The sequence below is a fragment of the Cricetulus griseus genome, chromosome 2 (genome assembly GCF_003668045.3).
Source record: "Cricetulus griseus strain 17A/GY chromosome 2, alternate assembly CriGri-PICRH-1.0, whole genome shotgun sequence".
Classification (NCBI taxonomy): domain Eukaryota; kingdom Metazoa; phylum Chordata; class Mammalia; order Rodentia; family Cricetidae; genus Cricetulus; species Cricetulus griseus.
In genome coordinates this window covers 165,791,854-165,863,684 of record NC_048595.1, presented here as the reverse complement: position 1 = coordinate 165,863,684, position 71,831 = coordinate 165,791,854, and the positions used below count along the sequence as shown (strand labels likewise).

The following is a 71,831-nucleotide window of genomic DNA, read 5'->3' as shown; positions in this document are numbered from 1 at the left end:
TTTTACTTTGCTGTGGCCAAAGACATGACCGAATCAGCTAAGGGAGGGGAATTTGTTTAGGCTTCTAGGTCAGGGGAAACGATCCATCCATCATGGTGAGGGACCCACTATGGCAGGCAGCTCTGTCTGTGGCTGCAGGCGCTTGTTGTATAGTTTGTTCCTAATATTGTGGTGGGTCAGGAAGCAGAAAGCTTGGACTGGACATTGGGTTGGTCTAGAACATTCAAGATCCGTTGCTCAATGGCCCAGTTCCTCCAACTAAGCCCCACCTCCCAAAGGCCTTACCATGTCACAAAGCAGTGTCACCTGTTGGCAACATAGTATTCAGACATATGAGCCTGTGGAGTATGGTGGTTTGAATAAAAATGCCCCCCCTTAAACCATTTTTGAATGCTTAGTCACCAGGGACTGGCACTACTTGAAGGAATTTGGATTAGGAGGTGTGATCTTGTGGTCTTGTTGGAGGAAATGTGCCACAGAGGGGCTTTGAAGTTTCAAAAGCCTATGCTATGTCTCTCTCTCTCTCTCTCTCTCTCTCTCTCTCTCTCTCTCTCTCTCTCTGCCTATGTGTAGTAGCATATTAAGATGTGTTACATTATTTAAGATGTGTTTTAGTTATTTATGCTGTGAAACATTTGTTTAATGATGCAAAGATGTGTTGCTTTTTTTTAATGTTGTTTAACTCTGTGAATCTGTGATTCTTTGCCTGTCTTAAAACACCTGATGGTCTAATAAAGAGCTGAATGACCAATAGTGAGGCAGGAGCAAGGATAGGTGGGGCTGGCAGGCAGAGGGAATAAATGAGAGAAATCTGAGAGGAAAAAAGGAGGAGCAAGGTAAGAAGGAGAGGCGGATGCTAGGGGCCAGCCACCAGCCACCAGCCACCCACAGAGTAAGAGTGAAAGTAAGATTTACAGGAGTAAGAGAAAGGTAAAAAGCCTAGAGGCAAAAGGCAGACAAGATAATTTAAGAAAAAAAAAACTGGCTAGAAACAAGCCAAGGTCAGGTGTTTATAAGAATAAGCCTCTGTGTGTGATTTATTTGGGAGCTGGGTAGTGGGCCTCCCAAAAGAGGCAAAGGAGAGAAAACCCACAACACCATGTATGCATCAATTACTTTTCAGGTACCAGACATACCTGCAACCATTCTCCCCACTGTAATGATAATGGACTAAACCTCTGAAACTGTAAGCAAGTCCCTAGCTAAATGCTTTCTCGAGTTGCCTTGGTCATGGTGTCTCTTCATAGTAACAGAACACTAAGATGGGACATTTCACATTCTAACCATAACATCCTGGTATGTGTCTTACACTTACAGGAGGATGGGATCAGAATATGGTACTCTGGCATAATGAAGATTTTGAGCTGTAGGCAAATGAACAGCAAATGATGGAGAACAATTTAAGTTATTGTTCTCCACCCCCCCCCCCAGTGTTACATGCTTTACAAGTTCATAAGCATTTCTCCTGTTAATTTTATTTTTCTAGGTTTAATATCTAGGGCTCTAGCCATAAAATCTAGGAATGTGGAGGAATGGGTATTTCCTTAAACGATACATCTTTACATACAGAATGGATGCACTGCACATGCCTAGTAGTTAGGTGTGGCCAGTGGACATTAGATTGGACAGTGAGTCTGGGAACTTCCAACAGAAAGTATTTCAAAATGGCTGGTGTTGATGAGAAGACAGGCAGGGGTCAGAGGGATGGTTCAGTGGTTTAAGGACCCTTGTTACTCTTTAGGGAACCCAGGATAGATTACTAGCACCCATAGGGTGGCTTGAAACCATCTGTATCTCTAGTTCCAGGGGGCACTAGGCATATACAAGGTACACAAAGAAGGCAGGCGGGTAGAGAAAGGCCTTAGTTCCTTCATATTGTAGATCTAGTAATAAGCCATGATGCCACAAATGGAGTTTGTGAAATATGGGGTTGGGGGGGCGGTAAAGGTGATTCTCAAGCCCTCTGAGTAGACCTGCATGACGTCCCTACTTTCTTCCCCTTCACTGAGGCTATTTCGAAACCTCTGTTAAGAAAATGTTAGCAGACGTTGCAGTGAAGGAGTGAGACTTGGAATCCAAGCTGAGGTTAGTTTTTGTTTGAATTCTTTTTGGAATAATTTATTTTTTTAATTTTATGTCTACAAGCATTTGTGTGAATGCATGTATGTGCATCACATGTGTGCCTGGTGCCTGCAGAGTTCAGAGGAAGGATTCAGATCTTCTGGAACTGGAGTTACAGATGGTTATGAGCCACTATGTGGGAGCTGCAAATAGAGCCTGGGTCTTCTGAAACAGTAACAAGTGCTCTTACCTGTTAAACTATCTCTCCAAACCCTGACATTGTTCTTGAGTGGGCTAATCAAGTAGATCTCTCACAAAATAACCAAGGGAGATGGGATATCTAGGAAGCTCTGTGTTGAGGATAACATGGCTGGAAGAGTGTTGCTGGTGGCAGAAGGAGGTGAGGTGTAGCATATGGCAACAGCATTCACAAGGCTCAGACATGCACTGTATATGGTGGTTGGAATGGGAAATGCCCCCCCCAATAGGCTCGTATATTTGAACACTGGGTCCTTAGTTGGTGGTGCTGTTAGGAATATAAAACCTTTGGGCTGCACTTGCTGAATGAAGTATGTGACTCAGGGGTGGGCTTCACTCCACTCTGACTTAATCACTCTGCCATTAGCATGTGGTGGAGATATGATCTCTCGGCTTCCTGCCCCAGCCATTGCTGCCATGACTTCCTCACCATAGTGGACCTATCCCCATGGACCTGGAAGCCAAAATAAACTCTCCTCTATGAGTTGTTTCTGGTCATGGAATTTTATTGCAGCATCAGAAAAGCATCCAACGTACTGTGTTTCAAAACTTTTGCTCTTGTAATGAGAGGGATTTTTTTTTTATAAGTAACCTAAACTGCAGTGAGGCCAAGGATGCAGAAGAAGATGGTGAAGGAATCGGGAACCTTTAAATTAGCCCTGAGTTTTCTGGGGTGCCTTCAGATGCCAGTGAAAGAAACCAGTGAAGACTGGCTTTATCATAAGGTTATTTATTGTCTTCTTAACAAAAAGCTGTATATAGGTGCTTCAAGGGCTGACTCAGCAACATTTATGATGTCATGTTTTATTTGGGCTCTTTCCATATCTTCTTCATTCCCTTGGTCTGTTTAGTTTATTATCCTTCGGGTTGCTGCCTCATGATCTCAAGAAGGCTGATGTAGTTCTAGCACATCATATGTACTTAAACAAGGACAGCAGGTGGTAAAAGGTTTTCTTCCAGCAAGGCTCTTTTAACTGGGTATTGAAAAGTTTCTCAGGAGGCATCTTTTTGTATCTTGCTAAGTTGGGTCACATGCTGTGGATTGCTCCTAAGAAAGTGGAGAAAGCTACTTTTCAGCTTCTAGGGAAAGGCAGAGGGAAGAGAAAGGATATAAAGTGTGACATTTATTTATTTGGTTTTTCAAGGCAGGGTTTCTCTGTGGCTTTGGAGGCTGTCCTGGAACAAGCTCTTGTAGACCAGGCTGCTCTCAAACTCACATAGATCCGCCTGCCTCTGCCTCACGAGTGCTGGGATTAAAGGCAGGTGCCACCACCACCTGACCCAAAGCTTGGCTTTTAGATAGTCAGCTATAGTCAATGTCCCTAAGAGCAAGGATCATGCTGTAGAAGAAAGGACACAAAGGTCATTACTTAGGAGCTACCAGCTTCCTTCGGGGCCTTGCATCGGTCACTGTGCTTCTCTAAGCCTGGGTAAGGGGATTTTTTTTTTTTTTTACCTTTAACACTCCTAATTTTATTTTAAAGTCCTTGCAGGTGGTAAATGAGCTGTTATGTGGTGGTTATTATTATTAAATTTTTGTTTTTGAGACAAGGTCTCTCTATTTAGCTCTGGCTGTCTTAGAACACACTATGTAGGCTAGGCTGGACTTGAACTCACAGAGGTCCATCTGCCTCTGTCTCCTGAGTGCTAGGATTAAAGGCATGAGCCACCATTCCTGGCTCCATTGGGTATTTTTTAATGTAAAGAGACCTACTTGGTAAAGGCAGCTGTGGCTCATCTTTGTTAAGGGATAAACCCTGTTACAAACCAATGGAAAGTGACTTGTAATGACTGCCTCCTGACTCGGGTTTCTGAGTCCTTTTCCCAGGGAGGACAACAGGCTCAAGAAAGCTGAAGAAAAAGACCATTTGTCTGAGCTAGGCTGAAGGCACTCCTCTTAAATTGGAGGACTGTCTGGCCCAGGCGTAGCTGTGGAGGAGGTTGTGCAGCTGTCTTCTTTTACCTGGCATTTGTTGCTTCCCCAGGCAGCTTCACATGGCTCTATTGTCCAGATGTAGGCCTCGTAAAAATTTCCTAGAGCCCTGCCCTCAATTCAGTTCATGCAACAACAAAGACCCCTGCCTCCTGGCCTACACACACCTGAATCTTCAATCTGTGTCCCCAAACACAGAACATAATTTATCAGTTTGATCAGGAGTGAACCCTAAGCTGGTTACTTTGTTAAGCATGGCAGGGATGAACAATGATAGTTGGCACAGCACGGTCCTGAATGCAGGACCCTTCTCTGTGGGAGGTGTGAGGGTGGTATACTTCCAGGCAATAAGTTGTTTAGACCGGGAAGACACTCCTGAGGCTAGTGTCTTTGTGGTCAGTTTTTGGTTTTAAGTGGGAAAGTGATGCTTAAATACTTGGTCTAACGTTCTGGATGTTGATGTGAGAATATTTTTGCAACACACTCATTTTGATTACTGGACTTTAGGTCAAGTAGGTTATTTTCAACATTGTAGTTAAGCCTCTGTATCAAAGCTTACATAGGACACAATAATGCCATCCTTCTGCCAGCAGAGGGCCTTCCTACACAATCCTCAGCATCAGTGCTTCCAGGTTTCTAGCCTGTAGCATGTCCTGGAGATGTAAGCTGTGCTGGCCTCTGTAATTCCTTAAATTAAATAAATTGAAATATCTCGGCAGAGAGAGGCACATGTTGTGTACAGGCATGCCTGGTGACCTGAATTCAATCCTCAGAGCTCATCTAAAGGGGAAAGAAGAGAACCAAGTCTATAAGGTTGTCCTCTGACTTCCACCCTCTGCACCCATGCCTTCCACACATATGAACAACACACACACACACACACACACACACACACACACCCTTATTTCGATTGTGTTTCTTTCTCTGACCAATACAGCAGGGCAGGGTTTTACATGCTGCAACTCATAGGAATTTCCACATCACTGTGGCTCAGACCAACTGACATATCAAACGAATCATTACATCTTTCAGTCACACCCATGGAAGCCTGTTGGTGAGAAGTCACACCTTTGCCTTCCTTTCTACTTCCAGTCCTGAAGCATTGTATCTAATTTCTTCTCCTTCTGCTCCTGGGGTGTTGGCACTGCATGCACCTCTCTTGATATCATCTGAGGGGTGGGGCTGGGATACAGCTGTTGATGTGTCTGGGATACATCACTCAGAGATGAATGGCTGTTGACATTCATCTCGTACCTTGCCATTTCTTCAAGTGGCCAGGGAATCCCATTGGCCTCAAACCTTGAAGCCTTCAACTCTATTAACTGAACAGTTCTGGGCTAGCTGGAAGCAATTGCCCCAGGGGTAATAACTACCATAACATGAGTATGGGGTAACTCATAATCCATCAACTGGTTCAGCTTTCATAAACAGGGCATGAGTTAATAAGAAATGGAATCTCAGAATTGCTTTAGCTCAGCATGTGTGCTTTGTGTTATTATATTTTAATAATGCAATATATGCTTAAAAGTATGTAGGCACATGGGACCAAATAGGATCACAAATAATTTAATGACATACTGCCTCTGCTTAGCTGTATTTTCCATATAAGGCAAAAGCCCCACATAACTTTGAAATTGCAGGAGATACAAATGTATTCAATGTCACTTTGCAGTAAAGGGTAACTCAGTAGGCTTTGGTTACTTAAAACCTTCACATTCCTAGAAAAGTCTAGTATTTAGGAGGACTGGTCCTTGGGTGGCTCCAGAGATAACCTTTGTGCCCTTGATTAGAGTTTTGTGATCCTCCCAGGCCTGGGCATCAGGTTTGGTCTCAGGGGATGAGGCATCTGGAGATCAAGCAGTTAGGATCAGTGCCCTGGGCACTGCACGATCATACCCCATAAAGGTCTTGGGACCCAAGGCTCAGGTGGGATAACCTGGTAAACAATATGTTACTATGGGTCATTCTACATTGTAGCTGGGACTATTAAGCAATCCACAGGTGACTGCCCTGGGAGGGAACATCTGGACGCTTGCTTGTTGCTGGCTTCTATATGTCATTGATGTGCCTTCTCCCTTGTGACTCCAGATCTGTATCTGCCCACTGTAACAAACCATAATCATGAATGGTCCAGCTTTTCTAAGCTCTTTAAGTCCTTGGAGTAAATCATTAAGCCTAAAGGAGGACTTGGGGACTCCTGATTCAGTCACTGAGCTAAAGGAGAGATAGCAAGAGGGGTACTATCCAGGAATGTCAGCAATAAGAAATTAGTAATGTGGGAGCTGGAACTGGACCTCTGAGGGCTCACCATGGGGAACTTTGAAGGTCTTCCACTTTGACCTTTGCTGTGGGATATTTGATCACACTGTGGGCCACAAGTTTTCATTAAATTAAATAAAAAATTGGGTCAGGAGGTGGGATCAGCAACTAGTTGACAGGAAGTAGTCATAGAGAGTTGGAGGGAGTCCAGAAAACAGAGAAACGCACAGGAAGTAGTAAGGAGGGAATTGGAGTTAGGCCATCGTTTTTAGTTTGGGATGGTGGAAAAGTCATTCTCTTGCTTGGTTGCCAGCTAAGAAGGAAGGTCAGCTGGTTGTTTCTCCACCTCTTTGAGCTAGCAGGTTTTCACCTCAGTATCTGACTCTCAAGTCTTTATTGGTGAAATAGAACAACAGAGACTATTAAAAACTACATTTGGCTGTAGAGACAGGCATGGTTCTGGTGGGATGCAGAAGTCCTGATGTACCTCGGCCTGAGTAGTGGAGCAGTGATTGGGGAGCTGCAGTCAGTAGCTAAAACAGCAGTGGATTCAGGTGCAATTGCTGTGGTGACAATAAAACGGATCTCAGGGGGCTGGAGAGATAGCTCAGAGGTTAAGAGCACTGACTGCTCTTCTAGAGGTCTTGAGTTCAATTCCCAGCAACCACATGGTGGCTCACAACCATCCCTTATGAGATCTGGTACCCATGTATATCTGCACACCATATAGACATGGAAGCAGAATGCTGTATACATAATAAATAAAATCTTTAAAAAAATGGACCTCAGAGAGCTTGTTTCCCATATGTACCCACCAAAACTGTAGAATTGTTGGTGGCAGATCTTCTTCCCTGCTTCTTACTCCCAAAGTGCCTGGTGTGGTGCCCTGCAGTGTCAATGGTGCCAACTGTCTTGCTGTTAGGGGTTTGGTCTGCTAAATGACCCATCACTGTCTCTTCCTTGGCTGAATGGAGCTGCCACAGAGGTCCAAAAAGCTATCATCATCTTTTCCTGAAGGTGTAGTTTATGTGGTGTAGTTTATGATCCAGCGTTCTCCATGAGACAGACTGAAGCTGGTTGCTGGTCTGGGCCACATTTTTGTGCATTCTTTTCCAGTTCCATCCGATTCCTGTATCTGCTATCTTCTTAGGTCCTTCCCCTTTATGTATCACTTGTCTAGGAACTCCATATCCAAGACTGCCTGCAGAGCCAGCCTAGGTCAAGGATAGTCAAATTCTCATTGGCCATTGAAATCTCCACTACCATGTCAACTCAACGGAGTGCAAAACATAGAGCACAACATATTTGTTTCTAAATTTCTCAAAGCTCTATCTCAATTCAGTGTTCATGAACTAAAGGGGAGAAGACAGACCAGTTATATCTATATTGCAGTTCTGGAAGGCAGAAGGCAAAACATATTCTCATCCTTCATTCCATCCTCTTTCCTACAACACTGCCTACCTGTCCATAGCTGTCACAGAAGCTGAGCCAGGCTGCTGTGGAAGTAGGCTGAAGGGCCAACATGATCCCATTACAGGGACCTTGAGGCTGGTATCATTCCAATGTTGAGATGGCTTTTTGGTTCAGAGTAGGTACAGCCAATTCCTCCTGATGAACTGGAATTCAGTCCAGAATTTAGCTGAGCCTCTTGGCTAAGCCTGGTGCCAAGGACACTCATGCCACAGGTGTGGTCCCTTGGTGGTTGTGCTTGGTTTCCTGACCTCAGACTGTACCTGGAAGCCTGTCATAGTCTACTGCCATTTTTACTGTGCCACTGGATGCTAGGAGGCATCGAGGTATAGTGACTTTCACACACAGGGGAGTTGAGAATGTGCAAAGAGAGAAAGAAGGCAGTGAAAGGAGTGCCTTGAAGTACAAGCATCAAGATCTGGAAGGGATTCTAGCCATCTTTGTGGTATTCTTGATGCCATTTAGCTTTGCCATCACGTGGTCCAGATGGCCAGTGAGAACATACAGCTGTTTCATTTAAACTGAGACCTGCTGGCTGGTTCTGACACAAAGACCCTAACACTTCCCAACAATGGTTTGAATCACTGATGCCAGGTTACTGAGACTACAGGCAGGATACTGATGATAGACTTGGTATGTCTAGGAGATCAGCAAAGAAAAGCCAGTACAGCATGGTGAAGCTCACCTTTAGCACTCCACATGTAGAGGCTTACATATCTCTGTGAGTTCTAGCCCACCAGGGCTCCATAGTGAAATCTTGTTTCAACAATAGCAAAGATGAACAAAACAAAAAAGGAAAGAGAACTTCTGGGGTAGCTCAAAGGAATACTTTCATCTGTACACTTCTTTGTGCTCATGTGGGACAGTGTGTATGTGTGTGATGCATGTTTGTGTTCATGTGGGGGAGTGTGTATGTGTGTGATGTATGTTTGTTTTCATGAGGGGGAGTAATTTGTGCATGTGGAACTCTGTGTCTGTGTGAACATGCATGTGTGGGCCAAAGGTCACTTTTGAGTGTCTTCCTCCGTCTCTCTGCACCATGTTCTTTAGGTGAGGATTTCTCACTGACTCTGGAGCTCATCTATTTGACTAGGTTGGCTGGCCAATGATCTCTGGGGATCTGCCTGTCTCCACCTCCCACCCCAGTATGGGGATTATAGATGTATGGTGTGCTCTGCCGTTAGCTAGATGCTGAGACTGGAACTCATGCTAACACTGCAGGGATGAACTATCTCCCAGCTCCTTACTTCTGAAGTTCAGTTACAGCTGCTTGTCCTGAGCTTGGTTTTTATCCTTGCAGTACAGAAAGCAGAGACTTGAGGAATCCTAGCCAGGGCAGGGAGTGCATTGCCAGCACTAGGTATATTCTTTGTCTGTGACCTGGACCGGCATTGTGCTGATTCCCACTGTTGACACCATAGCCATTTGGCCCTCACCTTCCTATGCATGCTATGGTAGCTTCCACCTGCCTGCACCTGTGACCTCTTACCTGTGGCCGTTTGGGACCTATTTAGATGCAGCGGAGGCCAGAGTTACTGGGGACGTGCTCTAAGGTGAAGATTCATCATTAAGTATCCCGAGGTTGTCCACTTTGCTGTCTAAAGGATGGGTATCAGCTCAGGACCCCCAATACCAAGTTCTCAACAAAAAAGAGATTTATTTGTCCTAGAGGGACAAAGGGCAGGGAATAAGAGACAAAGACAGGAGATAGAGGACAAAAGAGAAAGGGAAGGAAACAAGGGAGAGAGGGCAGAGATATTTGTCCCTGAGGGACAAAGGACTATCTCTGGATAGAGAGGAGGCAGATGTGGCCCATAGGAAAATGGTGGTTTATAAAGGCAAAAGGGGAAAGCCCCCTGTTATGATGAGGTGCTTAATTTTAATTGGGCATGTTAATTAGGGCAGCCACAGGGGGATTTTGATTGCTGGACTTCATTACTTTTATAGCTGGACCTTGGTAGTCAGCCTCAGGAGGAGGAAGTGACCAAATAAGGGAATAGACCTCAGTAGCTAGCTTTAGGCATGTAAATTTTGTTTGTTTTTCTTAGCAAAGCAGAGGGCATGGAGAGAAGGGCAAGGCCTGCCAGAGCCATGTTTGCCATGCTTAGGCTGGCTAGAGTCCCTTCAGCTATTGAGTTAAGACTCTGCCTCTGGGAATTACCCACACCTCTGCAAGTTGCCACGGCAGCTGAGTGGGGTAGGAACTTGTGCCCTCCACTGGCTTCTTTCTCCTTTCTGCTGCTTTCCCATAACCCGGTCAGTGTTTCCTGAGACTCTCCCTCCCCACAACTCCTGTTCTTGAGTCTTTAGTTTGCTCCTGAAGGAAATCCGTCTATGCTAACATCCTAGTGTCTGTTTTTCTTTCCCTCACTTCTCCACTTCCTCCCTTCTATACAGACCAGGCTCAAGTTGGGCAGAAATTATCTGGAGAAGCATCTAACCGTTTCTAGGCCCAGCTGTCCTGAGGCTCCAGGCAGCTAGAGTAATGAGGTAAAGAGAGCCGCCTTTTGTGACTCAGATTCTCACCTTTGTGATCCATCTGCTGTTCTGGTTATAGTCCCACCATGTGTACCCAGATGGGAGGACGTGGGCCCTTTAAAGGAGTATGCAGACTCTAGTTCCAGTTCTGCCACATCCTGACCCGTGGCTTCAGTCTCTAGGTTTCAGTTTACTCCTCTGCAAACTGAGGGGTCAGAGTGGATGACCTGTAAATCCCCAATGTACTGTTACATCCGAATTTGTTAAATAGTGAAGAGAGACAGGTGGCGTGTCTTGAGGGGAGACATTTGATACATACTCACAACCATAGTTATGAGAAGCTGTGTGACCCTTAACCCTCTCCACGTGGAGCTTGCTGGTTCAAAAGAACCAGCTTTCACACTGACTTCCCAATTGTCTGTTCTAACCATTCCAGTTAAAAGTCTGATTTTGGTACAGGAGAAACTTGGAAGCAATAAAATTGCTGCTATAAAGGATTTACTAATAAACTTGCTTAGGAAATACTAAACTACACGAAGTAGAATTTAGCTAAAGGAGTGTGGCCTCCAATATAGTTGAAAGATAAGTAGTGTATTGACCAGGGTGGGAATGTGTGGTTAGTAAACCATGACTAGGAGGCTGAGGAGACCCTGAGGCATCATGTTCTAGGGCTCAGCAAACTTCTGCACAAGGTCAGATAGAGAATGCCTTGGGCTTTGGGGCATGCAGTGTGTATTGCAACTTCTCAGCTCTGCTGCTGAGACCCAATAGACCAAACTACAGCTTCAATGAGGGTGGAGGAGAGGAGGGACACTTACCTTGGGTACAGAACTTAAGCCAAAAACAACCCCCAGTTACCAAGATAAATATTTCAGTGCTGTTATTTCCTAAATGGAAAATTTTATTTAAAAAGCCTCCCCAAGATAAACAAAATATCAAAAGTTCAAATACAGAATAAGAAGATATCTGAGTGAATTACATAGTTATGTTTCAATAAAACCCTTTGGCGAGTAGGCAAGTTTGCTGTCTCATTACACAGTCCCCTTGGAGCCCTTTGAGAAGTGTTAATCTTATGTGGCTAGGTTTCATTGTGACATATTCCTTTTGGGGTCCCTTTCCCCCTTAGTTCTTCTTTGGTGTTATTCAGGCTGCTCATTTCCCTCCATTTTATATCCCTATTGCATTCTAAAGCATTTTAATAGCTCAGGCTTCGAATTGGACATAGAAGTTTTCTAACAATAAAACTTCAACAAGGTTTCTGTACTGACTGTGAGCTGTCTTCACTCACACCACCTAGGGAGGAAGGGAGACATTCCTAATGGTTGCTGGAAGCTGTGTAATACCCAGTCCCATTCACAGATACTAGGATGACAGTGGCTGTCATGACCAAGACAGCTACAAAAGTGACCAAGAGGATCAGTGAAGTGAATATACTTGACAAGGATGATTTGGGTCCCAGTAGGGGCACAGTTGGAACGATGTTGAGCCTTCATTGTGCTTCAGAATTGTGTGGAATGCAAGACTAATGAACTGTTGGTTTCTGGACTCTTCTACTAACTATCTTCAGTTGACTGTGAACGCTAACTGAAACGGCAGGTAAGGGGCACTGCTGTACACTGTGCAGATGGTTTGGAGAGACTCTGACAAACGGCTCACAAGCCTGCTCATCTTGGCATAGTTGCATTTCAACAACAGTGTGTTCTAACCAAAAAGCCTTCCAGAGAAGTCAAACAAAAATTTGAAACTATGGTCTATTATTTGTTGAGTAACGGTTGAAGCTAGGGCTCATCCTTTGACACAGCCATTATAAAGCCATCAGCTTCAGATAGATGCAACCTCTGGTACCTGTGAGGGAGGGGTGTGGCTCAGGTGGCTATTTGAGACAGGTTTTTCTCTGCAATTTCATGATGTTGAGACCTTCTATGACAATAAGGAAGGACCAGCCCCTATCAGACGTTTAGAGTTGACACTAAGATAGCAGAAATCCACAGTATGGACACCAGGCTGCAGCAATTAATTCTGGAGTCGCTTCCTGATGACATGGGTATAAATTCTCTCCTTCCAGACCCCTACCCCATCTTCACCCCTCCAAACATTGGCTTTCACGGTACAGGGAAAAGCCAACGAGGCTCTCATGACTCAACCATGATAAAAGACAGGGTCAGGTAAGATGTCAATTAATGTGACAACTCATGATGAAATCTGTTCCAATAAAAGTTTATTTGGCTCATCCTGATCAAGTTTAACAATATGTAACAGATTACTTTAAGAACATGAATAATTATAATAATTTTTCCTGTAATAACAGTTCTCTGTGAACTCATGGCCAATCAGCAGCATGTCCCTTACTCAAAAAGTAAAGCTTTCCCTCTGAGGACAAATGGCACGTGAGGAGTGGTGTGCATTGCATTTCCTTAAAAGAAAAAGTAAAACCTAAACACTTCATATTTACATGTTTTCCACTCAAAACTGGTCAGTGTGATTGATTCTGTTTTAAAATATAGGTTTCTAATGCCTTGTAGGATTTCAATATACAAATCATAGTTAGATTTAAGGGGCTACGATGTGAGGATGAACACAGTCCACAGAGTTCTCTCAACAGACCGGCTAGACTTCCTAGGTATCTTTGGGATGTTGGCAGGGGCAGGAGGAGGGGGAGGGAGTGTAGGAGGGGGAGGGATAGATACCAGTGGCAGAGTATTCAGGGACAGACTGGGAACTGTTGGTGTCCCCACCCAGTGCTTCTGAAGAGGGCTTTGGGCTCCGAGTTCATCTTAAGCTATGAGGGCACGGTTACTTTGACTTCTTTGTCATGGGTTCTCCAGGTTGATGTCTGCCTCTTCAAGACACTAGAGGTTGATACCCCTCTTTAAACACCTAGTTTATCTTTCTGTGTTAGGTTACTAGCTCTCCAGTCATTCCTTTAGGGTCCATTCTTGGCTAGCACTGAATGGATGCTTGGGATCAAGGGCAACATTAAGGAAGGATGATGGGCCCTCTGTGGAACCTTCCCTCCTAACTCATTTGTTTCTATGAAAAACATCTTATTGCTTTTCCTACAAAAGAGCAATCTGTGCCAAGAACGTTTGGTTTTGAAGTAGGTTTAGAGAGGAGCTGTGTGTATGTTGGTGGGGTGGGGTGGGGTGGGGGTGGGGTTTGGACAAGAGGGATTCTTGGAATTGCTGTCTTCAAACTCACCCATGTATGACATCCACTGGGGAACGCCGGCTGGGCTATGTCAGGAAAGTGCATAGGGCATGCTTCAGGAAGCTGCATGGCACAGGCCTGGGAGATGACTGAACTCATCCAGAGACCCCCGAACTGCTCTGATCTGAAGCAACAACTTCAGACTGTGCTGAATTTGGGCAAATACAGGGATGTTGTGACAGGTGAGGACGCTTAAGCACTTGGGGAAGTCATAAAAATATTATGTGGTGGTTAGGAGAAACTGTTTCTGTTTCCAGTTTCAGAACACAGGAAACATTGTTCTAAATTAAAGGAATGGATGGGACGGATGGTAAGGGACAGCAAGAAGCACTCAGGACCAAGTTTGCTGACCAAAAAGCCAGAGTGACCCCAGCAGAGGAAGACATTATACTGTGGTCAGAGACTAGTGGGGGGGGGGGGCAGGAGCCTGGGATTCAGACTTATTTACCCTGGCATTCACTCTGCCTGTGGTCCTAAGTCAGACACGGCTTCTCTGGGCCCAGATGGCCATTTGAGACTAGGTGGGTCACATGGCTTGGAAACTATGTCTGCAAGCTGCTTCTGCCCCCTCAACCCTGGTAGGGCTGTAGACTGCTATTGGAGATCCCTTTCTTCCCTGCATACTGTCACTTATAAAACACAGGCCTCCCTTTGGTGGGAAAGTGATAGCTCCCAGGCAGGCTCCATTCAATCCCGCTCCCAGAGGTTAAAGGCTAGTTATTAAGGCAGTTTAAGAAATGGACATTCCTCTCGCTCCCCGGATCCTCGGGTGTTCTGCTAACCCCAACGCAGCAGAGATGGGCTGAAGGAAGTGCTAGGGGAGTAAGGAAGTGGTCCAGCTTTCTGGGTGGCATCTTGCTCTGGAAGTTCTCCTGTGTACCCCTTCTGTGCTCACCACCTTTCTTTGGAGAAGGCCTCTGTCTGGACGAGGTCACCAGGGTGCTCAGAGATGCATGCACCGTTGAGGTCACCCAGTTTGTTTTCTGGCAGGTCCTCAGGTTTGGTGCAGAGCTTTAGAGCACGTGAGATGAAAACATCTAAGTCAAACTGGGGACTGGCACCCCCATCGACGGGTGTCGGGTGTCCTGGGGGCGAGGCAGAGAGGCGGTGCTCTGGCGCATCAGGGGTTGGACTGGCATGGTCAGGGCCACTTTGTGTGCTCTTGACCCACTGAGCGATCTCTAGGAAGAGGCTGGCTGGCTCGTCCTCACATGACATCGGGTCTGCTGCTACCGCAGCTGTGGGGGGCGTGCTGGCTGCCTGCTTCCAGTGTGACAGGTCCAGGATGAGCTTGGGTTCTGAGTAGTGGTGGGGCTTGTTGTCGCGCCACAGCAGCTTATCTAGGTAGGATGGGGACCCCACCTTGTAGTCGCAGGAGCGCCCATAGTCGGCCTCGAAGGCACGCTCCATCGATGAGTGTGACTGTTCCAGGAAGCGCTCGGAGCTGCTTTGAGAGTCCTTCCGTGGGTCCACCTGAACATCCTCGGCCAGCGGTGCAGAGCCAGCACGTGGGTCACGTTGCACCTCGCTAGCATCCTGGCACCGGTCAGGCCTCCACTCCAGATCTGATGACAGGCTCACAGGATATCTGCAAGAGTGCAAATGGAGATGTGATGGTACCACCCAAGAGGGATGGGGAGTCAAATTGCCTGCCTCTGCTTGGGACCTGGGGTTCTAGCAGTCTGCCTGTTGCTACTGCTGATCCTTGGACCACATTTTGAGGGGCAAGCACTAATGAGTGCTTCCTGACCCTGGCTCAGGTTTGAATCACATGGGAGGATTAAAAATAAGTACCAGGTATCCCTTGCTGCCCACTACTGATGCTCTGGTTCAATAGGTCTAGATGGCCCTACCGGAGCTTGTCTGTGAGACTTGCCCCACAAATTCTAAGATGTAGCCAGGGCTGATAACCGCTGCCATGATGTATCTGGACAGGTGCCCTGTAGCACCTCACATCCAAGCAGAGCAGATGGGACTTGCAGAAAGATCACAGACACCATCAGGGGAGGCCAAAGATCCTTGGAATTCTGCCCTCCTATGACTGCCCTGTAGCCAAGGACAGTGGAATCAGATAGCCAAGAGCAAACGAAGGGCAGATGGGCAGCAGGCGGCTGGCTGTCAGCTCTGGCTGAAACCCTTTCTTCTGCCAGGTGCTCCAGTGGGGAACACGGACAAGGCGGCAGCTCCTGGCCAGCTACTCCCTGAGCAGTGGCCTGGTGCTTGCATAGGACAATTAGACCAGACAAGGCCAGGCAGCTGCAGCCCACAGACTATGGGGTACTCTGGTGTGGCTGGAGACTATGGGGTATTCTGGCTATGGCTTGAGTTTTCCACCTCCCAAGGATACCATTAATGTAGGCATGGCTTTCAGAGTACAGCATTGCCCTTTCCCTGAATGGCCTTGAAATTGTGGGGGTTCCTAGGAAGAAGAGCTGGGAAGCAACAGCATTCATACACTACACCCCAACTGCTGACCCTACATTCTCTATTGCCTTTGCAGCAATCCTGAGGGGACTTAGTGTTATTGCCACAGCCTTAAAGGTGAGAAAATTAGCACACCACAAAGGTGAAGGCCACTGCAGCAGTGTCATGGACTTTATCTTCCTGGTCCCCTGTGCAGGTGTGATGAGGAAGACCAGCAGCAAGAGTGTCGGGCTTGGTACTACCCTGAATTGACAATCTGTGACCTTAGTGATTCTGCTACAGTCTTCCCTGGTGCCAATCCAACATTGTGTGCCCTGAATTCTGTGACATGGAAGGGGGGGTGCACAAGTCTAAGAACCACAGTCTAGAGCAGCCCCAGCGTGAGGCTGGCAGAAGAGTCAATAAATTGCTATTTGCTGACAAGAAGCTACCAAACTCTGCCCCAAAAAACAGTGCCCTACCCCCTCTTTGCACCCCCTCAATTTGAAACTTATCATCTGTCAAATGACTGAAAAAGAGAAATTGCCTATCTGCCACTTATATAACCAGCTGTCACATTCCCATGGCAGCGAGGCTCCCGGGTAGGCCCCCTTGGAGTTGATGTCGCTAAGCACCCCCTCCACTGCCTTTTCTAAACTGAGCAGTACGGATACATCATCAGATGGTGGTGCCCCGGTGCCTGATCTGTGAAAGACAGGACAGGAAAGGAACTAAGAAATCGTACTACTCCTGTAGGAATGGTTTAAAAAATCTACTCTTCAATACCGGGCCCCTGTCAAGGATCCCAAAGCCAAGTGAAGCTGAGCATCAAAGCTCTTAGTGATGTGTGACACAGGTACAGTTTAGGGACGGCCCTACATGGGTTTGCTGTGTAACATGGTGCCAGTGCTTTAACCTCTCTAAGCTGTGACTTTCTCATGGACGACAATGACACAGCCTGCTTCAAGGGCACTTACAGGAGGTGAGTCATGTGCAAAGTGAGAACTGTTTTGTGCCAGTGAACTCTGTACTGCTTTCTTGCTTTGCATTGTCATATTTGGCCTTCCAAGGGCAAAATCTTAACTGATGATGTAGTTCAGTGGCAGAGTGGTTGCTTAGCATATTCCAGGAGGAAAAACTCCAGCCTGTTTGTTGTTCAGGAAATACTACAGTAGACACTCCCCAACACTTCCCCTGTGTGCACTGAGCCTTGTGTTTAGTGGTCTTAGGGTATCAAGGAAAGCTGGGGGCTTTGTTCTGCAGAGTGGAAGTCCCTGACTCACATGGACAGTACGAAGCTGGCCCATTGGGAATGGATGGGCACAAGAGAAAGGCAGGAACTAACTGGGGAAAGTGCCCAACACAATATACAATCTGGGGAACGGCCGTCACAGAGGATCAGAGGCAAAGGGGATGTGAGAGCATAGGGCATGCCTATCTGGACAGCAGCTTTGGACACGCACCTGTCCCAGTTGGAGAGCTGGCTCTGACTGGCAGCCATCAAAACGATGTCATCGATCTCGTCTTCAATGCGGAAGGGGTGTTGTGAGGTGGGCTCATCCTCAGGACATGAATAAGGGCTCATGTAGGGGTGCTGCAACCCCATCTCAGCTGTTAAGCGGTCCATGGGGTTAAAGGTCAGGATCTTCTCCAGAAAGTCAATGGCTGTAGGGAGCAAAGCCATTCGTAAAGATCGTGTGCTGCTCCTGTCAAGCTGAGAAGAGTTAGCAAGGTAACAGCCCCCCCCCCCCCCCCCCCCGGTACCTTTTAACTTTGTGTCTATAAAAAGTGGTTTCATGGTTTTGCAACTGAGCTAAGTAGAGCTGCAGATGGTTAAGGTGATACGTTGAAGGTCTCACTACTGGGCAGTGGAAGTTGAGGCCACAGCCTCAATACTGGACCGCTCTAAACATAGGGACTGGGGACAGTTAGGGGTTATTCTTCAGACACAGATGCTCAGTTCCATTGGGATCCTCCTGGAGGCAGCTGGGACAGCTCAGAAGAGTGGGGATCTAGGATATTCAAACACTGCTCCCATTGACTGAGTTGAGTGGAAGAGGGGCAAGAGCTCATGGGAGAAACTGCTGAGTGTAGAGATGTACAGAGGGGAGTAGAGCATGAAGCCCACTAGTGACTGCCTCAGGGACTGCCATGTGGCCAGGAATCTGTAGTCTGAAAGCACAGGTTGACTGTCCTTTATCCAAAGTGTTTGCCACCTGAATCTCTGAATCGTCATTTGAATTTCAGGTATTCTGTGGTTTTTTTTATTTTTTGATATTTATATATCCCTTACTGGTTTTGAACTCTTAATCCAAAATCTAAACACCCACCTGTTCTAAAATATGAAACTTTTTGAGCATGTAGCTAGGAAAAACACCAGTTGCTAGGGATGTTTGATGTCTGAATCCCATGTTCTGCTCTTTGGATGGAGGCCCACATGCCTTTGTCCCTGCCCGCAAAAAGGTGAAACCAGAGCTCAGCCTCTCGGGATGTTCGCCCCGGTACAGGCTTGGGTACCTTCACTGTTGACATCAGGGAGCAGCTTTCGCAGTGGCCTCTTCACCTCCCAGGTGCTGTTTATGAAGGTCGGCATCACCTTGAGCAGCTCCTCCTTGTCTTCCTCCCGGACCACAGGGATGGTCTCTAGGATGAGCTGCATCTGCTCCAGCTCATGAGCCCCTGGGGAGGCAAATGCCACACGGATAAGTTGTTTTCCTGGACGTCTGCATATGTGGATGCTCCAGAGAAGCTCCAGCTGGCTAGACAGGGAACACCATGGGGCAGCAGGCAGCACTAGGCTCAGAGCTGAGGGACTTGGGCTCTAAGTGTGGCCATTGCAGAGCAGAGTGCTTGCTGTCTTTGGGGGTTGGCTTTATTAAATGTGCAAAGCAGGGATTTCTTATGGTTGAACATGAAATGGCCCTCAAGGACTCACACATTTGAGCACTTGGACCCCAGTGCGCAGTGCTATTTTGGGAGATTGTAGGCTTTTGTGACACAGGGATTATTTGGCTGACACAGGCCAGTGGGGGAAGCGCTTGTGGTTAAGAGCCCTGCTTCTGACCCAAGTTCTTTGCTTTCTGTCCACCCCTGGGATGTGAAACAACTGTGCAATATAGCTCCCTCTGCCACTGACCAGGCCACGTCAGCCACCAAGCCTGCCCTGTCCTGACACTATAAGCCAATACAAACTTCTGCTTCCTTGAGGTGTTTCTATCAAGCGTCCTGTCACAGTCAGTAATTGGGGAAGGGGAAGTAACATACAGGCTTGTATCTAGTTCTGTCTGAGGCCATCTATTCTGCTAGCATGTGGCATCTCATGTGGACTGAGTCAGCTGATGCTAAGAAGATGGGGACAGCCAGGCTACTGCTTTTCATACATTCTGCTAGGTTGGGGAAGGAAGGAACAATTACAAGGCTAGGATGGGCCTTGAGCTTCACAGGAGGATCTCACTCAGAAAATTCTCAGGAGCAAGAAAATAGGGAATAACTGGTTGGGTTTGGAAGATGCTTTGAGCACATTCCCTATGTGGGCACAGTGAGGAAGGTGGCTTCTGCCAGGTCTGAAGGAGAAGTGGTGGGGTAAGATAGAGTCAAGCATTCATTCATTCATTCATTCATTCATTCATCCATTCACTCATTCAATACTTACAGATTAAGTATAGTGATGGTTTGAATGAGAATGGCCCCCATAGTCTGTCCTCAAGTTTGAATATTTAGTCACCAGGGAGTGGAACTGTTTTGGAAATGATTAGGAGGTGTGCCCTTGTTGGAGGGGTTTCACTGAGGATGGGCTTTGAGGGTTCAAAAGCCCACACCAGACTCAGTGTGTCTCTACCTGCTGCCTACAGAGTGTGAATTTCTCAGAGAATCCAATGGCATAAATCCATATGGAAGATTGATGCCCTAATCATCCCTGGTGATCTTTGGTGAGAGATGTCACTTGGGTGAAGTAAATTAGCATACTGAGTTTACTAAGGAGCCATTGAAAACTGGCAGCAGGGTGCTGTTGGTGTGACCTCTCTTCCTTCTCTTCTGATGTGTCCTTAGGGTCAGAGACAACCTTACTAGCTGCTGGTTTTCCTACCTCCCTTGTAACGAAGCTCTGGCTGTCACTGTCACTGAGCATATGGAGGTCAGCTATGCATTGCCTGGTTCTCCAACACTGTAGCTCGAGGGACCAGGGCTGGTTTAGAATCCCGAGAGCCAGCAAGAGGATCATTTTGTGCCAACAGGTGGGAACTAGGGGAGGTTGGAGGGATCCAAGACAGAGGAAACAGTAGACTGAGAAGCAGGTCTGGAGACCTGGTCCAGAGAGGGAGGTAGAAGCTGTCAACTCAGGGCTGAGTCTCGAGGAATGGGGGACAGTTGCTACTAACCAGCATGACAGGATGAGGATAAAATGGGTTCTGCTGGATTAAGAAGAGTCAGGCCTGTGGGTGGGGTACACAGAGCTTCCATGGTCACTAATCAGAGGCCATTGGCAGCTTCATGCTCTGAAGAGCTGGAGCAGGAAGTGGGTGCTATGAGGAAGTAGCTTACTGTGGGTATGCATTTCAAGGGTATATTTTATTTCTGGATCTCTCTGTCTCTCTGTCTCTCTGTCTGTCTCTCTCTGTGTGTCTCTGTCTCTGTCTCTCTCTGTCTCTCTCTCTGTCTCTCTGTCTCTGTCTCTCTCTCTGTCTCTCTGTCTCTGTCTCTCCCCCCCCCCACTGGTCTGAATGATTACAACTATCTGAACAGTAACTGACACCTCTGAAACTGAATCAAAGTTAAGCCTTCCTTCCTTTTAGGTTGTCACAACAATGCAAAATGATTAAGCTGAGTTTACAGGGGTGAGGAGTAAGTGGAGACAGCAAATGTTCCTCCAGGCAAGGATTGGGAACAGAGATGAGGATGGAGTGCTGTGCTGTGGGAGCACCAGGAGGGATGGATGACTGCCTGGGGCATTAGCAAAGTCATCATGGAGGACAGAACATAAGTAAGGCTTGAGTGGGCGTTTTCCAAGCAGAGAAGGATTTCTTTATTATGTGTCAAGGTGAAGAAAGTCTTGATAGATGAGGGAAGCAATGTGTTACTTGGTGGAGCTACAGGATGGAAGACAGAATATCAGAGAGCAAGGAGGAAGAGCCTGAAAATGCTGAGCGGTTGTTTTTAGCACTTAGTTTGAAGGTGCTGGAGTATAAGTATGTTTTAGTTCACTGGAGTATAAGTATGTTTGAGCTGCTACAACAAAACACCTAGATGGAATGGCTTATAAACATTTATTTCTTGAAGTCCTGGAGGCTGAGATATCCCAAGTCAAGGTATTGGCAGATTCAGTGACGAGTTAAGGGCTTGCTTCTCATAAATGGTGCATTTCTGCTATATCCTCACATGGTGTAAGGGGTGAGAGAACTCTCATAAGAGGACAAACCCCACAGACCATTTCCCCTTAGCCCCATTTCTTCATGTACTACACTGAGGTGGTGACCTCAGACCATAGAAAAATGGTCAGTCAACTGGAAAAGTCCTGTGCTCACAAGACTAATTTGAGCTTTTATAATTTTTGTATGAAATTATAGTCTACAGGAAGTATCACAAAAAGCAAAGAAGTCATTTCAGCCAAAGGTTAGCATGTTTGGGGCTTGGTGAGCGTTTTGTACACAGTCTGAACAACACTGAGGAGGAAGCATGAGGCCTTGGTTAGCAACTTACCAGCAAAGAGCATTTTCCCCGTGAGCATCTCAGCTAGGATGCAGCCGGCTGCCCACATATCGATGGCTTTTGTGTAGTTGTTGGGGGACAGGAGCAGTCGAGGAGAGCGGTACCATTTTGTCACCAACCCTTCTGACAGATAACCCTAGAAGATAAAGTCCCCTATATTGTCAGCTGAAGATCTGTAGGTACCGTCCCTCCATCCCTCTTGGCTTCCCCTCCCAGGAAGGATTGGAACTCCCTTCACAATCCCTCCCGTCCCTGTTCCTGTTCTCTAGACCATAGGTGTGGGGACTTTATGAGGCCCTGGGATTCTTCTTTGTGGGAGGAAGGGATGGATCCAGGGCATCATTGTTTTGGAAGAAATAGTTTTCCAAACCCTTTGATATGACCAAATCTGTCCACCATGGTAAGAGGATGGGTCAACAGAAGTCATGCCCAAGTTCATTGCTGCCATTAACCGTCATTATAAAATAATTGGGATTATATTCGTTTAGTGGCTGAACCCGAGAAGTAGCCAGAGGTTCTGCTTCTGCCTCCTGGGTGCTGAGGTTACAAGTGTGTACCAGGTACCAGCTGTCTCCTGGCTTTACTCCAAATATAATACCATATAAATGGAACCAGTTTCTAGCCTTCTGAGTCTGACTCTCTTCACTGGGGGGGGGGGGCATCAGAGGCTCACTCTTGCCACATGTATAATAGCTTTGTGTGATTGTAAAAAATCACAGGGACAAGCCAAAACATCTGTAGCAGTTCTTTACTTCTGTGTGGCTGGGTTACTGAGGACGAATGGCTTGCTGTTGCTGTTGTTTCCTAGCCAGAGGGTGGAACCGACAGGTGGCTTAAGAGTTTTTGTCGAGAAGTCGATAAGCAGCCTTGTATTGAATAGAATCTTCTGGAAGTAATCTACATCACCATAGAGTCTAGGACTGGAGAAAAGTGAGGACACAGAGCTTCCTTCTGAAATACCTGTTCATTTATATGACAAGACTGCTTGTAGGTCACAATTTTGGACTAGATTGTGGTACAAGCTAATATAGTTCCTTACGTTTCAATGAAAACCAACAACTCAGTTAGTGACAACTACAGTTATTTTCTTATGGATGCTGGTCCCCCAAGGTCTTTCCCCCCAAAAGAAAAATAAAGAAAAAAATAAGTTGGGGTATATTGAGAAGCTCCTGGGCATTGGAAGATTTGGGAAGTCACTGCATCTTCTGCTAAGCCCTGTACCAAGAGAAGGCCTGGGACAAACAGGGGGCTCCACTCCTGGGTCTAGGGGTTGAACACTGGGGCCATGGAATTCTGGCTGGCTAAACTCTAGAGAGCTGATTGATGGAAGCCTGTGGTGGGGCTGGGGTGGGAGGTGGAGGTGGGGAGTGGTCCATGATACTACACTGGTGACTTGAGTCCATAAGAGGGGTCTTTGTTGAGTGGGTGGGCGGCATTCAGAATTTTCTAGGAGAAGTCCCACAAATACCTAGTAGGCACAGGACACCTATCAGTGAGAGGGAGGATCCTCTCACTGCCTGTGGCTCGCTCCATCTGTATGAAGCCTGTCCTTGGGTCTCAGAGCTGTCTTCTAGGACAGGGTGTGTGTACTGAGAAGGCTGAAGGGGTGGGTGATAGGCCCGAGCAGAGAGCATAAGTGGGCACTGACTGCAGGCAGGAGTCATAGGCTGAGTCCAGGCTGCCTGAGATTGAAGCTTCACTGCTCTGGGAAGACAAGCAGCGCCCACTCAGGCACACTTCCTGACCCCCCTCTCAGTGTGCAGGAGGCAGGCAGGGCTGGTGATGTGTCCAGTTGTTTCACTTGCTCCTCTCCCTTCCTTTGGTGGCCAAGAAGGACTCTGGAGGCACAATGGGAGCAGAGCTAGTAGCTGGATAGTCGGTCCTTCTGCAGCTGTTCCCACCAGGCTATTTTGCTGTCCCTTTGAGTGTATAGAATCCATAGAAGGTTTTGCTTTCAACAGCTTAAAAGGGTTTGGGAAATAATCTAGCAGCAGCTGCCCTGTACAGAATGTAATTGTGGCCCCAGTCAATCCAGTCAGAAGGTATAATTAAAGCCCTGAGTGTTCCCTTCCCACGGGGAACAGGGGGCAGCCCTCCCTGCTGCCTGCGTGGAGACTCAGAATAGCCTAGATCCATATCACTCTAGCAGCAGGGACTGTCACTACACCAGCAAGCTACACTGGGCAGGTGGGTACCACGTCTACTTGCCCCTTCATGTTTCCCCTGCTCTAGCCTAACAAACACTTTAATGACTTAGATGGCCACTAATACCTTACAGGTGTGAGGAGGATGACCCTCTCCATGAATAAAACCTCAGCCACCCCCAATGTGTGTGTGTGCTCGCATGTGTGCATACGTGTGAATGTGGAGTAGGGTAGGAAGGGTTGTTTCTCCTCTCCTTCTGAGTGGATGTTGAATGTGGCCACCATTCCCAGGCCAGGATGTGAAGGGTTCTAATGGCCTTTCTTTCTCAATTAGAAGCTTCCAGAATGTATTCTGGGAACCCAACATGGGTCAGTTCCCAGTGGAGGGTATATAGAGTATCATGTGGTGAGAATGGTGAAAGGTTAATGTGAAAGGATGACCAGGAAATAACCATGGTTAATATGGACATGGGACATTTACTGTACCCAGCCCCAATGTCACTGTTCTATAACAATTAGCTCAAGAATCCTCCCCCAGCCCATCTCTCTCTCTCTCTCTCTTCTCTCTCTCTCTCTGTGTGTGTGTGTGTGTGTGTGTGTGTGTGTGTGTGTGTGTGTGTGTGTATAGGCCAGTGGTTGATGCCAGGTGTCTTCCTTTTCATTTTCTTTTCTGAGGTAGGATTTTTAAGTGAACCCAAAACTCACCAAGTGTGCTAGGCCATCTGGCCATGAGACCCTGGGATCTGCCTGCCTGGCCTTACAGTTGCATGCTACTATACCTGACTTTTTTTTTTTTTTTTTTTACATGAGTGCTGGGTGTCCAAACTCGGGTCTTCATACTTGCCCAGCAAGCAGTTTATCCACCAGGTAGTCTCCCCAGCCACTCCCCACCCCAGCCTTTGGATGTGACTCTTCTTGGAGGTAAAACAGCCTGCCCAGGTCCTACCTGGTTAGTACCTATACTCAGGGACCTGCTCTGGAGACATGTGCCACCAAGGAGAGGGGCACAGGCAACAGTTAGGCTGTACTTCAGGAGCGTAACAGGTCAGAGAGGCCAGAACACACTTCCTTGGGAAGGTGGGGACACACATGTGTTCCTGAAAGATCTAGGAGGAGAAACTAGGTCCAACCCCAAAGAAACTGAGTAGAGAGAAGTGTATTGTTCAGCCTTTCAGGGTGTGGGTAGTGGGGCAATGGGCTGTGGCAGATATAGATGAGGAATAGATATTGTGATCCTTGCAGGGCTTGGGTTCACAGGACCCGTCCTTGTGGGTGGGCTGGGGAAATCAAAAGCTTAGCATAAAGGCATGATGTCATGGTCACATGTAGCCTACAGGACATGGAGAGGTGACCCAGGGCCACACTCAGACATGGCAAGGCTACCATCTGAGGAACTGCTTGTCTGGGTTGCTCGAATGAGCATGTGTTGAGCTATTTACTGGAGCACGGACAATTTACTAATGGCCCCCTCTCTCAGCAACTATTAACTGAAAACATGAGCCCTGATCCCCACACATGTGAAAGAATATCGTCAGGCCCTATCTTGTGCAGATCTTGTGTAGATAACCCCAGCGGCAGTGAGTTCATGTGTGCCATGGCCGTGTGTTCATTCGTGTGTGCCATGACCATGTCATATGCAGAAGACAACATTTCACAGTACTCCTCCCACCCTCTGGCTCTTACTTCTTTCTGCCCCTTCTTTTGGAATGTTCCCTTAGCACTGGAGGGAATGACAGATGTGTCATTTAGATGGAGCACTCTTGTTGATCTCTGATACCCCTGGCCTGTCTAGGAACCGGTGACTGGCTTTGCTTACATGCTAGAGGGACTTCCTCAACCCAGGAGCAGCCTGACCTATTTCAGAGGTCAAGTCTTTCCTGTGGGCACTCATCAAAAGATCATTTAGAAGAGCAGCATGCTCCCAGAGGCCCTGCTTAAGCAAACCTATATGGCCTCCTTTTCCATAGCCTTCTCCTTCTGAAGGTGTGATTCAAATGTACTTCTGAAACACACTAGAAACCTTTTGAAGAAGGAGTGATAGCACAAGTACATTCCTGGGTAGAAAACATATCTGAGCAGATCTGAGCCAGGATACTGGAGACATTTGCACATCAAGTTTACTGCTGCACTACTCAAGATTGCTGAGATGCCAGCCTAGATGGAACCAGACTAGATGCCCACCAACAGACAAACTAATAAAGAAAATGTGATATGCTCAGCCATACAGAAGAATGAAATTAGGGTTGGTGAGATGGCTCAGATGGTGCAGTGCTTGATTCATGGGCATGAGGACATAAGTTTAATTCCCAGAACCCACACAACCCACACAGTTGTATTACCAGCACTCGGGAGGCTGAAGACAGGTGGATCCTCGGAGCTCTTTAGCCAGAGAACCTAGCCTACATGGTGACCTCCAGGCCTGTGAGAGACCCTGTCTCAAAAGCAAAAGAAAGCAAACATCCCCCCAAAAGACCCCCCCAAAAGAGTTGGTGGTGTTTAAAGGAACGACAACAGGGGTTGTTCTTTGGCTTCCATTTGTGCATGATGTCTGTCTGTCTGTCTGTCTGTATGTCTCTCTTTCTCTCTCTCTCTCTATTTCTCTCTCTATCCCCCTCCTCTCTCTCTCTCTCTCTCTCTCTCTCTCTCTCTCTCTCTCTCTCTCACACACACACACACACACACACACACACACACACACACACACGCACGAATAAAATCATGCCATTTCCAGCAAAATGGATGGACTAGAGATCATCATGTAAAATGAAATAAGAGAGTCACAGAAAGACAAATGCCGTTTCTCTCCTATGTGGAATGCAGATTTAATTATACATCTATATGACATGAAAGAACAGGGAAACTATGAAGGAGGCGGAGACCTAAAGGAGGGAAGAATAACAAAATATTGCGTATTTTCACTCAACTGTGGAACCTAGATTAAATATATTATAAACACACACATACATGAAGCATAAGAACAGAGCCAAATGAGGTAGGAGAGACCAGTGAGTAAATGTGTGTGGCTGAGATGGGCATGGCCAAGGCAAGGACCCTTGCCTCAGTCTCATGGGAAAATGGCAAAGCCTGCCACCCTATTTCAGGGTGAGGCTCAGAGGGACCACAGAGCCTTTGTGAACGTTGACAGTGTGTGCAGAAAAGGTCCGCCATAGATGACCTGCCCCGCCTCCCTGCCCCCTGCAGATGTTTATGGCCTGAAGGCTGCTCCCCTATAGAGACCGCTCCTACTTTGGTTAGCTAAACCTGCCTCCTCGGTCTAGCTGTATAGCATAAACCCTGCCCCCCCTTTTTCTGCATGTACCAACCCCACCTCCTTGTTCGGCCTGTGCGATACCATGCTTCCCTGTTCTATCTAAAGAGCATGCTGCACTTCAGTTTCTCTACCAGAGAGCCCAGTCTGCCTGACCTCAGTTATTTCTGTGTTCAAATTGTTAGACCCCCGGAAAACTCAGGTATCCGGGGTCCCAGGCCACGACCATGGTCACCCCAATCACCAGGCGGATTCGAGAGCTTGCTGCAAACTGTATGAGGCTTTATTGTAATTTAACGAGCTAACCCCATGTTAGCTTGGGTCTTTCACCCATCCGCCATGGCGGATGGCTAGAAAAGACAGCTCCTAGGGCCTCCGGAGAGATCTTATAGGACAGCGTAAGGGGAGTGTCTAGGGGTACGCACAGGCTCACGATTGGTGTGCCTCCAGGCTTGGAGGCCTTGCCCTGTGTTGATTGGTCAACTGGTTGTTATGGCCCATAGGCCCTCCCAGGGTGGTTGCTATGCTTTGTGCGTTATTACTTTGCACTTGTCCGTAAAGCACACCCAGGGTCGTAAAGCATAGCGCCACCAGCTAACTTCTGATTGGTTCCTTGTCACGAGGCAGGCATCTGACTTTCTAGTGACTAAGACAAGGTCATAGAGCACGTGTTCGGCCATTATGGCTGCCAAAAGGGAAGCTGGTCCCTTCAAGATGTCTGTCACTTTTTCATTCCCTCACTGCCTCAGTCAGATCAAGCACATATGTGGCCATGCCAGGCTTCTTTCTAGGGCGCTGGGATCTGAAATCAGGTCCTCTTGCTTGTGGCTCTCAAACCTGCTACAGGTTAGAGACACATGCAGAGTTTTTGTTTGGTTTTGTTTTGTTTTTTAACCTTGCTCTTCAGGCCACCTGCCACATCAGTGACGTAGGAACCTCCAGGGTGAGACTTAGACATCAATAATTGTTTTAAGTCCCTAGTGGATTTCAATATGCAGTCATATTTGAGAACTGGGATTTTTTCTCACCTGCTCTTAACCACCAAGCCATCTCTCCAACCCCCCATGTCTTTTGGAGACAAGGTCTTGTGGCTTGTTTTAACCTCCCAAATTCTGGGATTAGACATGTGTCGGCACACCTGCTGGTATTACACATATGTCAGTATACCCTGGTGATAGAATAACGTTTTAAAAGATGACTTTTTAACTGCAGTAGGTCATAAGCATACCATAGAATTCACCATCTTAACCATTTTTTAGGGGTGCAGTTCAGCAGTAGTAAAACGTTCAGCAAGTTGTCAAACCACCATTGTTCATCTCCAGGGCTCATCCCAACTGAAACTCTGTCCCCATTAAATTACAATTCTCCATTCACTCGCCCCCCCCCCACCGTGATCGCTCTTCCTCTTCCCATCTGTGAGTTTGAGGCCTCCAGGGTCCTCTTATTAAGTGGAATCACACAGGATTTATCCCTTTGTGTGTGACTTGATTCATTTAGCATACTGTACTTCCCCTTGCTCTTAAATGGCATGGCTGTGGAGCATGGCTGTGGGAGCGTGGTGTGGGACTGCTTTCTAGAAAGCACTTCACTGAACTGTGGTTGTCTTTTAATTCAACCAGAGTTTACTGACAGGGTAACAGCTTTGGGCCTTTTCTTCACAAGGCCCAAATCAAGAACTCTGAATTCTGCTACAGTTCAAAGACTGGACAAAATGTTTCATTTGTGCAAAAATATATTAGAATAAGCAGCCCAGCTGGGTGGTGGCAGCACCAGCCTTTAATCCCAGCACTTGGCAGGCAGAGGCAGGCAGATCTCTGTGAGTTTGAGACCAGCCTGGTGTACAAGAGCTAGTTCCAGGACAGCCTCCAAAGCCAAAAGAAATCCTGTCTAGAGTCCCCCCCCCCAAAAAAAAAGAATAAGCAGCCCAGTGTTGCCAATTGGCCACTGCCTGTGGGGCCAATGGCTGGGATGTTTAGAGACACAGGCAGAGGTGGGGGTGGAGCAAAAGTCTGGTTTGGTTTTTCTAGCCTTAGTTTCTCTACTTGATTGTGCTGCTGGAGCCTCTCAGGTTTTCTCTATTAAAATCCTGGGACTACATTAGTCAACAGCTCCCCTGCCCTTCTCTTTTTTGAGTCAGGGTCTTGCCATGTAGCCCAGGTTGGCCTGTAACTCAGCATTGTGCTTACACACACTCCAGCTTGAGCCTGCTTGAACAGCAATCTCTTAAGGGAGTAAGCCTGCTGGACCACAGTGATGAATTTTTAATGAACCAGTCTTCCAGAAAATGTTTCTTTTTAGGAAGATTCAGTAACTGCCAGGCCATAAATAGACATTTGTCTCACTGACTGTGAGAAGTCTGTGAAGCAGTGACTCTCAAACCTGCTACAGGTTAGAAGTACCTGGGGAATAAAAAAAAAAAAAAATTCTGTTGTTCAGGCCACCTGTCACATCAATGACATCAGAATCTCTGGGGTGGAATCTAGGCATCAATAATTGTTAGGCATCCCCTGTGACTCCAACATGCAGTCATATTTGAGAAGCAGGGTCTCTCTTGGACATTTCTAGTTCACTGGCTTTGGAAGGGTAAGCAGCGATTGCACAGACCCTAATTAGCACAGTTTTCTATTTCTAGCTCTGCTCAGGGTGAAATAAGTCCCTGAGCAGCTACAGAGCTTTTTCCATGCAGCTGATCCTGGGGAGATAACAGTCTAGAAAATAATTCGTCGAACGATAGCATTGATTGAGAACTTTGGGTGTGCCACACCGTGCCCGGGATTGCTTTCTTATTGGTTCATTTAATTATCAAAGTGACCTCAGACAGTCCAGGGAGCTGAATGATATGACCAAGGTCAAATTCAGCAACAATTTGCAGAATGTGGGGACACGATGCCAGCAGGGAAGAAAACGGAGTCTCTATAATAGGGGCATACATTACAGCTGAGCAGTCACACGTATGATGTGCTCATGAAGATAAGCATGGAGGAGAAACAGAACAAAACAGGGGAAGGGGATGGGGAAAGTGGTCCAGGACAGCAGCTCTCACAAGAGTGCCTCTGAGCAGAGATGAGTTTATCATGGGACTCTCGTGGCCACATGGGAGAACATCAGCTAACCTGACCTCTGAGCAGCAAGTCTCACCTTGTCTTCTCCTAACCCAAAGGAGGAAGTGAGCTTGCTTCCCACCTCCCACCTGCAAGTCTTTGGCTCAGGTCCCTCATTTACATGCAATTATTAGGCTCTGCGAACATCTCACAGGAGAAGGAGGGAAGATACACTGATTGAGCACGTGCTCTGCACAAAGGATTTGATAGCAGCAGCCAGCAGCTCCTGAGGCTCCCCAGCATTCAGGAGGCTGAGGCAGGAGGATGACAAGTTTGAGGCTAGCTTAGGCTACATAAGTGGGATTGATCTCTCTATCATCTATTTAGTGTCTACCATCTATTCATCTATTGATCTATCTATCATCTCTATATCTTCTATCATCTATCATTATCATCTCTTTTTTCATTTATATCTGTAGAAATTACTGTAGATCCCCTTATCTGATGCAGCTGCTAGACCTTGGTGTTCCATAGCAGTCTGCTTCTTCACTGCAGCAGGGGAAGCAGTTCTACAGTAGGGGACACAGGTAGAGACTCCTGAGGATAGATAGTAGCTGTTTTATTTCTGCCTCTCAGCACACCCTACATAGGGCAGTTGCTCACTTTACCTTTGTTGAGTGAATGGAATACAAATGTTAAGCTAAAGGAATGATCACTATGCCCAAGATTGCCTGTTTGAAATTCTTGCTTAATGATATGCCCAAACCAAATGAAATGCCAGGAATTGATCACCAGTTAAAAGGGAGCTATTCAGAAGTTAATATCCCCAGGACAGACCTTGAAATCTAGGCACTGTGGAGTGTTGATGTAGATTGCCAGTTCACTGGACTGTGGTACTACCATGTGCTAGCTGAGTCCTCTAGGCTATGGATCCTGTCTTCAGCCAACCCTGCTGTCAGACTCTGAACTTCACCAAACATCATCCCTGAACTCAGAAAGACAGAAGATATTAATCCTAAAGCACTTTGAGCAGTCAGAATAATGACGATGACACGTTGGCAGGGGCTGACTGTGTGCTGGGCACCACTCTCAGCTCTTTTTGTCCCTTCATCACTACTGCCCTTGCTCTGCAGAAGGGGCAGTTGAGGCCATTCGTCAAGGTCACAGTAGAAACATCACAAGTATCTCATTGTAATCATAGTATTGGGGGTTAGGGCAGAAACAGAAGGCTTACCAGAGCTTGATGGCCAGCTAGCCAATCAGCGAGCTCCAGATTTACTGAGGACCTCTCTCAAAAATTAAGGTGGACTGAGATAGAAGACACTCAATAATGTTGACCCTCTCTCTCTCTCTCTCTCTCTCTCTCTCTCTCTCTCTCTCTCTCATTACCAACAAACAACAAATATGCCTCCCCAAACCCAGCCTTGTTTTGAGGATGTTTATACTGTGTGAAGATGCATCACTGTGATTGATTTAATAAAAAGCTGAATGGCCAATAGCTAGGCAGGAGAGGTTAGGTGGGACTTCTGGGAAGAGAGAGGAACTCAGGGGATTGAATCTAGGCAGGCAAGAGACACCAGTGAGACACAGGGAGTAGGACATACAGAATGGTGGAGAGGTAAAAAGTCATGTGGCAGAACACAGATTAACAGAAGCAGGTTAATTTGAGTTATAAGCGCTAGTTGGCAACAAACTTAAGGTAAAGGTCAAGCATTCATAATTAATAAGTCTACCTGTCATTATGTGGGGGCTGGTTGTCTAAAGACAGTCTGACAAGAAAGACTGACAACATAGCCTCCTTGTCTGCTCTTCCATGCTTCCTAGCTTACCTGCCTACCCCCTCCCCACCCCCCAACACGGTGGTAATTCACCACAGCTCAGCTATGAACTCAGAGCAAAGTGAATTTCCCCGGACCTGATCCTTCTCAGAAGACGCTGGGATTTGAGGGTATCCCTCACTGGAGTAACTGATGGAGTCAGTGCACCCGGTGTGGGGAAACATATCTTTGTCTGTCTTGTTTCTGTCACTTAGGATCAGGTGGTAGGTCTGGAGGGTAGGGCAATTGCTTCCAGGGTCTTAGAGGCTTCTGGGAGCTTAATTATACAGAGACTGTGGGGGTGCGGAGAGCTGCCTCAAGTTGTCAGAGGTCCCTAAAGCAGGCCAGCAAGATTGGGAATATTATTTGAACATGGGAACAGAAAGGAACCTCTCACCCTAGAATCTGGTTGAAGTCTCACCAGCAGAGAATAAAAAGTTAAACACAATTAACAGCTGTGCTTAATACCCTTCTCCCTTTCTAGCTGCAAACCTGCAGTCTCTGTTTCTCACCAGAAAGCATATCTACATAGAGCACAAGGACGTGCCCTTATGTAGTCCTAGTGACTTTTGATTTAATCTCCTAAGATCATACTCACGCAGCCCTTCAGGGACCACCTTGTACTTACAATCATTGAAAAGGGGAAGAGGTAGAAAGAAGGCAAGGATCCCTTAGGAACCATTAAGCAACAAAGTCCCTAAAGCTCCCAAATCTTGTATATGGTCACCACCCAGACACTTAGGCTTGACTCTGAGAAGTCGGCACCCAAGAGCCCAGGTGTGTTTCTTTTCCTGAGCACATCTCTGTGAACTAACCTCTGTGCTTACGATCTATATTAAAAATGTCTTTAACCAATCCCAGCTGCTTCATACTGGCTCGTTTTGAAATTCCTTTCTCCAGTGAAGCCATGGGTCCAGCTTCATCTGAGTAGAGGTCTCTATAAGAGTGAAGGAACCCCTCAGGCTGCTTGTGGCACTTCTGGGCTGTGTCTCCTGCTGTATCTATGTCATGGGCTTGCACAAAAAAGGCCAACGTACAGGGGAGGAAGAGTCCCTGTTGCAGGGAGGACCCTGAACAGGATCCATGACCTGTCACAGCAGGAAGCATCTGCTTGCTGAGCAAGGTAGAAGGAGCCTGCTCACCCTGAACCCAGTTATCTGGCTTCCTGGTATAGGAATCTCACCCCTAGGTTACTGCTCTTTGTTAATGAAGCATTTCTTTATAGGAGTTCACATCCTAAGGATTTTCACTTTTGTCACTGAAAGAAAAGGAAGGATGTTTTGTTTGGAGTCACAGTTTCAGAGGTTTCAGTTCAAGTTTGCTTAGATCTGTTGCTTTGGGCAACAGGGAGGTGACCATCATGGTGTTGAGAGCTTGTGGCAGAGGCTGCCCACTTTATGGCATCCAGCAAGGAGAAAGACCAGGAAGAGGCCAGGAACCCTTTGTGGGTTTGCCTTTAGTGACCTCCTTATTCCCAGTTAGGCTCCAGTACCTAGTACCACAGGTCAAAAGCCAAGCTGCAACACGTGAACTTATGGAGGGCATTTAATATTCAACTCGTAACAGACAATCACAGGCACCAGATAAAGTCACGTAATACAATACCCTTGGGACTGGTGGGCAACAACTGACACATTTATAAAGTTTTCAGGGCAGACTATGGGAAATGCTGGCTATGGTCTTATGAACACCTCCATTCTTGCGGGAACCACATTGATTGTCTCCCATTAGATGACTAATAGTACAACCCCCGATGAACCCACCTGCAAGTGAACAAAAGACTCCCACTGCCTCCCTGACTTAGCCCTAGATCTCCTGCATTCAGGGACCCAAGTACTTGCTTGGTGTGCCTGGGGTGAGAACATAGAAGAGACTTGCTACCTGCATGCACCACAGAGGTTCTGAAAGGGGAAGCAGGGTTATTACTGGATGCTGGGCAAGGTGGAGGAAGGCAGGTGACTGAGGGAACCACTCAGAGGAAGAAGGGAAGGCATGTTGGGATGGAGAGACTGGTCACAGAAAAATTGAGTACTAGCTCAGGCCCTCTGCACTGTGACTTCTGTCAGGGCCCAAGCTCAACTCTTAGCTTGGTAACCTTGTCTGACCTTGATCATGAGAAGTGTCTTTTTACTTTGGTAAACTAAGTATGTGTTGGAATTTTATTGACCAGAGAACACATGCTCCTGGCAGAACCATTGTCCTCCTAGGGAAGCTTTGGGACTGGGTGCTGTGGACTGTAAAATGCCTACAAGCTGGGAGGCTGCCTGTTTTGAGGAATTACCATTGCATTTCCCAATGCTCTGCTAACTGTGACTTACTGCTCCCAGTGGTAAGGACTGTCTGTAGTGTGCTGAAGCAGGGGCATGTCTTCAGAGAACTTAGTCTGGGCAGAGAGCACATTAATTCAATCTCAAAGACAATGCTATTCATCCAGCAAAGTGTCAAGGATGATGAGAGAGAGCAGATGGGGCAGTCACTGAAGACAGAGAAAGGACCAGGGGGAACCAAGTTGGGGAATCTTTTAAAAATACCAAATTATGAATATAAAATTAGGTATTGAGGGACCAAAAATTCAAATTAATAGAAGTTGAAAAACTTAGGCCCTGAAAGGGAACGTCTAATGATAAAAGAAAATTTAACTCCTTAAATCAGGAGTGCACGACTAGCACCTGATCCCCTGCTCTCAGAGAAGGAGAGGTAACTGTCCACCACTCCTATTAACATTCCTTTGCTAATTGCTGGTCATAAAGATCCCCCAGCCCGGGAGATAACTGATAGACCCTGTGACTCTGTAACCCTGAAAACCCATGCTCTGTCTTATCTCAGTCAAATGTATCTCCCTTAAAATGTATAGTTACTAACTCTGTACTTTGTACGACCTTAAGTAACCATGGAAACTCTGTAATTTGTGGCCTTCAACCTTATGGTCTGCCCCTTTAAAAGCTTCTCTTTTTGGCTGGGTGGCATCTCATTTGCCCGCCATGCAGTGAGATCCTAGCTGGCCCCCTTGAAATAAAAAGAAACCTTTTGCTTTTGCATCAGAGTGTTGACTCCTTGGGTTAGTCTCTGGCACAACGTTATGAAATGAATGTTTATTTTGAATCAAGGAAGTAATGGCAATAAATTACAAAAAAGTTGGCAGATACTGCAAACATCACCGAATTCATGAAAATCACATTTCTACTAATTAGCTGCTTGGCAAACTTCAGGTAGCAAATGTGTGCTGCATAATTTTTAATTATCTTTTCTATGGGAATTTTGTAATATAATTTCCTACAGAAAGAATTTAAAGTAGTGCTTGGAAGATAACTGAAAAGATAATATGGTCTTTTCCTCTAATATGGGTGATACTTCAGTATGGTTGTTATTTGAGAACATTTCTCATGTTCAAAGCTAGCTATTGAAAGGATCTTATACATTTATAGGATTGTTATCAGTAATGGGGTAAATATGAAGTATTTTGCCTATGAATTGTAAGATTTGGTGGCATTTTAGGGACGGCTGACCCCCACTTGTCAGGTGGTTGGCTGTGTTCTACTTGTAGTCCCATGCTCTGAGTCACCAGGTTGGCCATGTCTCTTTGTTTAATGACCTCAGTGAGTTGATTCAATGTGTCAGTCTGTTTGTGGAGTCACTTAATTGGCTAAGTGTAGAGAGAGAAAGGTAACAGAAATCCATTTAAACACATGCCACTAACCCAACTAAATGGATCCCTAGCTCTGCCTTGCCTTGGGTTCCAGCAAATGCCTGATTAGGGAGCTCCTCCTGGTATGGAAGGTAACTGTGCAGGTAAGTGGCCCTACAGTTAGCTTTCATGAATCCATGGTGAGTAAAGTATGTAAAGAGTACAGGGAAGCTGTGTGCGACTTTCTAAGGTAGGAAGGAATGTAGAGATGTATTCTAGAACTTGCTTCAAAGTCAGCCATAGCAGGGCCCTCAGAGCCTTACATGTGGACACAAATTATCTAGAGATCTGGTCACGCTGGAGAAGTTCCTCAAAAGAGAGACTAAGGGGTGGGTGTGACATCAGTGACACTATCATGATTTTGCAAGGGAATTCCTCCATCTTAACACCAGAAGATTGGAGAGATTTTGGACACTAGAACATTCTCCGTGGTTGGCCCCCTTCCTCTTTGGTCCCCTTAGATTCCTTTATCAAGGGCCTAAACCCTGACATCACTTTGAGAGGAACAATGAGAAAAATCAGATTCTGGCCTTCTCCCACAAGAACAGAGGTTTCATTCTCCACCTGGGCAAGGCATCTGCAATGATTTGGCTCCATGAAGGAAGCCAGAGACAGGGAGCCAGAGGCAGTTGTTGTGCTGGCCATTTGTGGGAGGGGGGAGCTAAGAGAAGAGGGTTACAGGACAGATGGTTGTGTTCATGGGGCTCTGTTGCTCAGATCTTCCGTTACTGATGGTTCTACAGAATGGCGATCTCTGGGCTAACCACACAGCACTATCAACAAGTTCAGCAGCCCCAACCATAAAACAAGCACATGAAAGACCCATAAACGTCTTTCCTTTGACAGCCTGCTATGACTAATTTGATGGTGAGTGTGTGTTGTGTGGATGTACATGTATGCCAGAGGTCAACAGAGTGTCCTTCTCAATTACTCTGCACCTTTTTTGAGACAAGGTCTGTCACTGAAATGATTTGCCCATGGTCGCTGATCAGATGCCCCAGCATTTTTGTCTCTGCCTCTTGGGCACCAAGACTGTAATAATGTACACCATGCTTGGCTTTTTGCATGGTGACAGACATTCAAGCTCAGGACTTTGTGCATCAGGCACTTCATCCACTAAACCATTTCCTTAACCCCGCTTTAATAAAAAAAAAATCAAAATTCTTTGCATCTCCTTGTGGATGCCCTCTTGCGGGAGGCCTGACTCTTTGTTGGGTATTCACTGTACAGAGAAGTTTTTAGTATGGTTGTTGTTTTCTCCAGCAGAACTTGACTCCCATTTCACTAGTGCTTCAGCTATTCCCTTGTCAGATGGGTCCTCAGAGGCTGCGAATCTGTGTTGAGAACACTTGCTTTGGATTTGGGTTCAAATCCTGTGCCAGCAACTTACTGTTGCTGTGCCATCTAGAGGCACCAGAGGGCTCTGGGTGGGATACTGGGGATCCAGAACCCCCAGAACCCCAGCTGGGGGAGCTTGTGAAGTGAGGGAGAGGGGCATGTTTGGCCATTAGAGTGGGGACACCAAGGACCCTGGGAGGATGATGAAGAAATGGAAGACTAACACCTGCCCTTTGAGGGGTTCCTCATAGAGCCTGAACACTGCTTAGAGATGGGAAGCCTTGTCCCTGCCATAACCCAGGGGGCCCCATGCAGACCCATCATGCCAACTTCTGTGCTTGGAAATGTCTCAAGGGGAGAGTTTTGTTCAAGACAGAAGCTCTGGAGTCAAGCTCAGATCACCACTCTTGAGTTCTCTAAGACTGGGAAAGTCTCGGCCATTTGAGGCCTCATTTTTTTCTCATCTATAAAATGGGTCCAATAACACGAGCCCTTCCTGTACTTCAGGAATGTCATTGGAACCAAATGGAAATGAAGGGTGGGGGACGTTTGCAATATTCAGAGCTATGGTCAAAGCCTACTGTACATCTCAGGACACTCAACTGTCTTCTTTAAATACACTTGACATAATTTATTGCCTCCTAGAGGGGCAAGATGTGGAGCATAGGCTACAATCTAGATCTTAGCACAGCTTTCTGAATTGCTGCTGAAGAGCGTGAGAGCAAGGCCCATATTCCCTGTCTCATTAGCTTGGGAGCTGGGCACAGCGATTCATCTGCTCTTCTAGTCTCTGTCTCCTTACCTGCTAGACAACCTGCTGCCATTTTTCCCTGTTCAGAGTGTATCTGCTGTTCCCCATTGCTAGATTTGACAAGTGGATAATTAAGTGTGATAAAGAGGTGTGTGTGTGTGCTTGTAAGTAGGACACACTGGCTCTTCACGGTGTCCCTTTGTGTGTAGACTGTGCTGTGTTCTGCTTAGGGCATTTAAAAAAAGAAACATTTATTTGTGTGTGTGTGTGTGTGTCAGGGGGTGGGGGGAAGAACATGACTTTTTTTTGCATTTTATGTAACATTTGAAGGTCAGAAGGCATATGAAGGTCAGAGGACAACTTTGGGAAGTCAGTTCTTTCTTCTACTATGTGGGACCCTAACAAACTCGGTTTAGCTTGACAGTATCCACCTCTGTCTTGCAGCCTGTGTAGAGCATTTTAACCTTTTCCTGCCTGGAGCTCTTGTCTCTACTCATGAGTTTAAGACTTGGATTCCAGCCATCCTGACTCAGAGTTCCTCCACTGAGGAATCCCATAGGAGGGCACTTGGTCAAAGCTAGAAGGTAGAAGCAGGTGTCTTTGCTCCAAGTCCCTGAAGCTCAGCTTCTAGCTCATTTTCCTCTTCAGTTCTTTCTTCCATGTGTCCCTAGCTGTTTCTCATCAAGTGTAAGATCTTCAAAGAGCTCTAGCTTACTGCTTACTCCGCCCAGGCATGGTCCAGAGCATGCTGCAGTAGTACTATAGTCCTATGTGGTTGACGCTGTTTGCCTTTGAGAGGTTAAGGCAGGCAGGCTGGAGAAGGTTCACAGCCTGCCCAACTGCACAGAGTTCCTAAGGAATGGAACTGGGGTATATACCCCCTCAGCTGCTTCAGCATTAGACTTCCAGGAGTCTCCCCAACAAAACCAAGGGAATTCTCTCCTTTGTGTATAGTGGGCTGTCCTGAAGATCTCATATACATCACCAGGCCAAGGGTAGAGGGGGCTGCAAGGGGTGAGTGTGGCCCTGCATGGATACTCCAGGCAAAATACTCATGATCTAGATTATAAAGGACAAGTCAAGTCAAGCGCTGTAATTCCTATAGTAAGAACAAAAAGAGGTTTCTTGAAAAATACAACGCCTACCTCCTGGCCAATACCTGAGGGTTCTTTCTCAGGCTGCAACCTTCCCTTTCACATAAAAGTAAAACTTACATGGTAAGTATCTCCAAAGTGTAAGTGGCTGGCACTAGCCACTTTTTTTTGGGGGGGGGTGTCTAGAGAAGGTTTTGGGAGTAGGTGTGGGGGGAGGGAGGGATGAGAGAGGGAAGAGCCAGGAATGGATGCAGGTACTAATGTGGGAGTATTAGGAGATATGCCCCATCTGGAGAATATGTGTTTTAGCAAAGCTGTCTCCATCTGCATGCCATCTGGGCCCATGTAGACCTGACTTCATCAGGCCTTGCTTCTTGGTCCCACAGCCCAGAACCGGCAGTCTCAACTAAGCCCTGCTCCCATCTTTTCCAGCCATCTAGGGGTCCTCAGTACCCCACACAGTCAAATATCACACAGAGACTTCAGGAAAGTCATTTCATAGAGCAGATGAGCCAAGAGCAAAGGCCCAAGCTGGATGTAGGGAAACCTCGCAGACCTTCAAGTACCGGAGCTTAGAAGACACTGATGGCCTGTTTGCAAAGCCAGCCATGGTTCTGTAACATGAACAAACGCCCCACATTTAGCAATGTAATTAAGTAGAAATCATGTGGAAACTGGAGCCACATCTGAAATCAGCTAGTGTTCAAAAGTGTAATGCCACAAAGAATATATGGTGGGCAAAACTTTGGTGGGTGTTTAGAGAGTGGGGCTAAGTTCTGGCCACACAAGGGTTAAGTAGAAAAACCTTTGTCTCAAACCCTGTTGCTAGAAATATCTTTCAAATGTCCTCATTCAATTTCCGGCCTTGGTACATAACACCCAGGGAACAGAATTTAATTTTCTATGACTGAACGGATTCCTTCACTTGTAGGACTTTCTGATTTTTAGTTTATTATGGCACAAGCCCATAGGTAGGAATAGGGAACCTTAAATTACATTTGACAGCTTGGACTACAAATGTTCAGACTAGAAACCAATTAGAAGTTAAAACCCAAAGTCCAACAGAATTCCTAAAGAGACTTGTTTTTATTTTGCTGTCTGTTGCCGGGCTCCACAAAGTTGACTCTGCTATTACCTCAGGCAAGTTAAATTTTGGAGGGTCAGCAGCTGTGCAAGATGGTCGCCATGTTGGCATCTCTCTCTACCTCCTTCCTTTTCTGAGCTTCAGAATCCCTGTTGACTAGCATTTTACTATTGGTGGATGCCATTATCTTGTTAGAGTTCTGACCTGCTGTGTATGTTGGGAGGACTTGCTGGAGGCCTCAGACACCTGTCACAGAGACAGTAGTGTGCTATATAGAGCTTGGAGCAGAGGGTCATTTTCTGGAGCCACAGTTTAAACCAAATATCCTCCCTAAACATAGTCTGAGAGTGGGAAGCACACAGGACTAGCAATGGTTTCCGGGTTAAGACACCACAAAATAACACAAGAAAACAAGATAGGTATTGCTGAAATGTAAAACCTGTTTTTTTGTTTTGTTTTGTTTTTTCCTTGTGACGCTGAGGGTAAAACCCAGGACCTGAGCATGCCAGGGTCAGAGTACTTTGTCACCAAGCTAGATGCCCAGCCTGAAAACTTTGTACTTCTAAGGACAGTACTGAGAAACTGAAGCAATAAGTCATAGAACTTGGATTTAGAATGCATGAAGACTCCAAGTTAAAAGTTAACGATAATATAGCCCAATTAAAATAAGCAAAGATCTCAAGGTACAGAAAGATATGTAGAAGGCTTGCATGCACATGAAGGGTACACACAAAGGGAGGCTCAGCACCATGGATGATATCAAGATAAAACCACAGTGAAACCTACTCACAACTGCTGGAGGACTAGGGAAAAATGAAGTTTGAGGTGATGGAGAGAACAAACCCTCACACCATGTCTATGGGGTAAAATGTCACAATGGAGTCTGATACTATGGTTTCACAGACAGAAACACATGACCCAATAATGTCATTCCATAAATCATGCCCATAGAAGAACTTGTACATGAGTGCCCATGGCAGTATTGCTCATGATAGCCCCAATAGAAAGAGTCCAGATGTCCATCAATGGAAGGGTTATGAGACAGCTCTGCTATAGATTATTAGACAATAAAGAGGAACGAAGTTCTTCTCATATCTCCCTTTGCCATTGAATAAATCTGGAGCGCACTGTGTTGAATGTGAGAAGTCAGACTCAAAAGGTCAAAGGGTCATATATTACATGGCTATGAGAAATAATCCAGGCAGGTCAAATTTATGAATACACAAATAGATGCATGGCTGTTTAGAGTAGGCAGTGATGGGAACTTGGGGAAGGAGATGGCAACTGGGGGAGCGCTGTTATTTTGGGGGGTAGTGAAATGTTCTAAGATTCTAGCAATATTTGAATGATTCTAAAAGCCATTCCTTTACACATTAAATGGGTAAAAGTATAGCATGTTTTAAAAAGTTTAAAAGCAAATCTAAAGCATAGTCCTGCTGAAAGGAAGACTGTAACAAGTGGCTTTTGAGCACCCAGCTATGTGTCGGAGTAGGGAGTGCTAGGTCCATCTTTGGGAATCTATTTTCCCAAGGTCTGGGTCTCAGGAAGTTTCCAGTGGGGAGAATGAAGTCATGAAGCAATGTGATGGAGCCTGAAGTCATTACCTACTTGACTGGTCACTTCCAGTATTCATTCTCATTGGACCAAAGCCTACCCATTATTAAAGATTTTGGCTATCATCCCATGTATAACCTTCAAACTAGAACCAGCCTTTACTGAATTGCAAACGTGTCAACATTTAAGGCCTCCTATTGTGGCCTCCTTTTGAGGTACTTCCTACACATTCGACCTTACAAACCTAATACCCCTCATTAACCCACTGGGACAAGTTCACCCACTCTTCTTCATGCCTTTGGACCTTAGAAGAGCAATGGGGACAACACACACACACACACACACACACCCCAATTTACCATGAGCCATGGTTAAAAAGCAGCCACTATTATTGGGTACTTTCCAGATGCCTGAGAAGGCTGAGCATTTCACACATCATTTGGTGTCTCCCTCAGCCCAGTAATGGGATGAAGTTTGGGGATGAAGCCAGACCATCAGTTAACACCTGCTTACTCCATTCAAGAAATTCTGCCTGGCAGGGGTTGGGGACAGTGCACCCTGTGGTGACATTTTGTTTATTATCTAATAAAGCTTGACTGGAGATTAGAATGCAAAGTCAGCCTCAGTCATAGAGGCCAGGCAGTGGTGGTTCACACCTTTAATCCCAGCAGCCACACTAGTTAGCCATAGAAGCTGGGCAGTGGTGGTGCACACCTTTAATCCCATCACTAGACAGGTATATAAGACAGGGGCAGGGTCTCAGAGCTGGCATTCAGTCTTGGGAATTAGCCTCCAAACATGTTGAGGACAGGATCACCCCAGCATTGGTAGAGGTAAGAGCTCTCTAGTGACTTGGCTGCTTTGCTTTTCTGATCTTCAGCTTGAACCCCAATATCTGTGTGGGTTTTTATTATTTGTGTTACGGCACGCTGTTCACAGTTCCCTCAGAAGCTGAAGCAGGACTGCCACTCAAGGTGGGTGGGAAGGTAAGGTTTATTACATACGTCCCAATGAACAGCTCAGTGTTGGGCACGGCTGAGGGTCAGTTTTCCTAGCCTCCTGGGCCAAAGGCAGGTGTACATGGCTATTCTCTTTTGGTAACTGAAGGATTCAGATTAAACAGTTTTAGTGAGCTTACTTCTGTGTCAAATTTCCTGAACTCTCACTGGAAAAACTCTCTCATGAAACCGTGCACATCCACATCCAGTGATTTGGGGAATTTTAAAAGTATAACAAAAATGAAAAAATATTAAACATTGTCATTAACATGTTGGAGTTTCTATTTGTAGTCTAATTTTAGAAAAAATTTAAAAAAATTTTTAGTATGTGCCATGTGCATGAAGGTGGCAGTGGATGGGGAGAGGTCACCAACATTGGGTGTTGGGGACCAACTTGGGTCCTCTGGAAAAATCAGACAGCACTCTTCAGCCATCTCTCCAGCTCCTGTAGTTTTTCTCCAAGACAGGGTCTCCCTATATATCCCTGGTTGTCCTGGAACTCACTCTGAAGACCAGGCAGACCTCAAACTCACAGAGATCCACCTGCCTCTGCCTCCCAAATGCTGGGATTAAAGGTGTGTGCCACCACCACCTGGCTTGTGTATTGCTTTTTAAAATCAATGTGTATGCATGTGGTGCCCATGGAGCTCTTGTGGGACAGAAGACAACTTTGTTGGATGTGTTCTCACCTACCTTTACCTGGTCTTCAGGGATCCAACCCTGGTCCAACTTGTGGTGAGAACTTTTATCCACTGAGCCATCTTGCAGGCCACTGTGGTACCTTTTAAGCCCATCATCACATACAACTTTTCTCTGTGATTGTACACTCCTCAAATACCATTGAAAATAGTTGTTTGACACACTATTGTGGGGATCAATGTGAGTTTGTAAAGTTTAGATTTTCACAAATCACATTTTCTTAAAGTAGTAATGTCTACCAATACCCATACTCTGTGTATGTAGGGGTCCAGTGTCACAGATGGCCAGGCAGCTTTACTTTACTTCCAAATGAGCTTAAATGGTACTGAGGTAGAATGTGAGTGCCCCTGAGTCTCAGTAAAGAGACTACTCTTCCTTTAGCTACCGCTTTTACAACATCCTTGTGGGCAATTTTTAAAAATTCTGGTTAAATGACTATATAATTATGTAAATGGGTAACAGGTTGGGCAGCTCACAGGTCAGAGGTGTCCATCAGCCATGAGGCTGGGCCTTTGGCCTAATCTCTTTATGCACATTTTAATCAGTGACATAGGTGACATCCTAAGAGGCAGGCCCTTAAATATATTATGAAGCTGTAAAGGGCAAGGTTGAAAGATAGAGCAAAGATCCAAAAAGATCTCTTCCTTTTGGAATATTTGTCTGAGCCAAGAAGATGAAGTCTACCAGTATAACCAAGGTCACAACTTGTACTTGAGCTTAAAAACAAAAACAAAACCAGACATCAACAAGAAACAAAAACAAAAACTCAACCACACAAATTTAAAATAGAGACTATGGAACTAACAAACTAATTGGTTAAACAGCCCAATGTGAGCCCTTATGGTGACACACTGGCCAAGGACAGGAAGGATCAGGAGTGGTGTGCCATTTACAGAGCAAAGATCCCACGCTTGAACTGTGTGAGATTGAACCGTGTAAGATCTGTGCTGATGAGATCACATACAGTCTAGTCTTAAAATAGACTTTAAGGAAGGTTCTGACAGGGAGAGGTCAATGAGAGCATAGGTAGGATGGTGCGTGGGCCCTGGAGGGCAGTCAGTCCTCTGCTGGGCTTGGCAGTGCAGCTCTGTCACAGACTACTTGGGTGACTGTTGTGCCTCAGTGTCCCCATCTGCCAAGCGGTAGCGCCTATCACAGATAACTTGAGGTCTGAGTCATTTAACACAGTGGGTACTGAGTAGCAAAGCCAAAGGACCACAATGTAAGAACAAAGGGTCCCAGATTGCAGGGCTGTAGAAGCGACAGGATAGGGGATGGTGAATATTTGTCCTGAGGGTAAGCTAAGCTGCATCCTGAGGCTCTGGAGACCCACACTCTGGTTAAGAGAGAGCCAGAGACATAGCTTGTCCATTAGTCAACCAGCATTTACTGAGCATATTTTATGGGTCAGATACTGTGCTAAATGCCAGGAAAATAGAGATGACATGTGTACCTAATCCAAGGGCCCACTGCACTGAGGCACACAAATAGGCTACTCAACAGTGTGGATCAGAGCTTTGGGAAAGTGAAGGGAGTGACTAACTCTCCTGGAAAACTAGATGACTAGGGACATTTGAGCAGAATCCGTAGGGGTAAATGGCAGTTTCTGTGGGAGTGAGGGAACAGTGTGTGGGACCAGAGCTGTCACTGCTTATTGGCATTTTCTGGGGCAAGATGACAAGTTGGTGATGTGACACTAGGTGAGGTGGGAGACTGCAAATTATGCTCAAGATGAATGCTGGTCTCCAACTCAGAGCTGTATGATCCTGATTTAGAAGGGAACCATGAAAGTCAGAAAGCTCACAGCAAAATGGTTCCCACCCTTGGCACCTTCTGTTTTCTACTAGTGTCCTCAGCAGCTCAACACAACAAAGGCTGAATAAAAAAGACCATGTTTCAGCTACTGACAGCTAGACAGCATAAGAAAACCTTGAAAGTGACTGGAGGAAAAAAGACATATGACATACAAGGGACTAATGGCATGAAGGAAAAACATCATCTCATCTATTTGTAAACTGTGATAGAAAGAAAAGGGAGGGTGTTCTACTGATAAAAACTTGTGACTCTTGAATCCAGGGAACATAAACTTTTAAAATGAGAGTAGAATGAAGATACTTTAATTCCAGTAGTAAAGAATTTGCCAGCTGGGTGGTGGTAGTGCATGCCTTTAACCCCAGCACTCGGGAGGCAGAGACAGGAAGATTTCTGTGAGTCTGAGGCCAGCTTGGTCTATAAAGTTATAAAGTGAGTTCCAGAATAGCCAGGACTGCTACACGGAGAAACCCTGTCTTAAAAAGAAAAAAAAAAAAAAAGAGGAGGAGGAGGAGAGGAAGAGGAGAATCTGCCACCTGCCAGCCTGTACTCCACGGAACACTAGCATCCTCAGCAGGCTGAGTGTTCCTGGACAAGCCTTTGTGCTTGTCATAGCAGTGGGCAGCTCAGACTGAGAGGTAAGTACCGAGTGGGTGTTCACAGAAGGGAGGCCAGAGGAGGGAGCCACAGATCCCCTGGAGCCATTTAATCAGCTGTTTTCTCCCCAGAGGAGAGTCCACCCCAGGCTCACTCAAGAAGCTGAACTTGAATTGGAGGAGGCAGGAGCAATGTGTGGAGGCTCTGTGCTGTTTTGGCATAATGAGACAGCAGACCAGTTGGTAAATAGCTGGTCCCTTACTCCCTTGTTCAGCTCCTTCACGCAGTTGCTAAAGGTGAATTTTGCTGGCAAGCACGACAACTTGAGGACCTCACCTCAGAACTCTGGTGAGTTTAGTCCTGACTGGTTGCTGCTTGAGGTGAGGCAATTCTTATATAGCCCACCTGGAGCTCAATGGGATTGCTTTCAGGAGGGCCTGGGTGTAGTGGGCAGAGAAGAGCACCATGAAGCTGAGGTACCAGCTGCTAGGATATCGGCAGAGAGAGGGGGAGCAAGGAGGCCCCAAGAGCCAAGAAAATTAAGTTTCCCAGTCTGCCTGAGTGTCCAGACACTCTTCAGGACAGCCTCTGTTCTAATCCCTTAGGTCATATTTTCCCTCTTTAAAAAGGGATATTCCATAGTCTTTTAAATACATCTTTTCGGCTCCATTGGTTTGGAATAACATGTTTAACAGCTTAAGAAGAAAGTGACCTTCCCTGCTGGCTGATCCCTCATCCTGGTGTCCTTCTAAAAGTCCATTTTCCCATAGCCTCTTTGGGTGTCTGAGTCCCTCATGGTACCAGGATGATGGACCCTAGTCCTGTTGTAGGGTCCTGGGCAGGTCTGCACTCTCTGCACTGTTTTCCCGATAGAGACCGTCTGGGATATAAGCAAGCACTGAAACCCCAAAGGGTGCTCTCCTAGTCACAAAGGCTCTCCTGAAGACACAGAAGTGACCATTCTTCCTCCTAGGTGTTCAGCTTCACAGGCTTTGTTGGAAGGAGGACACTTTCTGGGTATCTTCCCAGGCAAATGGCAGAGGCCATCAAAGGTAGGTAGAACAGACAGGAGAGGAGGCAAGGTGACACTAACCAACACCATGAAGGCAGCATCCGCTTTGAGTTGTCCCTGGAAGGGTTCCCAGGCTGCAGTCTCTGCTTAGCCTCAGGGACTCCTCTGGGGCCACAAATGAACCACAGCCTTAAACAAACTACAGCAATTTGCTGAGCCTTCAAACGCTCGTTCCTATCTAACTGTGAAACCAGTGCTTTGTTTCTTAAATAACATCTTTGGAGTAGTTTACACAAGAAAGAAAAGTCTGTGTTCTCCAAAAATCACTCTTAACTGTCTCTCCTAACTGTTGAAAAATCAAGCAGAAACAAGCAGGGCTCCTTTTGTTTAGGTTCCTGGCTTGTGTGTAACTTTTGGCCAAATGTACCATGGGGAACAGGTGGTTTCCAAGGTAATGCAATTGAGGCTCTCTAGAGCTGTGCTTCGAATATCTCACAGCCACCATGATTAAGCCCTCATGAGGCATGATCAAGGTACATGCCTCAAGTTCACCCACATGGTCTTCCCTGCGTTGGTGTAAGAACCACAGGGCTGAGCATTATGTAACACTAGCTACCCACAGGCAAGGCACCTCATTTCTTTAGCTCAATGGCTCTAACAAGGTCAGGAGCATGAGGTTCCCCTGGGGGCCCACAGACACACAGAAGGCTGGACCTGAGTGTCTGAGATGAGAACCAAGCATTGGCTTCCCTGAGTAGTTCTCAGGCAAAGGTGAAGCTGCTGGCTTGTAACTGCCCTTAGGAGACCTTACCAAGCGAGCTGGTTCTTAAGGCATTGTAAGGGGATAGGGAGGTGAAGTAAAAGCATTCTGGTCAAGAAAGAGATGAGAAGACATGGGACTAGGAAGTGGTCAGGGGTTTGGAGCTGAAAGCACCAGCCTACCAGGAAGGGCATACTTGCTTGGGAGATCTGCCAAAAATGGAAGACCTTTTGCTGCCCAAATTTTCATGAGTCTGTTCTTTCTTGACTGGGAATTTTCTACCTGCAGCCTATGGAAACTGGGCCTGCAGGCAGTCTTCTAGAAGTCCCTGTGAGGATTTTTTTTGGCAGATTGAAAGGCTCTGGGTGGCCCTTCCTGGAAGGGTACATTCCAGTCAGACAATGAGGCTGTCAGTGGTGATGTGGGATGCCCTTCTGCATGCTGTGAATGTGTGTTGCCTTTATTGATTGATGAATAAAGCTGTTTTGGACTATGGCAGAGGAGAATATAACTAGGCCCCTATGGCAGGGTAGAATATAGCTAGGCGGGAAATCAAAGCAGAGACACAGGGAAAAAGAAGGTGAAGTCAAGGGAGACACTATCCAACCACCCAAGGAACAACATGTCTACAGACTGGTAAAAGCTACAAGCCACGTGGCAATGCATAGATTAATATAAATGGATTAATTTAAGTTGAAAGAGCTAGTTAATAATAAGCCTGAACTAATAGGCCGAACAGTTTGTAATTAATATTAAGCCTCAGAGTGGTTATTTGGGAACAGGCAGCCGGGAGAGAAACCTCCAGTTACAGAGTGCCTTGAGTCTATAGCCTGCTTTCCAGGGAGTTGGTAACATTTCCTAGAGTTTACACAGGGCTCAGTAAAGTCTTAAGCATCTTTTTGTTCCTTTTGAGTTCATTCATCTTCTAATATGATAAATCCCAAGGAAAATATGTGCTGATCATTCAGCCACCTCTTCCTGACACAAGTAACAAGGAACTAATAATAAGGTTTGTGAAGGAAGTGAACAGACAGACTCTAAAAACAGGAATGAATACACTCTCAAGAAGGGTGTTGTGATTCATGTAGGGCCAAGTTGACTAGAGTGGGCCCATGCTTCAGCAGAGGTAAACTGATAACTGGTTTCATCATGACATCTACTTGGGCAAGTAGCACATCTGAAAGTATGTTGACACTCTCACTTTCAGCTGACTAATAAGAATCCTAGGAGAGAAGCAGAATGGAAGATGGATGGTGTGTGTGTGTGTGTGTGTGTGTGTGTGTGTGTGTGTGTGTGTGTGTGTGTGCGCGCGCGCGCGCGCGCCTGTAATATAGCACTTAGGAGGCTCAGCCAGGAGGATCCGGAGTTTGGGGCCATGTTGGGATACATCAGGAATTCCAGGGCAAAGCCAGCTGCTCAGTGAGTAGCCCCAAAACAAAAACAGAAGCAGCAGCAGGATAGAAATAACAACTGAGAAGAGGGGCTCATAAAAAAACAAAACAAAACAAACCCCACAACACTGTACACTGTCACAACCCACGCATAGTGCTCACTACACGACCTTGAGCAGGGCTCCTCTTTTTTTGTACTTCCACCTGTGAAATGACAGGGATGGGCAAGATGGCCATGAAGTGTGCATATGGATCCTTACTCAGCTATGTAAGGTAAAGGAATTGTCAACCATGCAGTAAGCTGAATAACGACTGTCATGGTTTGAACCTGCAATGTCCCCTAGAGGGTCGTGATCTGGGGGCTTCGGGGGAGTCTGTGTAATCTTTTAGGAGGTGGGGCATGGCTGGCAGAAAGTCACTAGTAGTGATGGTTAATTTTAATTGTCATTTTGACCCAACTTAGGATCACCTGTGAAGGGAATCTCAGTGAGGGCTTGTTTACATTGGGGTGACCTGCAGGGTTGTCTTAATTAACTGGTGTGGGAAGATCCAGTCCACTGTGGGTGCAACCATCCTGTAGACGGGGGGGGGGGGGGGGGGAGGGTTCTAAACTGTGTGAGTGGAGAAACTAAGTGGAGCACAAACATGTGAGTGAGCCTGTTGAACTCATTCCCTCTCTCTGCTCTGGACTCTGCATGTTATTGAGCTGTTTTAAGTTCCTACAGCCTTTGACCTCTCTGCTAGCATGCCTATAACCCGGGATTGTGAACTAAAACCCTTCCTCTGCTAAGTTGCTTTTTGTCAGAGTATTTTATCATAACAAGAGAAAGGAAACTAGAACACGAAGTGTGAGTGTTTAAAGGTTTTACTGCCCCTGGCTCATGGCCCACCTCTGTCTTGTTTCCTGTCCGTAGTGGCAGGAGGAACTGCTACCTTCCCATGCTGCTGCCATGAACTCTACATGTCATCCCCACCATGATGGACTGAGAGAGACCCACTAAAAGCTTAAGTCAAAATGAACTTCCAGCAAGTTTTTTTTCCCCCCTGTCAGATACGTTGGCCACAGTGATACAAAAGTCACTAATTCAGTGACACAGGTACCAGTGTTTCCTCGGCTGAGGAATAACCAAGAATGTTTTCCTCACTGTCACCCATGCCCCCTGGACCAGGGAAAGATTCCCTAGAAATGATATAAATGACTCAGAGGGCTCTCAAGTGTGCCTTAGAGCCCTTTTAGTGTAGTTGCTCATTAAAGAAGAGATGGCCATTTCCTTTGGCATCTCCTCTAGACCAGCAAAATGGGTACCTGCCTTAGGAAGGTCCTGTAGCAGAGGAAGGATGCTAGTGTGAAGAGGAGACACTATCTACCCATGATAAAGATTGAAGGGTGAGGACCAGACTGCTACACACTGCTAGGTGGGTCATGCATAGATGAGAGGTCTCTATCTGGAATGCTCTGGCCCTGGATCAGTATGTGGCAAAGGTAAGTTGGGTAAGTAATTGCCCTCTTCAAGAGAGACTGAGTGTCAACAGAGCATATGTGTGGTGATATCTTGCTTGTACAAATAAAGCTTGTCTGAAGATCAGAGGATGGAGCTTGCCACTAGCCAACCATAGAGGTCAGGAGATCTGTATAGATAGACAGGAAGTGAGATAGCTGGGTGGAGAGAAGATATAAGTCGGAAGAAACAGGAATTTGCTCTCTTTTCCAATGGGAAGCTAATGAGGTAAAAGTGGCTCTGGCTTGTTCCTCCTTCTCTCTCTGATCTCTCAGCATTTTCTTCTACATCTGACTCCAGGTTTTTATTATTTAGACCAGTTAAGCACTCCATTTACACATGTGGCTTATAGACACCCTCCTCCAAACACACTGCCAAGCGCAGATACACATGCAGGTGCATACATCTGACCCCAGCTATTGTCTGAAGAGTATAGGGTTCCTTTCCTGAGTTAGACTTTCCAACTATGAAATCCATAAACATACTAGCTTCCTATCTGTGAGGTTCCAGAAGATCACTGTCCTTCCCTCTGACCAGTACAACCAGCAAAATCAGTTAAGGTCCAGATCTCAGGAAGTGGTAAGATTCCATTATGAGCAAGAAACAGCCTTCAAAAGGCGTGGGACTCTGCCAGGGAGAGAACAGACTCAGACACAAATGCCCACAAGGTAGAGTAGAGAGGGGTCAGTCCTGGAAGAGAGGAAGGAGCAGAAAGCTCAGAGGCAGTTCCCACGCAGAATCCAGTGCACTTCAGGAAGAACCCTCACCATGTGTGAGAAGCCCCAGGGCCTTGGGCTCCTCCCCTCCTGCCATTCTGCCCTGAGAGCCTCATGCTCTCATAAAGCTACTTCTCTGGGTTGTCAAATGGACCGTTTGCCCTAAGAGCCTCACTGTATTATGAGGATTAAGTGAGAACTGATTTAAATGCACATTGGATAAATAAAAGCAGTGAGTATGAGGCCTTTCATCATCTCTGGAGGGGAGAGGAGGTCAGCAAGCTAAAAGCAGAAAGTGGAGAAAGACAAACAGCAGCAGTGGGTGGCGTCCAACAGACCCAGGGGAACCAGGTCGATGTAAACACACACCAGATTCATGATGACGACTTTTAAACCTCATATAGTGCGCTCTCTCTCTCTCTCTCTCTCTCTCTCTCTCTCTCTCTCTCTCTCTCTCTCTCTCTTTCTCCTCCCTTAAAGAGATGAAGTGAGAACACACGAATTCCTTTGGGGAGAATGAAAGTCCTACCAAGAGAAGTGGCGGGAAGACGGCGAGCAGAGTCATATGAGCCCCTGGGACTGTGCCTGGGCTCTGTGGGTGCTCAGTGATGATGTTTTTACCTCTTCACACAGCTCTGTCAAAGGTCGGGAAACTGAAGCTCCAGGGGTGAGTGATCCTTGTCCAAATTAGTGCCATCAACAAGGAGCCCATCTCAACTCCTCACACTGTGGGGGTTGTTCATACCATGCCACACCCTAAGACTTGTTTCAGCAATTGGGATTGATGGGACATGCTTGTGATCCCAGCACTAAGGAGGCCAAGGCAATGAGGACTGAGTTTCAGGCCATCCTGGGCTGAATCTTCAACCCAGGAAGCCATCTTCCTGACTGTACTGTAGGCAACACATGCATCTCCACACTCCTTCCCTGAGACGCTTCACTAAACCACCTCAGCAGATGACGACTCCCAAGACTACTGGTCTATTGCAATTAAGATGGTTGTTTGGGGTTGGCGAAATAGCTCAGTAGTTAAGCACACCTGCTGTTCTTTTAGAGGACCTGGGTTCAAGTCTCAGCACCCACACAGCAGCTCAAAACTACCTGTTAACTCCCAGGGAATCTGACGCTCTCTTTTGGCTTCTTCAGGCACCACGCACACACATGGTGCACAAACATATATGCAGCCAAACAACCAAACATACACAAATAAAATTGTAAAAGAGAGAAGGTTTGGTGCATCCCAGATAGAAATGTTGTAGATTCTCTGGATCTTATTTTTTTTTTTTCCCTCCTCCCAAAAAAACCAGTTGGGGTTAAAACCACTGGTTGAATACTTGACATCATAGCCACTTAGGAGGAGGAAAGGGAACAAACAGCCTCTACTACTGGGAAGACAGAGAAGGAGCTATCTTTTGTTTCCTTGCCATGGGCTTCTTGCCTACAGACTGGGTTGTCAATCTTGATAGATGACAAGGCTGTAGGAATGGCTATAGAGGGCAAGCACGTGGTTAAGGTAGCAAAGTAATTTGCGGCACTGTGAAGCCAGAGGCAGTGAGACTGATGTGGGGGTCTGAAATTGGGGCAGGAATCCAAGTTCCAGCCAGTGAGGGTGGACAGAGTGTGGATCTCTTGCCTGTGATGCCTTCCCACAGCACAGAGGAGAGGAACAGGAAGGACATTAGAGATAGAGCCAAACCGTGTTCAAGGTCAGAGACATCCTCATCTTCCATGGCCCACTCTCACCCTTGGCTATTAATGTTTCACAGGGTACCTGCTTCCTACAGGATGTTCTATTATAATGAAAAAAACCTCAAAGTATAAGGATTTTTCAGGGAGACTGGCTCTGTTTTGGGGTACCTGGTCACAAGTTTATGACGAGGCCCTCAGGCACCCTACAGTGGCAACATGTCTGGTAGGAGAGACCTTGCCGTTCCGAAGACACAGAGGGTCAGGAAGGAGGAGGTCTGGGCCTTGGAAACAAATCGTGGTGACGAGTGTCACTGTCCGGTGCAGCTGATTCTGTGAATGTACCATAGGGAATTTTAACAGAACCATCTTCAAGTATAACTTCCCTCTACACCGAGGGAAGAAACTAAGAGGGCAGTCATTAGCTGATTCATAGTGAGCATTAGTGTACCAAATTACACCCTCACCCCCCATTGCTTACTCTTGACCGACTGATAGAATAGACCAGCCCTGGTAGAGGAACAGGTGAAATAAACCAGACCATAATAGTCTTAGCACAGGGAACCTGCTGGGGTCTCCTGAGCAGCCAGTAACAGAAGATGCTGATGCAGACATCCAGGATCAGTGGGCACAATAGAAAAACTCATCAACCACCCAATATTAAAGCCACAGAGCTCAGGGCTAAAAGAAAGTTTAGACATTGTCTAGTCTGACTTTTAACTTGTACAGCCCAGAGTGATTGGCTACAGACATGGGGCAAAGCCACAACTAGAAAGTAGATCCCTCTATCCCCAACAACTTTTCAAACCATGGATCTTTTTTGCACCTTCTGCCTCCCCCTAACATCAATCTCCTGATTACAATAGAGAAAGACAAACCATCTGGCACACCGTGAGCATCCTTGAGGATCCCACAGGTCACCAGCAGCAGCCTCTCCAGGCAGACATACCTTATGTGAGTAATGCTGATCCACGATTCTTGCCAACCCGAAATCCCCAATCTTGAGCACAAGGTCCTCAGTGCTGATAAAAATGTTGGCGGGCTTCAGGTCCCTATGCAACACGTTAGCAGAGTGGATGTACTTGAGCCCACGGAGCAGCTGGTACATGAACAGCTTGGCATGCTCCTCGGTCAGTGTGGCCTGCTCCAGCAGGCGTGCCAGGTCAGTCTCCATGTACTCTTGGACAATGTAGGCCACGCTGAACTTGAAGAGCTCGCCCTGCAGATCGCTACCCTTGGGTCCTAGTACCTCATACACCTTGACAATGTTGTCGTGGTCCAGGCGCCGGATGATTTTGATTTCTCGGAGAGCATGCTTCATGCTTCGGGCATCACTCAGAGCAATCTTCTTCACGGCTACCTTCCGGCAAGCCCTGCTGTCCACAGCAGACAGCACCAGCCCATTGACCCCAAAGCCTAGGGGTTGGAAGTCAATGAAGCGTCCACCAAGGTCATATCCATACACACTGGCGATGCAGTCACCTTTCTCAGCCATCATTGACTCAGTGGTCTGGGGCTGGCTGGGGGGTGCAGAGGCAGTCAGGAAAGGACAAGTTCCAGATAGTGGCTTCCCTCACACACCTCATTCTGTCAACTCTCACAACTGAGGGGTGTTTTTGCTCCTAGTGAGGTCACTGCTGCCAGGGGATGGGGACAGGGACGGCTGCAAGTTCTTGTTCACTGAAGTGCTGGATGCTGTCACGGTTCTTATCTGTACCAGGAGGGTTGGCCACCAACTCCTGTGCTTCAAGAACCCTCCAAGACACTTAAAATGGTTCATGCTTTTCCCAGATCTGGCATGATTAGAAGGGAAAGCCAGTGTCCTTATCTTTTATCACCACGGATCTCACAGTAAAATATGCAGCAACTCTCCCCTTTGAATCCTCCTGTCTGGCACAAATGCAGGAGCTGCTTGCTGAGCTTTGTTGCTTTCCTTAAGTGGGTCCAAAGCTTAATCGGATCACAGCCTCCCTCTGGGCTCTGAGCAGCAAGAGGGGATCCAGTTAATGGATTCTAGAAGCTTCTAGGGACTTCTTTTCATTTCTTCCAGCTTATGTTTCCACAAGATCCCTTTAGAGGCCCAAACTCCAACCAGTCTTGTAAGTGAAGAGCTAGAAAGAGCCACGCTCGATCATGAGATCATGCAGTTACACCTGCTGTCCCAAGTCCAGGCCTGGACCCTCTAGAGGCTTTGGATGGGGGCACATCCTCTTTTGCCTAATCATCCACGCCACCTTGACTGAGACTGTTCCACTGGATGTGGTAGGGCCACAGGAATGCAGTATCTTTCAGACAGAGTCCCCTTCCCTGTCAAAGAAACAATGCCGGGTAAATTTCCACACTCTGGCTTCCAACACCTTCCCACTTGCATCTTTTGTTAACTAGCCCAAGTGTTATTTGATCTGTCCAACCAGCTGAATCGCTGCTTGCTCAGGGGATTCCAGCCTCACACTGCTCAGCCACCCTCATGCTGTGTGCAGCAGTGCCCTGGCAGAGGAGAAAGGATGGGCTGATTTGATAAGCCCATGAGATGGAGTGCTTTTATGTCAGTCAGTGCCTGTTTCCCCCCGGGCTAACATGTGCAGATGCGGGGGGGGGGGGGGGAGGAGTGTCATCCCTTTTGACCTTTGAAAGATTCGTCTGTTATGCTTTCCAGATATACACACATCAGCAAGCACTAGCTGGGTAGGTTGAGAGTCGAAAGGAACCAGTTACAGAGAAAGATGAGGGCTCAATAATCTTGTTTTCCCACGAGGGTCCCTTCCTTATTTTGCAAAGGCCTTTGGATATTTTAAAAGAAAATTCTCCTTGGACTGAGATTTAAAAGCATTTGTATTCTTTCCTTCCCACATAGGTGGCAGAAACACAGATACAGAGCTACAAGAAAAGTGAAGAGCAAAGGGATCCAGACCAGGCTGGTGAAACCCACAGAAACAGAAACTGACCTGAACATTGGGGAACTCCTGCTCCCCAGACTGATAGCTGGGATACCAGATCCCAGGAACATGGGTTTCAGTGAGAAAAACCTCAAAAATCTACGGGACCTCCTGTGGTAGTTCAATACTTATCCCTAGCATAGGTGTGGACTTTGGGAACCCATTCCACATAGAGGAATACTACCTGAGCCAAGACACACGGGGTGGGCCTAGGCCCTATCCCAAAGGATACGATAGACTCTGATGACACCCTATGGAAGGCCTCACCCTCTCTGGGGAGCAGAAAAGATATGTGATAGGTAGGGTTTTAGTTGGGGTGGTGGTGGTAGGGGAGGACGGGAGGGAGAGGGAACTGGGATTATCATGTAAAACAATCTTGTTTCTAATTCAAATAAAAAAAATCTGCAAAAACAAAACAAAACAAAACAAAACAAAACAAAACCTTCTCCTGCCACTCACAGAAAAGGGGCTATCTGCCCCAAAGCCAATGCGATATCAGAGCTGGCTGATCCTATGACAGGGAGGGACACTAGGGACCTAACTGAAAGCAGTTGGCCACATCCATACTTAATGGTTCCCCTCTGATGCCTGTGAACTCAAATTGCAGGTATAGGATATTAGGTGGTTAGGGGAAACTCTACATACCCTAGCCAGGTCAACTCAGAACTCACGAAGTAAGGCAACATAGTGACTTCAAGAGTGTGACATGTTTCCTAAGTGTACAAAGTTCATGGGTACACAAAGATAGGACTTTGTATTTAGTGCAGAGGGAATCTAGCCAGTCTCCTTAATTCTTTTTTTTTTTTTTTTTGGTTTTTTGAGACAGGGTTTCCCTGTGGCTTTGGAGGCTGTCCTGGAACTAGCTCTTGTAGACCAGGCTGGTCTCGAACTCAGTGATCTGTCTGCCTCTGCCTCCCGGGTGCTGGGATTAAAGGCGTGCGCCACCACCACCCAGCCAGTCTCCTTAATTCTTAATTCCTACCTCATCTATCTAAGTCTCACACAGTGCAGGGCCCCATGAGTACACTTTCCCATCTGAACTCTGTACAACTCTACAAATAATAAATGAAGCAAAACAACCATGAACTTAATATTCTGAAATTATTGTGTGTGTTTGTGTGGTGTGCAGATGATCAGACTAGTGAAAAATCAGATTCCCATTGAGGGCTGCACATGTGGGCACACAGCTGTGTACACGGAGGCTAGAAGTTGAACCCAGGTGCCTTCTTCAAGAACGTCCACACCTTATTCCCTGAGGCATGGTCCTGGAGCTCCCTGCTTTGGCTAGAGTGGCCAGCCAGCAAGCCACAAGGACCTTCCAGTCTCTGTTCCCCCAGCTCTGGGGTGACAGGCTTTTATATGGGTTCTGAGGAGCTGAACATTGATTCTCATGCTTGTGTGGCAAGAACATTATGGAAGGAGCCATCTCCTGAGTTGCTCCATTGCTCCCTGCCCTGTGACCTCTGAGGGTTTCTGAACAAGGAAATTTGCCAAGGCTCTGCCATATACTAAGTGCTTAGTTCTACAGATGTCAGCTGTCATGGCTGCTGTCCAGCAGTTAGTTCCTCACACCTGAATGAGATGGACTCTTCTGACTGCCTGTCAAATTTACAACCGTTCCCAACCGTTCCCCTCTGAAGCTTTTATTGGGCCCAGAGGCAAAGCATTTATATATTTAACAAAACTTCAGACTTGGGAACAGTCTGAGCGGACAAGTCCCATTGTCCTTAGCTGCAGTCAGTACTGTCCTCCTTGGCTCGTGTGACTAGGAGTCACCTTTATTGGGTAGGGCCAGGCTTCTAAATATTCTACTGAGCAACTCCATTAGTGACTGACACCTGTCCCCCCAGTGTCCCCAAATGGCAAGAACATGCCCTCTGAGGCTGTTTCTGATCCAAGTTCTCACCTTCTCAGGTAAACGACTGAGGCTTTGTGAGCATTGGCTCAGTGGTGACAGCCCAGAGACTGACACTTGGCCAAAGGAATACCCTTCATTGGCATGCAGATGCCTCAGCCACTAAGCCACGAACAATGAGAACACAATGCCAAAATCTGTGTGTAGTAAAGTCCTCCTGGACACCTAACTCAGAACTCAGGGACACCCCCCCCCAGAGAGAGAGAGAGAGAGAGAGAGAGAGAGAGAGAGAGAGAGAGAGAAGAGGTCTTATCTATCCCAACTCCAGCAGCCAAGCCAGATGATACCACCTGAGCTGGAGCTTCGAATGGGCCTCGAGGGGAGCTAATTACATACATCCCTCTAGCAGGAGAGATGCCCAAGCCGCCTCCCCTTCCAGCTCCCGCTGGGTGGTAAACACAGATTGGAAGGGCCCCTCTGACTTCACAAACAGCTCAAAGGAGGACTTGCTGGCAATGCAGATAATCTGTGAATAATTAAGAAGGGCTTCATTTATTTTTAAAGTCATCCCTCTTCCTGCCTCCATACCCCATGGGAGGGAATAGCTTCCTTCTGTGTCCTGTTTCTTTCCCAGTGCTCTTCCCAATATACTGAATCTAAAGCACATAGGAAACATGCCACCTGAGGAAGGCTCCATCCCAGCAACATGATTTCCCTCCCGGGCATCTAAATGACCCTTTTGAATTCTCACTGGCTTCCCTGACTGTGCCTTTCAGATTTGTCAGCACAGTTCCTGGATGGTGGGCTGCCTCTCCTTGTGTGCATGCGTGCTCAATCAGCTCTTCTTACCATAACACCCAACCATGCAGACAAGTCCATTGTTCTGCAACTGAACTTTGACACGCTCAGTATCATCTGCCACTCCAATACTACCTCTCAGAATTTCAATACCCTATGCAGGTGGCCTTCATCCAAGAAGTCACACCTGAGTTTCCTGCCACTCATCTCTTCTGAAACTGCTTCATTCTCTACGCTTCTTTTTCTAGTTCCTCTATAATGTCTACTGCAAACCTCATGAGATTTTCCATTGGCAGTTTGCTATGAAGCGCCCGCTCTGGTCCCTTCTGGCATGATAGGCCAAGAAGCAGGCCTACTCACCCCCAGAGAGGGGCAGATGGCACTTAGATGTGTTCCTGCATGGTAGAGTAGGTTCAGCTGCAAAGACTGGTCATTCCTGTGAGAAGGTAGCAGCTCAGAGCTGCTCACGAGTCTAGATATGATTTCAAATCAAGGACTTGGCATTCACTGTACGACACAGAAGGGTCAACCTACTCAGCTGCTCTCAGATGATGGGCAGCAAGATTAATGCAGGCTCCCACAGTTCCACAGCAAACACTGTGCAATAAACACAGAAATAAAAACCTCTAGCCTAGGCCTCCCAACAGTGGGACCCCAGCTTTTGCCAGGTTTCTTGCTGACACCTTCCCAGAATTCTAATGAATTATTCTCTCACTAGGCAGCTTTTTAGCAGATGGGGGCAGACCAGTGGTGAGGTGGTACGTACCACCTGTCCCTTTCTGGGATTCCCGGGGCCCTGGTTTATAAACTGTTTTTGGAAAATCTAAATTTAGACTCACCCCTCTGCTTTCTCAGTGCCTCCCAAACCTCACGCTGTTGACTTCAGCAGGAAAGAACCTCCTGTGAGGCATTGACATTTCACAGCTACTGCCTTCCCTCCTTCTCCCCAACGCCCCCAAAACCTGTAGTCAATTCTCAGACAGGGCTGAAGTTCCAGTCGGACAGGCTGTAGACTGCACGACTGTACAATTTCAGGAGAACCCATTTAGGCCACATTAGGGCCTGACTGACTCCAAGGTTCTTGAGTGAAGATCAGTAAGCCATTTCTACAAAGGGCCAAAATATTTTCATGGCCAGACTTCCTCCAAGTGAGCTGACTACTCAGAGGTCCTGGCTGGTGTCACCTCTATCTGACACAGGCCCCCTACCCAGGTCACCAGTGCTTCCTCCTTATGAGTAGAAGCCACATCTGGTTCAGCCACAGAGAAGCTGTCTGTACCCCCCCCCACCCCATTTTACGTCTCAGTACTGTGGACAGCAAGGCCCTTCCTGAGCACTGGCCTCTGTCAACTGTATATTAGTAATATTCAGCAGTGTCTCCAAACACTGGCTATGGCATTGAGTCAGCTCTGCTGAACTTCTGGTCTGCTGGGAAGTTTCAACAGAGGCAGATTAGCATTAAGAAGTCACCCAGTGCCTGACTCAGTGCCTCCCATGCTAGAGCCACGTGAAGACTTGCTGGGTTAAAGTCCCCACCAGTGTGATCTACATGGTTTCTGCTCAGGGTCAACAGCTCCCTACTTGTTTTGTGAGGCAATTATTATTACTGTCTATATGTGTACACGATGTCATGTGACTGCTGGCACAATGGTGCCATGGCATGAATTTGAAGGTCAGATGACTTTATGGAGTCAGTTCTTTCCTTCCACCCTGATGTGGGATCTGGAGATTGAATTCGGGTTGTCAGAGCTATACAGCAAGCCTTTACCCACTGAGCCATCTCACCAGCCCTGCACCTAATATTTAACCCTGGTTTAATCCATCACAAGAAAATGACACTCCCTAGTTGCTGAGGCAACCTCCTCATACAGCCCCTAAAATCCTAGAGGGTAATTGTACATATTGAACCCAAACCCACTGGAAACCCTGAATCTAGAACAGTTGTAATCAGATTCTCTGTGGGCAGAAATTGGCATTGGGTGACCACAGTATCAATTCCTGAACAATAAGCTTTAAAAGAAAGTTTTCTGGGTGGGACCTGGGAACTCCTCCCCACCAAGGATCAAGAGACCTCCCCAAGGAGCAAGAGACCCTGCCTCCCATCTGCGGACACAGTTGTAGAGGAATTGATGTTGAGGCAATGGCAGCCATATGAGACATGTGCAAAGCCAGAAAACCAAACCCAGCACACTACAAGTGGCAGATGAACGGTGGAGCTTGTTGACAGCCGTCAGTAGCTGAGCCACATCTATGGATGCCCAACTCCAGCTTTCGTGTCAAGAGAGATGGTCAAGTCTAATTACAAGATACTTAGCGCCTCTGGGACACAGACATACAATACACCATGGGTTGCAGTTCCCTTATCAAGTTTCCTGAAGAACACACTCATAGGGATCCCAAGAAAGAAGATGCCTCCTGCTGTCTTCCTTTCTGAGTAAGAGTTAAGGATAAAGCAACAGGGGGCTTTAGTGAAATAGTTTGCCTAAGGAACATCAGACCTGTGGTGGGGTCACCTTCAACAAAAGAGTAAACTGGAGCCTCCAGGCTTTCTTTCTTACTCATTATTATTTTAGTGTTTTGAGACAGGGTTTCACTATGTAGCTCTGGCTGTACTGGAACTCACTATGTAGATCAGGCCGGCTTTGAACTTACAGAGATCCGCCTGTCTCTGCCTCCCAAGTGCTGGGATTAAAGCTGTGTGCCACCATTAATTTTTAAGAACATCACATAACCATCCCAGGGAAACAAAGAGTTCCCAGGAGTTTGAATACACTGAAATAGCAGAGGGAGAATTCTCGCTGCTTCAGGGAAGCTCCCGCTCTGATCTGGGGGAAGCAGAGGAAAGGGAATAATCTGGGTTCCCTTATATGAAATGTGGGGACTGGTCTCCATGGAAACAGTGCCAGCAGTGTAGGGACACCTGCCCAGCCTGAGACTGGGAATATGGCTTCTAAGGTATGCCAGGGAGATGGGGTGCATTGTAATGGTTTAATTCTGACTTCATATGACCCCTGTACTTAACTTTTGTAGATTAAGTGCAAAACTTCCCATTTTTTCTCTCTAAAGGAAATCTAGGAGAATAGAAACTGGATATTTCTTTCTTTTGTGGGGGTGTGGGGAAGTGTGACATTGGATCTTGTTACGTTGCCCAAGCTGTCCTTGAATTCATGATCCTCTGACTTCGGCCTCCTGAGTACTGGAATTACAGGTGCATGCCAACATGTCCAGCTGAAGATGGTAGCTTCTTTAAAAATTTAACAGCACAATGGTAACTTTGGCAGCTAGGTGAGGTCTGTTTGTGGTTGGCTTTGTTGGGCTGTGTCCTAAAGGGAAACCAGGACATCCAGGTACCTCTGCAATTCCTTGGGGCCTCACTGCTTTTTCTGAGCTGAGAGCTTACTTTCTGTGAACCCACATGCAATACGCAAGCCTGGGAAGGCCCAGAGTTTACACCTGATCTTTCCTACCAAACTCTAGAGACCTTCAATAGGATCACATTCACCTCACCTGGAGCCCAGCACAAGATGTGCAAAGGCCATGTAACCACAGGAGTCAGTGTTAGCTCCATTTTAGATCAGACAAGGCAAACGGACCTGTGCGCTCCTCCTTTTAGTCCAGCCTGTGCCCATGGCTGACATTAACTGCCAATCCTTCCTCTTCCATTTGTGGTGAGCCAGCATCCTGTAGTAGGAACAACCTGCATTTTTGTAGCACCTAAAGGCTAAATATTTGCCTTTCTCCAAGTGACACCAAATTAATTGAGGGAAAAAAAAAAACACAACCATGCCTACTGGTGGGAAACCAGCATCACAGGACACTGTTCCTCAGCTTTTTCCTAGGAAGCCACTGCTCATTCAGTGTTCACCTTGTTTTCTCTCTCTGGGGGTTCCTCATCTGACACTGGTCACTTCCGTCTTCCCTACATCATGTGCATTATGGACCAATGGCCTCCCAAAGTGTCCTGACCATTGGGACCAAGAGGCTTGTGTGTGCAGAATGCCGTTCAAAAATCATGTTGCCCCAAGAGACCCATGGCGTTCCTTGGTGTCTCCTGATTGAGAGGCAACATGAAAAAGCGCAGAGTAGCAGGTCTTCTGTCCAGTTTTCTCAGGCACGTGGTTCTGACACTAGCTTTAAAACCTTTTCCATGAAGGCAGTGCTAACAGAGAAGGGCAGGGGAGTGGGTGTTGGGTGTGTGGTGGCAGGGTGCAGTGTGTAAGACACAGCCAGCATCCTGTAGATGCCACCCCAGCTGGGTACCTCAGTGTGTGCTGAAAGAGGTGCAGGCAATATAACCTGAAGATTGATCAGGCTCCTTCCTCCAGCCTCCTCCCAAAAGAGGCTCAGATAGGCTCAATGGTGGGCGCAGCGGCTGCCACTCACTTTTTGCCATATGAAGGGTCCTGCAATTAGAGGGGTGCTGAGATGGTTGCAAGTCATGAGAAAGGGTAACATGGACCTTAGAGCCCGGTATGGGGTACTGTGGAAGGTTTGAGGTCTGATACCCTGAGTTGTGTTCCTGGTTGGGATATTTTTCCTGAGGAAATTTGCCGATGGCCTTTATTCTTCTTGTGAATAGGTGAGGCAAGTAGTTGTTTCCCTTCCCCAGAGAAAAGACCATTGTTGTGGGGATCTCACAGGTAATACAGGACTAGAATCCACACCTCCCGGCTTCCAGCCCCCCCAATTTACTCAATGGTGACATCCCTGAATGGCCTAGGATTGTTGCTTTCTTACTCAAACTGTCCCGGGCAGATGCAATTGCTGGGAAGAGGAACTCTTCCTACTGCCCTAGGAATAGCTCCTTTGGCTTCTGAGTGCACCCATGTAAATGATTAGGCTGATCAGGAAGAGCAGGGGCAGCTGTGTGCATGCATTAGCTGGGTAGTAGGCAGAGAGTATGACTGGCAGTAAGTCTGGAGTCTACGAAATTTAAAGGGACGGAGTCCGGGATGTGAATTAGGAAAGGTCTGGTAAAGTCTCATGTGTGCTTGCATCTCCTGTAGGAAAGGAAGGAAGTTTGATTAACCATGGGGCTGGGTGGGGAAACTGAGGCTCAGAGAAGAGAAAGGACTCTCCCTGGGTATTGTGTGATTTTCTCTGGAGAGACACAAACACTTGGACATCTCTTCATTTCAGTTGAGGCACAGATGTCAGATCAAAGTCTAGCTGGTGAACCACAAGACAATTGGTGATTCAAGAGAGGTTCACCACTAACAAGATCACCCTAGCCTTGGGGAGGGCACACTAAAGCTGCATCCCTAGAGCACCCTGCCCTGACTGCGCTCAGCTCCTCCACCCCTCATCAGATGTTTGCTATTCATGTAACCATGGAGAAGGCCCTTGAAATACTCAAGGCTACCATGTCTCAGGAGCCTCACTCCAACCTCCAAGAGGGAATTCTTCAGTTCTAAGGGAACATCTAAAGGACACTAGGTCACCGGTGCAGCAGGACTGAACTCTGCACAGCTGTCTGTGTGGAAAGCAGCCCCATCCAGGCACCCCTTAGCCTTTGGATGACCATAACTGCCAGGATATTGGCCCTGTCCCCAAAGAAGATATGTAGGGCTGGTGCCCAGTGCTGCACCTGGCACCTGGGGCCAGGCCAGGATCTGATGGTTACAGTTAGCTCCATATCATTTTATCTGAGGAGAACCACACAGAAAAAGGTTCTCTCCTCTCGGGTGTAACCAAGACAGAGAATGGTGTGGACAGTCTTATGCTACACATATCCACAGGAACCCACTTACTCAGAGTCCTGGTGATACAAACGAGTGTGTGGGCCTAGTGTTAAAGAGGACCAATCATGGAGAGAGAACAGAGACCAGGAGGGGGGATTGGCATTGAGAGGAAAGACTATGGAAGCCTTATCTCCACACCCAGGGTAGCTGTCTCCCTTCTTGAGTCACCCAACTGTCACTAGCACTTGGTGTATACCACCATCCCCATCTCTTAGGAACCTCTGCTGCACCCTGATAACATCCTCATTGTAGAAGATGCTAGACCTTGACATAGCTAACAGCAGCGGGATCCATGTGCTGCAGTACTAGTCTGAACAGTTCTCCCTGGATCAGGACCAGGGCTCGCCCCCACATAATGGAGGGACTTAGCTGGGAATACAGGATGGGACTGACACCCAGGGCCAGGATGGTGTCCCAGCTAGTGCAGTGGAAAGTTTGGCCAGCAGCGGGCAGGAGGGTGGCACGTAGAACATTCTCTTCGCCTTTTCCTATCTACATGTTCCAGGTAAAGAACTTTGGGAGACAACGAGTCTTGAAAACCAGCCTGAGCCAGTCTCTTTCGTTTTGATATGATCTGGAGCCTCCATGCACCAAGAAGGTTGGGTGAGTTAGCTAGGGCAGGGGATAGCCTGGGAAAAGTTGTAGCCACTCAAAGCTGTGTAGAGACCCTACTTAAAGTAGCCCTCACTAGTGCCATGGGATCAGAAAACTTGGGGCCTGAAGGAGAAGGCATAGCAGTGGGCTTCTGCATCATGGCCAGAGCTGCCCCCAGAACATGAAGGAAGCAGGGAAAGGTGGTGGCATGCAGTCAAAGAATAGTGAGAAGACACCTCTCCGGAACTGGTCATGTTCCACCTTGGGCGAGCTGAATATAATTCTGCCCACTGGGAATACAGAAAGGACAGAGACCCGAGTGAGCTTCCGGTTGAAAGAGGGCTACTTTAGAAGCAGGGTTTATTTTACCACTAAGAAAATAAAAGTTTCTTTTTGCTAGTGATGCGAATTGTTTCTAGTTCTGAAGCTGAAAAGGCAAACTAGGATTTCAAATGTGCACAGACATGGAGGCTCACATTCTCCTAGTTCTAGGGGCCAAACGTCCCCCTACTCTAACAAGTGGGCTGCACAGGTACCTGGGAGCAAAGGCAGGAACACCTCAGTTCCTGTGCCTAGGCCAGTGGTTCTCAATCTCCTAATGCTACAACCCTTTATTTAATACAGTTCTGCATGGGGTGGTGACCCCCAACCATCAAATTATTTTTGTTGCTACTTCGTAACTGTAATTTTGGTACTGTTATGAATATTAAATATTTTTGGAGATAAAGTTTTGCCAAATTGGGTGGCAGCCCCTACGTTGAGAAACACTGGCCTAGAGCCTTTCCTAGCTGAAAATTCTATCTCTTGTCACCTCTGCCTAAGGCCTGGCTGTGTGGTCCTTCATAGGGCTGTGACCCAGGCTAGGTTATCTCTCAATGTAGTATGCTATGCCACCTCTTGTCCCCATGGCTGCAGCAGAGTAGAAGACCATTTCTTTCTGCTTCCTTGTAATAGCATCAATGGGATCTTCAATGAGCAGGTTCCCTCTGCTATCTCCTGCTCTGCGCCCCGCCCCATATCCCTCTTCCTTTCTGCTTTATTTCCAAATGACATCTATTCTTTTCCCTCTCTGACTGTAACATTTTTTTGTTTGTTTTGCATAGCTCTCCACTACAGAAGTTTAAGCTTGAGCTTCCCAGGTGTCACAGCACCCCCACTTAGACATGTATCGGTGTTCCCCTCAACTCTATCCTCTCTGTGAACTGCACGGCATGGTCTCACAGGCTGGCATGATCGTTCTTAGTTACCACATTCCTAGAATGTGAAAAACCATCCACGTGTGGCTCGGTGCTTGGTGTCACTGTCACCCTTTCAGGGGAAACGACACCTTCCAGATTAATGCTTCCTTCTTGTTCACAGTGCACACACCTGTGACAGCCAGCCCACAGGCTTCTCTTTCTCGGCAAGGTTTTCTCCCACTAGACTGAGAATCCAAAGAAAAGTGTAGTGGCTACTTGACCCTGAGTTCCCTAGCTGTGTCCTCCAGCTCCAGTCACATTAGAAGGTGAAGACTAAATGAAAATGTAGGGTAGGCATGGGGCTAGGTCCTGAGAATGGAAAGTGCTTTGGAGAAGGGCTCAGGGTAGTGATTTCTGAAAGACCATCTCTTGGAAGGTGTGATTTGCCAGAGGAACCGCAGTCAGTGAGGCCTAAGGGGAGCAGTGTGAGAGAGCAGCTGATGGTTGAGTAGCAAATTCGGGTGTGGACTTAGAGATCACAACGGGACAGTGCCTAAGAACTGAGGCAGAAGAGTGGCCAATGGTGGGGACCTGTGGGAGCTGAGGTGGGGACGGAGACAGGTTTTACAGGACTGCAGGTCCAGAGCACAGAACATGACTGTCACGATCAGGAGAGATCGTTAGTAGAACCCTGGTAACTGTACACTCTCTTGGGCATCACCTACAGGCAGGTTGTCAAACATGCAGGTTTGAAGTCTACTCGAGCAAAGCCAGACCTAGAGAGCAGAGCCATGGTGTGCAGTTCCCTCTTTCTCTTTTCTTCTCTGGCTATCAGGTCACATACTGACAAGCTCAGGATGCTAATTCCAGGTTGTTTCTAAAACTGAAGACACAAGGTCCCCTCAGACTAATTTTTCTATCTTCTTTCTTCAGGCGCAGCCCCAGCACGAGAAACCACATAGTTCATGGACAATTCTGAATGAGCCCTCCTTATAAATTGTTTTGCTCAATTCTTCTAGAAGTCTCAGTTGCTGTAGACAGCTCTTTTATTGTTTGGTAACCCCATAGGTAGCAATAAAAGTAAAATGAAAACACATTTGCAAGGCAACTTTCCACTGTCCAAAGCGCCTGCCCGTAGTACTATTTAATATTTAATATTTCCATGCAATATTTATTTAACATCCCTGTGTTCCAGGCAGCAGGGATTCAGGTGCAAATAAAGCAGGCACAGTCTTTAGTCCTTATGAAACTTACAGTTCAGTGGTGGAGAGGCTGATGTGACAAAAAAAAAAATTGGGCTAGAGCTCAACTGGGATGCATTTCTGATTGGAAACCACACAGTGCTGAAAGTGGAGGTAACAAAAAGACCAATTACTTTGGGGAACAATGGCAGACTTCCTGAAGAAGTGACATTTAAGTCGAGACTTGCCAAGTGAATTGGGGCTGAACAGTGGAGGCACTTGGGGGCAGGATGTCAGTATCATGCCCTTGAGAAGTTAGTCTGATGCTGGAGCAAAAGAGAAGGCTGGTGGGATGGATCCTGTGAGTCACAGGTGGACAAATGAGGCCAGAAAGTCAGCCTGGGTCAAGAGGCTGATTGATTTGATTGGACCAATACTGTTGGATTCTGCTTTACGAGAGTCTGAACAAGAAGCGTCAACACTTTCTGTCCTTTGAGAAGGAGGAGGTCTGACAGCATCAGGAAATCCTAGGGACAGAGACTAGTGGAGGAACTGCTGACAGTCTTTGTACAAGCCTGCCCTCTATGGTTTCATCTTACAAATAGAGAAACTGAGGCACAGACTGGCTGAGCATGTTGCTCAAGTCTACACACCTGGAAAGAGGCAGAGCAGTCACTGGCACTTAACTACTAGAACCTAACTTCTCAGCTGCTAAGTGAATTAAATGCCCCCGTTTCTGTTGGGGGCACAAAGGTCCTTTGCTCCCACAGATCACTAGGGAAACCAGGAATGTTAAACACACAGGGGCCTCTTCTCAGTGGAGGAGATAAAATACTTGTTTGCTCTCCCAGAAGGCTGGGAGTGGATTTTGTTAATGACCTGGTGACCTTTTTTGCTATTGTGCAGACAGCCCTCACCCACCCTTTGCTATAGAGGCAGACCTCATTCAAATTCCCCAGAATGATTATCCTAGACTCTTCCCTCCTTAGCCCATTGCCCATTCTTAAGGGAATGGCACATGTTCTTTATGGCCTGCTGACCTCTATGCTATTGGTCAGAAATGTATTAGATGGACAGACACTAGATCCTAGGTTCTTTAGCTATAGAACCCACCCTCACAGTCACACGTACTTTGTAAAGGAGTTTCTATGTAGTCACACCTTAAGCTTTACTGTACACCTGGAATTGGACTGGTTGTTGCCTGGAAACCCTTTCCCAAATTGTACTTGTGAGTGGTCAGTGCCCATGCTTTTGACAAGACACTGCCCATCCCTTGCTGTACCCATTTGTGAAACTGGGACAACAGTCAGATTTCAAATAGAAAAATAACTGGCAACCACAGCCACAGGTAACAGGCGAGACAGAGTGTTTAATAATCACACACAATCCATCACAAATATGTTCCCATCTCTCCTCCAACTCCAATCCAGCAATACCATCTCTCTCAGACTGGAGCAGGCATGGTGCATGGGAAATTCCTAGGGCCATTTTTGAAGCACATTCTTCCCCTCCCTTTGATCACATTGCTTTAATACCTAGCAAAGCACCCTCTTATCTGCTTGCCATGTGTCCTTAGCCATGTTTACCTTCCATACCTCTGCATCCCATTCTTTGCCAGCCTCCAGATATCTCTTCTCTTCCCCTCACATCATCCCTAGAGACAGTTCCCCTCCATGAATCCACACTCTAGCCCCCAGTCCTCACTACACATTGGCCTCACAAAGGCCACAGAAGAAGACAGAAAGTAAGCATGGGAAAGAGTACAAATGGAACCATCAGCTTGGTTCCAGGTTGCCTTCTGTTTTTTTTTTTTTCTTCCTCTGATCTGCCCCCACTCTTCATCCTTTTCAAACACGCCTTCCCTTCCCTTTGTCCTAACTTTGGTAAGACTTGAGTTCAGCTGACATACCAGGGTTCCTTTCCTGGGGAATCTGTAATTTCCACTTTAGTTCTAACTATGAAAATCTATGACCTGGTTATGAAAGGTTGGGCATCATCAGGGTTATTTGGGGTTGATGTTTCTGGCAACTTAAAAAAGATTCTATCCTGGGCTTCAGGAGAAAGAGAAGGAAGATACTGGAGCCCTTCCAGAGAGTGGGGTAGAAGATGATGTTATTGGAGTAGTACATCAGCCCCTGGGATGCTGGGATCTACTCTCCCAGTGCCAAGCCACTCTGTGCTGTCCATTGGCATGCCACAAGAGTTTGGAACTCTTCTGATACCTAGTATGAGTTTGTTCCCAAATATCTTTGCCACTCAGTGTTTCCAGTTTGAGTCACCTTTCCTCCTCCCACCTCCATGCCCCTCCTACAAGATTAATGGCAGCTCTCCCATCTCCCACAATATCCCCTGGTGTTGTTTCCAGAAGAGGCTGTTACCAAGGCAACCCACCATGGGCATTACTCAAAGCTATCAGGTTCTGCCTTCTTCTTCCCTCTTCACACCACATGGGAAAGTTATCTAAGCAAGGTCTACCCTTCAATATGCAGAAATTCAAATCTTGGTGTCAGTCCTCCTGGGCAGAAGCTCCAAAGGTGGAGATTGGCATAGATATGCTGATCTCTGGCTGGTCACATGATAATGGGGGCCTAATCAATATTAACTCTCTGCTGTGAAGACGACTGGAGGGAAATGATCACAGGGCATGAGATTTCCATGTTTCAGAAAGGAAGAGTTCAGAGTCTCAGCCCAGAGTGCAGTGTAGTCAGTTGAAGCAGGGGGTGGTATCAGCTGGGATGATGCTGTCACCATTCCCCTTCCCTCAGTGGGGGGGGGGGCAATAAGATAGGGGGCTAAGATGGCAGGATTGATGCACTACAGTCTCCTTCTCCAGCACCAGCCTCTCCAAGGAGAAAAGCAGCACTCCCCTGCACCCCCACACCCCCCCTATGTTCTCTAAACCCCAGGTAGAAGGCAGGAGGTGTTGTTCAGAGTTGCCCTAAGCAATAAGGGGTGGGAGGAAGTTGAGAAAAAATTCAATGGCTAGGGAGATGGCTCAGTCAGCAAGCTGCTTGCTGAGCAAGCCTGAAGAGCTAGGTTTGATCTTCCTTGTAAGTCACTGGGCACAGTGGCACACACATGTAACTCCAGCAAGCAGGAGACAGAGGTCCTGACTGTGGAAGGGGGTCCTGACTGTGTGTCTGTGTTAAGGTCAGCAGAGAACATGACAGCTCATCATTCTGCAAGACCATCCACACCATGTCTTGTAAGCAAGGAGAGACTGTTAGAAACCTAAACTAAATGAGCTAAGTGTTGGAGCCCAAGCTTCCTCCCTGGTCAGCTGATGTGACTTGAGCAAGGACCCAGATATGGTCCTCGGATGTGTACCTTGCACATGGGAGCTATTTCCTGGAGCACTGCACCCCCAACCTGTTAACACATAGCTGGCTGGGCCTGCTGGGGCTCCTGGCTCAGTGGACTTGGGGTGAGACCTGAGAATCTGCAGCCCCAAGTTCCTAGGTGAAGCCAATACTCCTGTCTAGGAAAAGACTTTAAAAACTGCTGACTGAGGGGGCTTAAAGCAGGAAGGATGATGGGATGTAAGTGGGTTCTGACTCTCCTTTTCCCAAGACACAAATAACATAAAAGCAGGATTTGGTGGTAGAGCTTCTGCTTAGAATAAATGAAGTCCTGGATTCCACACCACACTCACACACCAGATACATGCATGTATGCACTCACACACAAACCAAATACGTACATGTATGCACAAACACATATACACACACACACACTCTATTACTCACATACACTAGATACACACACACACACACACACACACACACACACACACACACACACACAAACACACCCCTCTTTTTTGTTTCAAGAATGCAAAGGCAGCTGCTGAGGTGACTGGGTACTGCCAGCCTTTAGTTTCTCCATGAAGGTTCAAGTTCAACCCCCATATTCTCCTGGATAGTATTAACTACAGGGACCATCCAGGCTTGGACCACGGTAGAGCCTGAGCCCGTTACCATGTTCCCTGTTCAGCTAGACCATGAGCCAAATCTATGTCTCAGTGTCGTTGAACACCTGGTAAATAAAGATTAATTAAATGATAGGCACGTGTTGTTTAGGGCACTGCCCTGGGTTTATATTGGGGGTGGGGGAGCTTCTCCTGAAGAAACTTGGTTGCCTTGGCAAGCCTTGGGTTTAGGCAACTTCTTGGAATTTTATTTTACTTAATATATCTCAGTGTGGCCATTATATAAAATAAGACACAGGAAGCCAGCAGAACCCATATACCAGCCAAGTTTTTCTAAGCCAGTACTCTGTAGTTTAATTTAGAATGATCAATTGAGCAGTCACCCAAACGCTACTTCTTAAAATTCCCTGGGGTGGAATTCTTCGGCTTGGTGCTAAGTGCGTAGGCTGGCTTTCAGAGTCTTCAAGTAAATTTCCTCTTCCCGAATATCCAATAATATGTTTCTGCTGACAAGCCACGACAGTTGTATAGCAAGAAAATGATTAGTAAATTCATTAATTAGGATTCTGCTTGTACTTCTTCTACAATGGTTACCATTTGCTTATTATATTTATATATCCCTTGCCTTCTACTAAAACCATTAGTGGTCTTCAGTACATACTGTAACGTTTGCAGAGCCAAATATATTTTGTTTTCATGAAGAACATGAATTTTTATATAGTGTTACATCTGAAGGGCACTCAGGTGCACATTTGAACAGTTTAAAATAACAAAATAGAAACACACACACAGCAACAGATACTATGGACTATGCCACTTAGTCATTTAATTATAAAATTAGCCAATGAGAACACTGAACCTTATTCTTATATAACACCTAGATTATTTCTACACATTAC

General features: G+C 46.7%; 1 protein-coding gene across 1 annotated transcript; it reads right to left on the bottom strand.

The window, feature by feature from the left end:
* Positions 1–14,557: 14,557 nt before the first annotated feature.
* On the bottom strand, positions 14,558–54,216 carry Mapk4 (mitogen-activated protein kinase 4). Its single transcript, XM_035439029.1, has 5 exons — positions 53,671–54,216; positions 21,767–21,911; positions 18,587–18,748; positions 17,533–17,734; positions 14,558–15,254 (listed from the first exon to the last, which is right to left on the bottom strand). The coding sequence occupies exons 1-5, from the start codon at positions 54,214–54,216 to the stop codon at positions 14,558–14,560; spliced, it is 1,752 nt and encodes a 583-aa protein (XP_035294920.1).
* Between the last annotated feature and the right edge of the window lie 17,615 nt (positions 54,217–71,831).

Coding starts and splice junctions, on each gene's coding strand:
- Mapk4 (XM_035439029.1), bottom strand. CDS start 54,216: ATGGCTGAGAAAGGTGACTGCATCGCCAGTGTGTATGGATATGACCTT. Junction 18,749..21,766: donor GGGGAAAATGCTCTTTGCTG/GTAAGTTGCTAA, acceptor TTGCCTCCCCAG/GGGCTCATGAGCTGGAGCAG. Junction 15,255..17,532: donor CAGCTCTCCAACTGGGACAG/GTGCGTGTCCAA, acceptor GCACTCTTGCAG/ATATCCTGTGAGCCTGTCAT.